Source organism: Capricornis sumatraensis, chromosome 20 (assembly GCF_032405125.1).
Source record: "Capricornis sumatraensis isolate serow.1 chromosome 20, serow.2, whole genome shotgun sequence".
Lineage (NCBI taxonomy): Eukaryota > Metazoa > Chordata > Mammalia > Artiodactyla > Bovidae > Capricornis > Capricornis sumatraensis.
The window spans coordinates 49,169,779-49,239,525 of NC_091088.1; the positions used below are offsets into that span (position 1 = coordinate 49,169,779).

Consider the following 69,747-nt stretch of genomic DNA (forward strand, 5'->3'; position numbering starts at 1 on the left):
AGTCGTGGCACACGGGCTTAGCTGCTCCTTGCCACGTGGGATTCTCCAGGCCCAGAGGCTGAGCCCATGTTCCCTGAGGGCCAGCGGGTTCTTCACCAGTAGACCACAAGGGAAGTGTTTGAAGGGACCAAACCAGAGTGCAGTTTCTGACCCACCACATTGTTCATTCTAGCATTTCCCCCTTGATTTTCTGGTAATTTCATTCCCACTCAGTGAAAAATCTATTTCTCTCATTATCTCCACATTTACTTCTTTGTTCAGTTCTACTAGACATGTGGAATGGTTTCAGAATTCCTAGCCTGTATCTGTTTGAGAGGGCCTCACAGGTGTCACAGTGTAAAGAATCCGCCTGCCCACGTAGGAGACGAGGGTTCGATCCTTGGGTCAGGAAGACCCCCTGGGGAAGGAAATGGCAACCCGCTCCCGAATTCTTGCCTGAAGAATCCCCATGGACAGAGGAGCCTGGAGGACGACATGGAGTCCCGTGGGGTCACAAAGAGTCGGACTTGACTCAGCAACTGAGCAGATACACACATATGTTTGAGAAACAAATCTTCCAACCAGAGTACAGTTTATGTACATTTCTTTTTATCTTTAGTTTTACCGTATCTCGTCAGTACACTGCCTTGGTTCTTTTCTTCCTCACCAGTTTCATTGTGGCTAAACCATCTATTTGTAAGCAGATTTATTTGTCTGCTTTTCATTTTCAAATTTCAGAGTATACATTTCACTTTGGATTCCCTTGACATTCTGGATGATTTCTAAAAAAATTTACATCATAAAATTTACTCTTTGTGGTATACAGATCTATAGATTTTTGACAAATTACACACACTTATTTTCCAGTGTTGAACCAGCCTTGCTTTCTTGGGATAAACTCCACTTAGTACCTTTTTAATATATTGCTGTATTAAATTAAAAAAAAATTTTTTTTGGCTGCATCAGGTGGCATGGTTTGATGCCAATTCCCAGGGCTTTAAAATCAGACACTATCCATTGACCACAGCTGGACACTTGTCCCAGGATGGCCTATACAGGAGAGCTCCTGGCCAGGCTCAGCTAATCAGAGACCTTCCATAGAGTTTGGAACTTGATTGGCTGGCCTGTAACATGCAGACCCCGGTGCTGTGGGTGATGGAGGCGGTGGTGAGGTGCCGTGCTTTCTGCTATGTAGTTGCAAGAAACAGAAGATGCTGGAGAAGAGAACAGATCAGGAACAGGGAGAAGGGCTAGGATGAGAGACCCAACCGACACAATCTGCCTGTTTCTACCGTTTGCATTTCTTTTCAAGGGTTAAAAAGTATTAGAGACAGAGAGGTATGTGTACTGCCTTTAGGAAAAACAGCAAATACATTTGAGCTCTTGGACATACCTTAGGTCACAGTCCCTTAGGAAGACTTGAGTTGGGTTTCTGTTACTTGCAGCCATAAGTATCACTGGTCACTTTCCCTCAATTGGCCTTCTCCTCCCCAGTCTAAGTTGGGAATCACTGTGGCTGAGCCACACCATGCTGATTCTCATTTTCATCTTTCATAAAGTGAAGGAAATCCTCTCTGACTTTCATGCAGGGATCTTGGACAGAGAGGGTATTCAAAGGACTGCCAGGACAAAGATGTTGGAAGGAGGGCCACAAAGAATTTCAACCATCTGAATTTTGGGCTAAAATAAATCCAAGAGAGTAGCCTGGTGGGCTACAGCCCTTAGGGTCACAAAGAGTCAGACACGACTGAACGACTTAGCACACACACCTATCCAATAGTGATGACGGTAATGGGGATGATGATTTGGGATTTTTGCCTCCCCAGGAGGAGAAAACAATTTTTGCCTCCCTATTGGCCTTGAAGTTGTCATAACCCTCCCGAGAGCAGATATTATTATGATTGTGGTTGTCCTTGGCATTATTGTGGCAGCTAGCCATAACTGAGCACCCTGAATTCATGTGGTTCTAGGTGTGCCCTTGGCCTCCCTTGCCACCTCCCAAATTTGACCACTCCATGGCGACCTGTGACCGAACTTTAGATCAAAACCGATTAGACTTTGTATCTGGCGAACAAGATTAAGGAAACTGAGATTATTTTCTCCTCTTTATTTATAGAAATTAAAAAAAAAGAAAAAATGAAAAGAACATTATCTCTCGGTGTTCTAGGTGGTATAGAATGTTATTTACATAAACAGTTGAATGAACTTTTGGGATGGACATTTCTGATGCTCATTCTCTAGATGAAAATGTCACTCCCTTATTTGCTGTACGACTTCCGTTGTTGATAACATGGGGAGTTGAGTGGACAAAACTCAGCCCCATGCACCCTGGTGACTTCCAGTCCCTTCAACTACCTGAGAGAGTGTAAACTTGTATTTTCAGTGCTACGTAACCTGCTCATTTTCTTTGTTATCTGAGAAGGAGCTGGAAGGAGACCTCTAAAATTCTTGGCACTGATTATTTCAACTGCTGTGAAGCTAATGATTCACATATTGAAGGAATAAAATATCCTAGAAACCTGCTAAAGGAGGAATTTCAAAGCGTGTTCATTCTGTTGACAAATGTGCCCTTCTGAGAGGCTTATGGAGGCATGATTTTATTTGCTCTTGTTCCTAAAGGTAGTGCACATACCTCTCATTCTCTCTAAATACTTTTTCCCTTGGAAAAAACAAATTGCAAAAAAGTTGCAAAAAGGAGAACTAGGCAAGGAAGAAAAGCAAATAAAAGATGGGGAAAAAAAGCATATGAAAAAATGTTCAATTGAGCAAATGCAAATTGAAGCAGTGAGGTTTTTTTTCTCTCCAGCCACACAAGAAACTATTATATAAAGGCTAATGACAATTCTGCGTTGCTGAGAAAATGAGCACTTTTTATATCCCACCTTCCAGGTGCAATCTGGCAATGTTCACCGGGGTTTACACTGCTCCCTTTGGCTCAGAAACTGTACCTCCAAGCACAGTCCTGAAGCTCTAACTGAAGCCCTTTGTGAGGATGGAAACTGAGGCCATTGACTGAAGATTGCTTAGGAGAGAGACCAGAAACAACCTCACGTCCACAGCGGGGACGGGTGAGACGCATGCTGTACAGCTCTCCACGGCTCTCCACGGAGTGTGGGGCAGGTGCTAAGAACGAGGGTGCAGACATTCATATGCAAATGTGGGGACAGGAGGTCTGTGTACTGCCAAGTGAAAAAGGCGACTAATCTGTGCTCATTGTGATTTCATTTCTGTAAAACATTTGCGTGTGTGTTTTAAAACAGTAGTCTGGGGAGTCACCAAAGAATAAATACTGTATGACTGCAATCAGACGGGGTACCTGCAACAGTCACGTTCATAGATGAGGAAGTAGAATGGGGGTTGCCAGGGCAGTGGGGATGCGAGGTTGGGGAGTTACTGTTTACTGGGTACACGGATGCAGTTTGGGAAAAAATTCTGGAGCGGGATGATGGTGATAGTTTAGTGCCACTGAATTGTACACTTAAAAACAGTCAAAATGGGGGACTTTCCTGGTGGTCTAGTGGCTAAGACTCTGTACTCCCAATGCAAGGAGCCTGGGGTTCAATCCCTGGTCAGGGAACTGGATTCCACATGTTGCAACTAAGGATCCCATGTGCCACAACCAAGACCCGCACAGTCAAATAAATCAACAAAATAAAAGTTTCTAAAAATGGTTAGAATGGCTCATTGACAAACAGTAAGGTCCTACTGTATAGCACAGAGAAGTATACTTGATATCCTATGATAAACCACAATGGAAAAGAATATTTAAAAAAGAATGCATATGTATGTGTGACTGAATCACTTTGCTGTATAGCAGTAATTAACAACATTGTAAATCAACTAAACTTCAATAAAAAAAAAACTTTAAAAAGGTTAAAACGGTAAATATCATGTTATGTATATTTTACCACAAGAAGATTTATTTTAAAAGAAACTGGAAGGATTTTTGCCAAAATAACCCTGTATGGTTGGTCTTTGTTTTCCTTATAACATGCATACATTGCTTCTCTATTTTGTGGGCAGCCAGTGAGGTAGTTCATTAACTACCTCTCCTTCCATTAAAGAATTAAAATGCTATTACGTTGACTCGAAGCCTGCACCCACGATCTCTTTGGGGGGTGTTTCTGTCAAATTTTCCCTTAGAAGCAAATGTACAATTGTTGCCTCTTTTCCCTTCCACCCCCCACCCCTGCTTACCCCTCCCACCCACAGACTTTCCAAACTTCCCCTAGCGGAGGGGGAATACTCCGGCAAGGGTCCTGCCGCACGGCCTTGTAGAATGTCAGCCTCAGGGCCTGCAGACTGCTCTTACCCACGGTGGGCACCACTGACTGTTCTAGCTGCCAGGGAAGTTTGTTGAGGAGGGAGAGGAGGACATTCAGGGATGGAGCAAGGTCATGGAACCCACAGCAGCAAAGCTAGACACCAGCTTGGCACTCACTGGCAGAGCAGTCCCAGGAACCAGCCACCAGAGGCCTCTTCCCCACTGCAATGAATCAGGGTCCTGTAGGGCCCCTCCAGGGACAGAACCCTCTGTGTCTCCTGCCTCTCATTTGTAGAAAAGCTTTAGCCTCCTAGACCCATTCTGAGTTCCAAAGAGCAAATTGAATCAGGGAAATGAAAAAAATACAGAAACAAAGGAAAACAGCAAGACAAAATAATAATAGTTTAACCAGAGAACAAAATCAAGCACCTTTAGTTCCCTCCTCAAGGGCTGTAGGTAATATCCTGAGCCATAAACTCAGCTGTTTTACAGATACTAACACCCCCTACCAGGTAGAAGTTGACTGCATGCTGACCACAAGCACGTAGACTCCAGACTGGTTGGAACCGGAAGGTTGATGAACCTGATTATCTCAGCAGCAAACAATCAGAAGAATGGCCACCAGCTGATCAGTTACCCTGCGATCCTCAACCCTAGTGTTGTCTTTGAAACCCTCCCCCGAGGGACTTTGGGGAGTTCGGGGTCTTTTGAGCATGAGCTGCCCATTCTCTTTGTTTGGCCCCATGTTGAATGCCTTGCAAAAATGCCGCACATTTCTTCACCACAGCCTGGTGTCGCTAGCTTGGCTTTACTGGGCACAGGTGAGTGGACCCAGTTTGGTTTGGTAACACCAACCCTTCTTCCCCCCGTTCCCCCCACCCTTCCTGATCTGTAACCAGGGCCTGAGAGTGTGGTGATTGGCTGATCTTGGTTGCGTGCATGTCAGTGCTTGCAAGAGTGGGACAGAGTGTCACTGATAGACCTCTGCGCTTCTAGCAATGGCCGGGGGCAGAGCATCTTCCAAAGGAGACTGTGGCTGGGACCAGGAAGGGAGAACCGTCTAACCCTGGCAGCTGCCCACTTGGCAGCAAACTTCCAGAGCTTGGAAACTCTTCACAAGCTATTCCCTCTGTCTGCCACAGTCTGTCTCCAAACCTCTGCCTCACTGCCTCCTTGCGTTCGTGTCTCAGCTTGAAGGCCGTCTTGGTGCATCCCTCTGGCAGGCCACTGAAGATTCCTCCATCCTGATCCCACATCTTAGTTTCTCTGAGGTACATATCTTCACCTGAGGGTGTTGTATTCACTCACCTGCATGTTTAGGGACCTTTCTGTTGGTCCTTGTATTTGTCACCTAGAGCTGCCGTAACAAAATACCACAGACTGGGGAAACTCAACAACAGATATTTGTTCTCAGTATTAGAGGCTGGAAGTCCAAGATCAAGGTGTCAGCAGTTCTGCTCACAGCTTCCCTCAGAGGAGGAGGGTGGGAGAGAGCAGTCCAAGATGCATGAAGGCCTTAATCTTGGAAGTGGCATCCATCGCTTTTGCTATTCATGGAAGAGAATCACTAGGTCCAGTCCACCTTCAAAGGGAGCAGGGGCGGGGACACTCAGAGGAGCATGACTGTCAGGAGTCTGGGACCGTTGGAGACCACTGTGGCCACAGATACCCTGATGCCAAGCTAAGGAGGAAACTCATTGTTCATCCCCCACCATTTAGAAACCATCACAGGTGTCAGCATTCTTGGCAATAGCAAAACACTGTTTTAACAGCCTGAATGTCCCCCGGTATGAAATGCACATGCATGCGTGCCAAGTGGCTTTAGTCATGACCAACTCTTTGTGACCCCATGGACTGTAGCCCACCAGGCTTCTCTGCCCATGGGATTCTCCAGGCAAGAATACTAGAGTGGGTTGCCATACCCTCCTCCAGGGCATCTTCCCAACCTAGGGATCAAACCTCGTCTCTTGCATTGCAGGTGGATTCTTTACCACTGAGTCACCAGGGAAGCCCATGAAATGCACACATATGTATAAACAGAATAACAATAAGTTAAAAGGAATTGTGCTTGTGTGGGTCCTTTGAGAAGCAGCCATGAAGATGATATTAGATCTGCAAGGTAATTACTGGGGGAAATGCCTGAACAATAAAAGGGGAGGGAGCTGGAGAAATGGTGGGGGCGGGGGTGGCGGGGGGCAGCCTCCGGGTCAGATGCAGACCTTACCCTGGGAAAGAGGAGTGAGTGAGTAGCTGGCAAGAGGCTCAGTCTGGCCAGGCTGGGTCATAGTTGCCCGTTAGGGGAGCCTCCATCCCACCTCATCTTGCAGCAGTGGACTGGCATTAGCACCCCAGCTACGCTCAGCCCCTGGCTGGGAGCAGCATGCAGGAAGTGTGGCATGGGACCCATGCATTTTCATGGCTCCCAGGTGAATAAACTAGGTCTGGGCATATCAGTGTGGATAGATCTTGTAGATATAACACTGGGTGAAAAGCAAGTTGTCAGAGAATAACCTCTTATGTAAAATACAAAATGAAGAGGGTGGGACAAATCGAGAGAGAAGCATCACATATATACACTGTTGTGTAAACTAGCTAGTGGGGAGTTGCTGTATAGTGTAGGGAGCTCAGCTTGGTGCTCTGTGATGACCCAGAGTGTGGGATGTGGGAGTGCGAGAGAAGCTCAGTAGGGAGGGGATATCTGCATACACGTGACCGATGCACGTTGTTGTGCAGCAGAAGCTAACACACATTGTAAAGCAATTATATTCCAATTAAAAAAAGAACTCAGAAAAAAACCCAATATGATACATTGGTCATGGGTATATACTATGTAGTGAAAGTATAAACATGAAGAGTAAATATGTATACCAGACTCAGGCTGGGTTAGTGATGGAGAATGGGATGGGGCAGGATTCTCTGGAGGTGATGGTTGATTCTAAGGGGCGCTGGGTGGACTCCTTTCCTCTGGGGTGAGGGGGGTGATTTATGGAATGAAAGATTGGAGACATGATGGAAGACAGTATTTCTGCAGGCAGCCCGAGCCAGGCTGTCACCTGCTTCAACCCAGGTCAGTCAACACCTGCTAATCACCTACTAGGTGGGTGTGGGCAGAATTGCCCTGGATGATTAGGGTATAAAAGGTAGTTAACATCTCTCGGAAGGGACAGACAGCTTAAGGACACAGACAGCCATGAAAATAAGCTTGTGAATTACAAGAGGAGGATGTGCTCAGTCCCAGAACCCTGTTTAAGATATAGAAGAAGCAGTGAGGTGGAAGGGAGTTTTATCTTCCTCTGGGAGGATGGACAGAGGATCGTTGGCCTGGGTTCTGAAAACTGAACAGAAGTTTTTCTGAAGGGAGTTGCAGCTGGATAATGACTGGTATTAATATTTACTGAGTGCTCACTCTGTGCTGGGCACTGTTGTGAGTGCTTTGCAGGTATTAATGCTCTGAGCTCTTACCATGACCTAGAAAAGTAGGTACTGTTGTGGTCATATTTACAGAGGAGGAAACCAAGATTCATAGCAGTTACACCTGCTCATGTGGGGAGTCCATGGGGAGACAGGTTGAATTCTCCGCAGGTTGACTCCAAAACTTCTGTGCTTAATCATGTCCATCTTCCTGCTTGTAGGGTGTGGGATGCCTGGGATGACTTCTAGTGTGACTGGGACGATCCTAATCAGCGCTGTTGCATCCTGCCATAAATACTGGTTGTTCAGTTGCTCAGTCGTGTCTGATGCTTTGCGACTCCAAGGACTGCAGCATGCCAGGCTTCCCTGTCCTTCACTATCTCCTAGAGCTTGCTCAAACTTAAGTCCATTGAGTCAGTGATTCCATCCAGCCATCTCATCCTCTATGACCCCCTTCTCCTCCAGCCCTCAATCTTTCCCAGCATCGGGGTCTTTTCCAACGAGTGAGCTCTTCACATCAGGTGGCCAAAGTATTGGAGCTTCAGCTTCCACATCAGCCCTTCCAAGGAATATTCGGGGTTGATTTCCTTTATGATTGACTGGTTTGATCTCCTTGCTGTCCAAAGGCCATACATACTATTGAACCACAATGCTAGGATGCTCCTCTCTTTCAGTTCTTCTCCAGTGTTTCTCATTTGATTGAAGAGAAAATCTTTGCTTTGAAGGTAGTATGTCTTTTTTTAAAGTTTTTTTTAAAATGTGGATCATTTTTAAAGTCTTTATTGAATTTGTTACAAGATAGCTTCTGTTTTATGTTTTAGCTTTTTTTTTTTTTTTTGTGCAAGGTATGTGGGATCTCAGCTCCCCGACCAGGGATCTAACTCATACCTCCTGCTCTGGAAGATGAAGTCTTTTCCGCTGGGCCACCAGGGAAGTCCTGAAGCTTCAATTCTCTAGATTACTTCCTAACTGTTCTCAGTGGTAAAAACAGGGATGTAGGCAAAAAAAAAAAAAGTGCAATGTTTTGTTTGGATCATAGATCATAGTTCCTAAGTTATGGCTAGAGATCTGGATTTATGTTCAGGGTAATGATGTAAGATTTCTTTCTGAAGCAGAAACACGTAAGTGTATTTCTTATTTTAGAATGAGCTGATTTAAATACAACTACTAAGTCCATAATAAAGGCTCACAACCCACCATGGTAGAGGAGGGGTCCTCCTAGCCTGGGTGAGTGAGCAGCACGGCAGTAGGCTCCCTATTGTCCCCCAGGAGTCCTTGGAACTCAACAGGGAAAAGTGGCCTCCCTAGGGGCCACCTGGGGCCCCTCAACAGGCTCTTTCATCTCGTCCACATGCTGGAAGGGAGCTGAGTCTCCACTCTCTTGACTTCAACCGTGAAGGAGACACTTTGGCTTGTGAGGGCTTGTCCCCATGGCTTTCCTCATCTCTCCCTCGGCCCTTGGGTTTCCCAGAGCTGTACACCTGCCTCTGGACTCAGGGTTTCAAACTGTCACCTTCATTCCTGTGGCAGCAATGAAATTAAAGAACAAACAGTACCTGTTTACTCACCTCCGGGTTCTGATGTACTTTGCTCCATTAATAATTTAGTGAGGTGGACTGAATTGGATTGATTTCCGCCCCCCCCCCCCCACAAATCAATATACAAAATGATTACTGTTTCAGGGTACTTCTGAGTGGTTCAGCAAGGCCGAGGGGGGGCTTTTTGATTGAAAATTAAAACTGCACTCCTTATTCAAAATTACTGTGGAGAGGGTTATGTAAACCAAGGGGGTGACCTGGCACTAACATTTTTATTGCAGTAAAAAGCCTTTTTTTTTTCTTGCAATGGGGCTTTTACAGCATACTATCACTGTTCCAGGCCTATACTTTGAAAATTACCGCTCAATACTGAAGGTAAAATGATTTTACTGCTGCAGGTCTATTAAAGTTGGAAGAACCAGCGGCGGCCTGGGGAGTGTCTATAGGTAAATGTACTTTGCTGCACTGAGTCCTTTGCCAATGTGCCTGCAGATGCAGCAGGCAGGGTCCCTGGGCTGCCCAGGGTGGAGCAGGGCTCTGCTCTGAGCTTTGTGAGGTTCTGGTGAGGGTAGGGATGCTGGGAAACACATTAAATCCACAGCAGCCACTTAGGCTGGCCACCTCACCCCAGAGTCCAGGTGGAAATGTTGTCACAACTCGGAATTTTGCCAGTTTTAGTACTTTTAAAAATACCTATTTATTTATCTGGGTATGCCAGTTCTTAGCTGTGGCACAAAGGATCCTCAGTCTTCATTGTGGCATGCAGGATTTTTTTTTTTTTTAAGTTGTAGCATGCAAACTCTTAGCTGTGGCATGTGAGATCTAGTTCCCTGACCAGGAATCGAACCCAGGCCCCCAGCATTGGGAGCATGGCGTCTTAGCCACTGGAACACTGGGCATGTCCCTATTTTCAGTATTTTTTATTTGTGGGCAAACGCCTATTACACAAAATTTACCGTTTTAAGCACTTTGAGGTGTACAGTTCAGTGGCATTAAGTACAGTCATGTTGCTGTGTAACCATCACCACGCTCCATCTCCAGAACTTTCATTTTCCCAAAGGGAAACTCTTTACTTGTTCATCAGTGACTCCCCGATGGTTCCTCCTCCCCCAGTCCCTAGCAACGACCTTTCTCCTTTCTGTCTCTGTGAATCTGATGGCTCTACGTTCCTCATGTAAGTGGAATCATACACTATTTGTCCTTTTGTGACTGGCTTGTTTCACTTAGCATAATGTTCTCAAGGTTCATCCATGTTGAAGCATGTATCAGAACATCCTTCCTTTTTCACTGAATAGCATTATGTCTATGCCTATAACTATATATCACACTTTACTTATCCATTCATTTATTAATGGGCACTTATGTTGTTCTGGGCTTCCCTGGTGGCTCAGATGGTAAAGAAACAGCCTGTAATGCAGGAGACCTGGGTTTGATCCCTGGGTCAGGAAGATCCCCTGGAGAAGGGAAAAGCTACCCACTCCAGTGTTCTTGCCTGGAGAATTCCATGGACAGAGGAGCCTGGTGGGCTACAGCCCATGGGGGTCTCCAAGAGTCGTGGTGGCCACCTCAGTCGTTAGACTGAGGGACTAACACTTTCACTTCCCCTATGTTGCTTCTACTTGTCGGTTATTGTGAATAATGCTTCCACGAACATGAGTGTACAAACATTTCCTGGAGTTCCTGCTTTCAATTCTTTTGGGTGCATACTCAGAAGTGGAATAGCTGGATCATATGGTAGTTCTATATTTAGCCTTTTGAGAAACTGCCAAACTGTTTCCCACAGCAGCTGTACCATTTTACGTTCCCATCAGAAATGCACAAGTGTTCTAACTTCTCCGCATTCTTGCCAACACTTGATATTTTCTTTCTTTCTTTTTTTTTTATAATAGCCATCTTAATGGATATAAAGTGGTGTCTCATTGTGGTTTTGATATTTAATACTTCTAAGGCAAATAAACCTTAACTCTCTTTCTCTGAAGCTATTCTTTCTCTTCTTGCTTCTTTCCTGTCCTTCTACCAGCTTATATTAAAGCTGTGCAACATTAGCTGCCATTCAGAAGTCCCATAGTTGCAGGTTTTCCTGTTAGTTTCTACCTAAAAGGCTGAGATTTTAAAATATCATTTGGGAAACATGGATTTTGATGTATATGAAAGCAAAATAGCAAAGAAATAGCAAAATAGAGAAAGTACTGTCTTGTGAGGCTCCTCTGCTGGGTCCCAGAGGGATCTTATAAAGCATTCAAGGGTTGCTTCTGCCCAAAGAGAGACTTAAATGCAGAGAGATCAACTCTCCCACCACTGGCTCCAGTGAGTGGCCATCCTCAGGGGCTTGGAGCGTGTCTCTCTGAGGTGGTCCTGGACATGAAGCAACAGTCACCTCCACATACTGGAGGGCTGCTCACAGGGCTAAGAACGTCTCTCCAAATGCTCTCCTCCTCTGCTTCTTGACTGCTCTTCTGGCCAAGAAGTAAACGTAGACCTTAGCTCTGGCTCAGGTGGAAACATTCTGGGGCCAGAACGAGTTGTGTGGAGACGGGGCCTTGGAGAGGGTGGTAGGCAGGGCTCGTCCCACAGGATCACAAAGCTCAGGTTAAAAACTTCAAAGTCTGCCCTGGTGCATTTTCTGTAGGAAGCCTGATTCACTTTGCATGTTAAAAATGTGAGCTGTTAACTGGGAGGCAGGGGACCATGTAGGAGGCCCAAGAGAGGGGAGATGGTGGCTGGGACCAGGGAGCTGGCTGTGGTAATGAAGAGAAGTGGGTAGATTTGATTTGAGATACTCACATTGTGGGGTTGAGCTATCAGGACTTAGTGATGGATGGCTCTGGGGGGATTGGAGTAGAAATTATTAATTCAGCAAATGATGCCACCATGAACCGAGATGGACACAATAGCAAAGCTGCAGATGGCAGATTTAGAAGTGTCTGGAAAATGGAGAGCTTGCCCCCCACCCCGGAAGGCACTTGCAGTAGACCTGGGCCAAGTGATCATAAGCCCTTGTTTCAGTTTGACTTGCCAAAGCCACATTTGGCCTTTGCTCCTCAAAACGATGCTCACTATGTGAGATTGAGAAAGACAATTACCAGCCAACTTGGCATCCTCTACATAGAGTCCAGCAACCACTGGGTAAGAGCGGGCTTGAGTTGTGCCTGCATTTTGATGAGGGGGTTGTTCCAGAAGGGGATTGTATGTGGGATGCCTCCAAGCCCCTTCCTTCTCTCTGCTTGCCCTCCTTGCCTCACTCCTGGAGCAGATTGCTGAAGGCTTCAGTGTCGCACATGCTGAAGCTTACGAGACATGTGGAAGGAACAGCAGCTTCCCTTCCTCCTCACTAGGAAGGTCAGCTTCCTGCCAGGAAGACCTTGATCCCCTGCCTGGGACCCTCCGCCCCACTGCGTCCTCATCTGCCCCAGCCAGTCTGCAGCTTCTCGGGGTTTGTTACTTGAATCACCCCTTTAGTATCCAGTACTAAATTCTCCACTAGTTGGAAGATTTGGTTGTGAGGGACACAGATGTTCTGGAGACAATGAAGCCAAGGTGAGATGTTTGTTAAAAAGTTGTGGGGGACCTGGTGACTGCAACCAGACTGTCAAGCCCTGCAGCAGAGATTAGGCTGCCAGGAACTGCACCAGAAGCGATTAGAAGAGTTACAGGAGAAGACTGGGTCAGGGCTACACCAGAGACCCCTAGGGAGGCCCTGCCTGGGGCAGCAGCCTCCAGAGGGCACTAGACCACCAGGAGACTAAACTGGAAAGAGATGTCAGATAGTCAAGGTCTCCATATAGGCAAGGTCCAGAGAAGACAATGGCACCCCACTCCAGTACTCTTGCCTGGAAAATCCCATGGAAGGAGGAGCCTGGTAGGCTGCCGTCCATAGGGTCACGAAGAGTTGGACACGACTGAGTGGCTTCCCTTTCACTTTTCACTTTCCTGCATTGGAGAAGGAAACGGCAACCCACTCCAGTGTTCTTGCCTGAAGAATCCCATGGAGAGAGGAGCCTGGTGGGCTGCCGTCTATGGGGCTGCACAGAGTCGGACACGACTGAAGCAACTTAGCAGCAGCAGCATAGGCAGGAACTAAGTTTGTGCCAGAAGACTCAGTAATCAAGATGTGTGTTTATGCGCTAAGTCGCTTCAGTCATGTCCAGCTCTTGGCAACCCCATGTATTGTAGCCCACCAGGCTCCTCTGTCCAGGGGATTCTCCAGGCAAGAATATTGGAGTGGGTTGCCATTACCTTCATATATTTCTAAATTTCATTAATTATTATTTTTTATATTTTGACTGTGCTGGGTCTCTGTTGCTGCAGGTGGATTTTCTCTAGCTGCAGTGAATGGGGGGGTACTCTCCAGTTTTTGTGCGTGGGCTTCTCACTGTGGTGTCTTCTTCCAGGTGGTTCAGTGGTAAAGAACCTGCCTGCCAATGCCGGAGACCCTGGAGACTCAGGTTTGATCCCTGAGTTGGAAAGATCCCCTGGAGAAGGAAATGACAATCCACTCCAGTATTCTTGCCTGGAGAATCCCATGGACACAGGAGCCTGGCAGGCTACAGTTTGTGGAGTGGCAAAGGGTGAGACACGACTGAGCAACTAACACATACTCTTGTTGCAGAGCATGGAGCCTAGGCGCTCAGGCTTCGGTAGTTGTGGCACATGGGCTTAGATGCTCTGTGGCATGTAGAATCTTCCCAGACCAGCGATTGAATCCGGGTCCCCTGCATTGGTAGGTAAATTCTTAACCACTGGACCAACAGGGAAGTTCCAGATAAATTATAGTTTTTAAAATGTATATAAATGCAAGAAAAATTCGTGCTGAACAAATTATCAAAACTTTACATAAAGGTAGGTGGTGGTTGTTTTCTGACCCTGCTCTACTGGGCAGTAGGAAGACTTGTTGCCAACTGACCAAAGGGTCCCAGGCTGTCTGTGCTCTGGCCTGTGGGTTTATGAGGGTTGACAGTGAGTCTGAACAGACTGGGCAAATTGGAGCTTTTTAGCTAACCATGTTTTCCCACTTGGTTAAACATATTTTGTATTTGAGAAGTGTACATAGGGGCTCATGTTTTTTCATTCCCCACAAGCTCCAGTAGGACTCCCCAGGGCCCTGGTGTCAACCCTGGATAAGCTTGTAAGACATGTAAGATATGATATGTAAGGACATAGCTTGCAAAACATACACTGAGGCAGAAAGCATCTTCAGATGGAAACAAAACTGCAGACTCTGCCTATCCCTACCTCTGCGTAAACACCCATTACAGGGTGGTCAGCAGCCTGATGAAATTTTGAAACCGAATTACTGCAGGCTAGTGCTCTTTACCATAAATGAATCATTTATCCTGTTATTTGATTCTTAAATCCTTTACTACATCTCCCAAGAAGTCCACTTTGGAAAAATCACCAGAAGAGTTAGAAAGAGAACAAGGGAAGACAGAAAACCTAAAAGTTGTTTTTTCCCCAGATTTTTAAAAATTAAAATCCAGTTGGCCTGCACTGTGAAAATGAGTTAGTTGAATTACAGCGTCTACAATGTTCTGTCTACAATGTTCACTAACATAACACCGGTTTCTCTCTACCTTCTTTGCTAAACAGGGAACATCAAGGGGAGACCAATCCTGAGCCTTAGCTTGGGGAGGCAGGCAGGGAAGGTTATACCCAGCAGCCAGGACAGGGAGGGACGCTCTGGGGACCTCCCATTTCACAAGGTTCTCAAGAAAGAAGGGTTGGCCCTTTAGGTGGTCTCCTCAAACTGTTTCCCAGGGTTTCGGCTTCTCCTGGGCCAAGTCCCTTGGTTGACAACACTCCCGGATGGAAAAGGCTGGAAAACAGGCCTTTTCTCCACTTCCCAGTGCCTGTCGGGATGACTGCGTGGGCTCTGGGGCCCGCGGGAGGGGTGGGTTTCCAGAGGCCTCTTAGAATGGTCACCTGGCCAGCAGTGTCCCCTCACAGGCCTCGCTCTGCGGGATGTGGTGGGTCTGCTTGGTCGTGGTCAATGAGGGGGACAGGTCCTCACACAGAAGACAGGCCTTAGTCCTGCGCCACTAGGCGCGGTCCTGCCCTCAGATGCCCTTAGCAGCGCCTCGTAGCCCCGTTCTCTGCCACCCCCTACCCATCACCACCCACCTCCCCTCCCATCTCAGCCGGCTCCGGGAAGGACCGATTCTTGGGCAGGGAGGAGGGCTGCTGGGAGCGCCAGGCTCGGGCCGGGAGGGCGCGCACTGGCCAGGGGCCGCCTGCGTGGAGCTGTCCAGCACCCGAGGCGGGGCGCGCGCCCCTCGCCCGCCCCAGCCGCCCGCACCCGCCCTGCCAGCGCCACTGCGGCTCGGCGGGCGTGTCACGTGGCTGGCGCGGCGCGGCCTCCGGGCTCGGGCGGGCCAGGGGCCGGGCGGCGGGACCCACAGACCCGCGGACGCTCCACCGGCGGCACCGGCCGGGCGGGCTGGGCGCAGCGAGGGGCGGCCCCGGGGGAGGCGCCAGGGCCAGGCGGGCTGCGCGCCGCGGGGCATGGGCGCGCCGGGGGCCCCCGGGCACAGGCCGGCCGCGCCGCGGGGCGCGGGGCCCGGGGCGCGGGGGCAGCGGCGGGCGGGGGTCCTCCCTGGCGGCCGCCGCTGAGCCCCCGCGGGGCCCGTGAAGCCGCGGCCGATGTGGCCCCGCGCGCGCTGCGGGCCTGCACCGCCGCCTCACAAAGACGCCGCCGGAGCCGCCGCCCGCATCCGGGCCGCAGCAGCCGCGGGAGCCCGAGCCGGAGCCGCAGGCGCGGGGCAGGAGGCGGCGCCCGCGGGCGGCCGGCCGGTCCCGGCATGGAGAAGCGGGCAGCCGCGGGGCCGGAGGGGGCGCCGGGCGCCCGGGCGCAGCTCGCTGTCGTCTGCCTGGGTGAGTGGGCCGCGCGGCCGCAGCGGGATCGGTCCCCTGCCTCGTAGTTCCGCACCGCGCCCTGGTCGGACTCGGGGCGCCCCTCTCTCCTGGTTTCGGTTGGGGCTCCCGGGCGGGCACTGCGAGAACTCCAGCCAGAGGCGGAGGAGACTGCGGCTCCCCGGCATCCCGGCCTGCTGGGGTCTTGGGCCTCTCTAGCAGGGTGCAGAATAGCGTCCGAGAGTCCGGGTGAGCGGCGCGCGGGGCGGCCCCGCTATGCGGACGCCTGGGATTGGCGGGCAGTGACTTTTGCCTGACTTCCCCGCTCTTAGCCTGGCGGCGATGGGGGATCCGGGCCTCCGGAGCTGCGGACAAAGGCGAAGCCAGCGGGGCTGGGGCCGGCGGTCGGCTGAACGGGGAACTATTTCCTGCCTGGAGTGGGTTGGGGGCGGGAGCCAGCCGGAGCCGGGATCAGGATGCGCGGCAGGAGGCAGTTGCTGGAATGACTCCTGTCTTCCCTTTGTGTCTTCCTTGACCCAGCAGGGCAGGCCTCAGCAGCCCAGGGTGGTGTGTCTGGGGAGGGCCGAGGGGACACATCCAGCCCTGCCAGAGCTTTTCTGTCCACCTTTCCAGGGCCGTGTGTGCGGGAGAGGGGAAGCAAGGGGTTAAATCCTGTAGCCGCATGGCTCCTTTATTTACCATGAGGAAGGAGGGAGGCCATTATCTAAGCCCGGGGTCATTAGGGGACACCCTATGGTGTCGTCAGTGAAGGCTCTGTAATCCCAGAAGGTTTGTTGAAGCCACTGAAATGACAAAGTGAAAAAAGAAGCCTGTTCATTTTAGGGTGCACTCTCCTCTGCCCCCAAGAATCTAGGAGCTGGAGGAAGGCCCCTGCCTTAGCTGCGTGAGCAGATCTCAGTAGGCTTCATGGCCCCCAGAGTGCCCACTCCCCAGTCTGTCTGTGTGGTCCCGTGCTCCTGAATGCCTGGCTTCCTCCGGGGTGCAAGTCAAGGCACAGACCCTATGGCCTCCCCCAAGGCCCTCCCCATCCAGCAGAGCCTGGGTGTCCTGCCAGGGGGCAGCTGGGTCTCTTCTTCACCAGACATGGGGTCACCCCTATAGAGATGTTCTCTGCTTCCCTTGGCATCGTTGATGTTGGGGAAGGGGGAACCCTGAACCTCAGGAAGTTGAGTGTGCCTACATCTTCTGCTCCCATAATTGCTGCAGGAAAGCATTCAGTGAAAGCAAAGGACAGATCCCATGGTGGGTACTTGAAGGGGTAGGCGGCAGGCAAATTCTTTGCCTCTCTTAGCAAGGTCAGCATGGCGCAGTGAGGAGGACCTTGAACCCTGGTGGCTGTGAGTGCCTGTAGAATGGGGGTGATCAGAACTGCTTCCCTCCCTCCCTGGCTGGCTGGCAAGGCCTCTCAGAGGGAGGAAGCCCTACAGTGTGGTAGGAGTCCCCTCCATAAGTAGGGCCCATGCCTGGGTTGAGCAAGGTCTTTCCCTGAAGGATGGTCAAGGCCCGTGGTTCCCAAGCCTGAGAAGGTACAAGCAAACCCCCTCCAATGTGAGTTAGAATTCCCAAGCGTGGGGAATGGCGGGAGTGGCCTGATGCAGCCAGGCTTGCACCCTGCTCTCTCCCACTATGGGTGTTTGGGTGAGTCCTGAGATCCCCTGGGGTTCTCGTTCCGCCCATCCCAGCAGGACTGTAACTGCTCTAGGCCTTACCCTTCGAGATGAAGAGAATCAGCCTGGAGTTTTGCACCCCAAGTGTTTAAGCCCCGAGAGCCACCCCCTCTTCTCCTCCCCTCCCCCATGCCACTGAATGCGCTTTGTGTCTCCCACAGTGAACATTGTTCTCACCGGGCGGTTCAGCAGCGCCGTTCCTGCCTTAGGTGAGTGACATGCTTCTCCCCTTCCTCCCCTCCTCCCTGCTCTCCTGGTTTAATGACCTCTGAGTACCAACCTTCAGGATCCTGGCTCCACTCCTGAGGTCAGCTGGCCTTTTTCCACCTCAATTCCTGGGCATCTTTGCATCACAAAGGAGTTTTTTGGCATTGGGCAAGCTTATAACCTCTCTGAGCCTCAGTTTCTTCTTCTGTAAAATGGGTGCCTTTAACCATGAAGCCTGGTTAAATGGGCCAGTGAGGCAGGGTGTTCAGCACAGCTTTTGCACATGGTAGCCTCATACCACTAGCAAACTGTCATGGCCTGCACACTTGGCAGACTGTTCTTCCTGTAGGCAGTGGGGGTCCCAGAGAACCATAGGCACCATAAGATGCCTGCCTGCTTTACAATTCCACCTGGGATTTAGTTTATGAAGGTATGACTGAGTGACAACACCGAGAGGCCAAAGCCATTGATGGAAGAATTTGTTACTTGTGTCTTGTGAGGAGGGGACATGCCATGCCGCTTAGGGTCACTTGGGCAACATCAGGTCTAGTCAAGGCAGACAGAAGTTAGGGGAAGGCTTTGGCCAGAGCCTTGATCGAAGTTTCGGGGAGAAGGGTAAGACAGGGCAGAGTAAACATCTTAGGGCTGGCTAGTTTGGCTAATCCCCAAGAGCTCTGGGCTGGGGGGTGGTCTCTCCATGCCTGGTACCTGACCCTGGGATGAAATATTGGCTTGGGGTGTGAATTAGGTAAGAAGTCTGTAGGGGTTCCGTCTCACATCAGCCTGTCTGCCAGGGAAAGACCAGTTTCAGCGACACCAGTTTGCAGGAGAGACGTAAACACTTTGGCTGATAGTTTGGCCCTGTGATAAGCAGGTGCCAAATAGACACACGGGATCTAAGAAAACGTAGTTGAACTCCGTGGCTGCCTCCTGCCTATTAGAGGGGGTTTGTCCATCCACTGGCTGTCTTCATGCTTGGGCCTAGTGCCGAGTACAGCAAAGGCTGCCAGGAGCGGGAGACTTCAGGGCTGAGGCCATCAGGGGCATTTGCCCTTTGCTGAGGGGGCTGCCAGGGGTTGGCGAATGCATAGGCCCAGGCCCTGGGTCCCTTGGTGCCAGGGGAGACATCTGAGAAGGGCCTTGGGAGCTGGAGTCTCGGGGCTGCGGGCTTGTTTGCTGTGTCCTGAGCAGCGTCGTGGGGCAAGAGGTACCTGGGATTTTTATTAATAGTTCTGCTCAGGGTCTGGCTGGCAGCAGAGGCCCACTGAGGCAGCTCAGGGAGGTGGAGGGGTGGGGTGGGGTGGGCTATCTCCTGGTCGCTGTCCCTGTGATGGGGAGGCTCAGGATTCACAGAAGCTGCTCTCCCAGGCTTGTCTCTTAGATGCAGACTCTCAGCCTCCTTTCCCATTCTCCCTTCAAGCAGCTCCTTCCTGCTCCTGCAGCCTGGCCTCCACTGCTGACCATGCTGGCTCAGGGCCCGGCTTTGCTCAGCACTGAGCCAGCCTCAGTCCTGCCTGACGTCACGGCCCCCACAGCTAACCACCCAGTCTCCCCACCCCAATTTCCAGGACCAGACAGACTGGTCTCACCTGAGTCAGGTGCCCGTGACCATGGTAGAGAGTGGGCGCAGGGGGAAGGGGACAAGGGGGTGGCAGGTCTTACACACGTGAGTCCCAGGCCAGTCCTCCTGCTGGTGTGTGGGTGGGCATGTGGCTCCAAACATGTCTGTCCCGGCTTCGAAAAGAGATGCTCAGGGGACAAAGTCCATCTGTAGAGCCAGGAGAGAAATCGATCCAGGTTCAGCCTCCTGTTTGACTGCCAGCGGGGTTCAAGCTGTCTGTGCCTGCCTTCCCCACCTCGCCCCCGGTGTCCTGAAGCTGCACACAGAGCCTGTGTGGCCGCAGGGGCTGGGCTGAGCTAAGGCTGTCCTAGAGCCTGTCTCTCACCCTCTAGCATTGCTGAGAGAAGTGGAGACCAGCTTCTGGCTGCCAGTGTCTCCTCCCACCTGAAGCTCCGTGCCTCTGCACTTCCAGGTTTTCCGTGCGATTCCTGCTGTGAGGAGCCCGGGTCATCACTGTCTCGCCTGCCGCTTCCCCACCCTCACTGGGCTCAGTCCCTCCGCAGGGCCCAGCTGGGCCACCCGGGGACCTCACAGGCTTTTGCCTCTCAGCCCCCATCCTGCCCCAGCTTGTCAGGCACTAACTGGGTTGGATAACTCACCCTATGCAGCCCAGACTTTGGCCACTGTGACCCAGGGGCTGAGCCTGAGCAGGGTCTTCAGCGTGTTCTCCGTTCATCTGGCAGCTCCACTCAGGTGCTCTGCTGGGGCTCCTGGCTCCTAGCCATCAAGCACACTGGCAGGTTGTCCAGAGTGCCGGCAGCCCCTGGAAACCAGATTTGTAAGCTGTGTGTCTTCAGGCTTGCTCATGCCCTCTCGGGAGTATTTGACATTTCTTTGGACCAAGAAAGAAGGACGCTGGTCTGAAAGCACTCAGTCACCCCTTGCTCCCTTGAGCAGGCAACATTGACTTGAGCAAAACTGTCCAAGTGAACACAGGTCACTTTCAGTTAAGCTCAGACAGACTTCTCTGACGGCCCCTAAAGACCCCCAAGAGCCTCCATCCTGCATCAGTATCTCCCAGCTCCCTTCACTGCCCACCCCTCATCACACATGTCATCTCTGCCCTCACTTCCCCCTACTCACCCCACACGCACGTCTGCCTCCTGACTGCTGCACCCCCACATCTTCCAGCGACCCTGAGACGAGCAGCAGCCTCTGACCCCATTTCACTGATGGGCAAGCTGGGGCCTAGGGTGCGACCAGCAGTGTGGACTCCAGGACTGGACTGGACTCACGAAGCTCTTTCTCCTGCCTGCGCCTGGGTGCAGGGGTGGGGGGGGGGGGCGGTGGGATGGGAGTGAGATTGCTGTCACAGAGAAGCCTGGGGCTGGTCGTCTGAGCTGGTGATGCCCTCCAGGCCCATGGCCAGGCAGTGTTCAGTTTGGGGTCCTCTAGGGACCCCGGCATCCCTCCCCCTCCACAGTCACTCTGCCTGCGCCAGGCCGATGGCTGCAGTAACCATGGTCTCTCTGCCCACCCCCCTTGCAGAAGAATTAACAGTGACTCAGGGACATTGCTGCCCCCAATGGGGAAATGTCTGGGGCATCTGAGGGGCACTTGGGGTGAGGCATGTCTGGGGGAACATGTTGCCAGGGGATTGTTGAAGCAGTGTCTGGATTTCTGCTCCTGACTAGGCTGGTGGTCTGGAGAGACAGGCTTACCCATGTCATGAAAGAGGGCCAGACATGGGTCCTTGCAGGCCTGGCTTTCTTTGGACAGTATGGGGGAGAAACCCGGCCTCCACGAGGGCTCCATCCTGTGGAGAAAGCCTCTAGGCCACAGTGGGTACTGCTTTGCCTCAGGCCTGTCCTGGGGGCTGAGGGGACGGGGGTGACTCCCACACTGGCTGATGGAGCATCTGACTCCGGGTGTAATGTTTGCTTTAGAGACTCAATGTTGGGGGAGGATGTGCTCCCAACCCTGCCTAGGGACCACCCTCCAACCCAGCATCCTGGAGGTGGAGGCGCCCTGACCTCACACCTGCCAGGGTGTTCCCAGGTCAGTGTCTCTGGGAAGCCCACAAAGCCTCACCCATCCAAGGAAACAGTTGCTCAGGCCCCTGATCACCACTCCGGTTGTTTAGTCCTTACCCTCCTGGGTTGTGAGAATGCTGAGGCTCAGGGAGGATGACCTCCCAGGCCCTGGTGAGTGCCAAGTGGGGATCCCTGGCTGGTACCTCACCAACCTGGGGCTGTCAAGGCTCTGACGGCGACCTGATGTGGTCAGCCCTGCTTTAGGGTCGGTGTGGGTGTTTCTCTTCCAGCCCTTGATGTTCCTGTGAGTCACTGCTGGGGGTTAACCCCCTGTGGGTCACAGCCTTGGATCACCCAGACCTCCACGGGTGGAGCATGGGAGGCTGCTGGAAGGCTTTCACTCTTCTTTCTGCAGCTGAGTCTTTTGGGGTTCCAAAGAGTCTTGTTGAGAGCCAGCAGAGAGACCCTGCTTGCAGGGCAACAGTCAGGGGTCAGGGAGAGTGAAGAGGTAGGTAGTGTCACTGGGCTCAGGAAAAGCACTATGATTTGTTTCCCTGAGGCCTCAGTTTTTCCCTCTGTAAATTGGGCCTGCCTGTGCCACAGGCTGTTGTGAAGATCAGATGAAGAAGTATGGTAAGGGGCTATGAGGGGCAGGGGCAACCAAGTGCAGGACCTTGCTTGGTCCTGCAAAGGCCAGGGCACACCAGGGCAGGGTTTGCCACCTTTCAGCTAGGTGAGCTTGGCTGGGTGCAGAGGGCATGTGTAACTAATGAAGTGGGTACAATGAGGCCTGCGGGGCTGGGCATAGAGGCTCATCACCCGTGCTGGCCAGAGTGATCCCTTGTGCTCACTGACACAGTGGACGGTTGACACTTTATCAATGAGTTGACACTTTATCAATGAGAGGCCCAGCCCACTAGAGGACCAGGGTGGGTTCTGACTCTGCCACTTACCCTCTGTGGCCATGGGCAACTCACTGACCCTCTCTGAACCTTGGTTTCCTCATCTGGTTTTGAGATCCCCTCCTGGTGGCCTCCCACTCACACTCAGGATAAAATCTAAATGCCACACAAGATGCCATCAGACCCAGCCTGTGTTTCCAGCCACCTCAGGATGTCAGCCCCTCCCTTCAGGCCTGTTTTATAAACTTCACTTTGCCCAGGGAATCTGCATTGTCTGTCTGCTCCTCCCCTAGTCTGTGAGCCCCACAGAGCCAGACTTTTACCTGTCTTATGGGCATGCCTGGTACTGTGCGTGCCACATAGTAGGTCCTCAAAAAGCATGTGTTGTGTGAGGCCTGTATTAGGCCCTGGGGTGGTGGGGTGGCAGGCAGGGAACCATAGTGGGTCTGCTTATGCTGGGCCACCAGGCCTAGGGCCGCAGGATTCTCCACTGAGCTGAGACCTGAGGCCGAGAGGCCTTACCTCTGAGGTGCCAAGGCGAGTTGGTAGGCTGGCTCCCAGCCCTGAGAAGAGCTGGGCTCTGGGGCACAGGGTGGACTGTCCTGAGTCCATGGGGTTCCTCCTCTCCCCACTCCATACATACCACTTCCCTAAAGTCTCACGGCACGCCCATGCCCTTGGCCATGACCACCTTAGCTGGCCTTGAGCCTACCTGGGGAAGGCCTGTGCTCAGGTCACGGGGTGAGGGGCTCAGGGTCACCCTCCCTCACTGCCCCCTCCCACCCAAAGGTGAAGCCAGCGCCTCTCAGCCTCCTCTCCTGACAGCCGCCTGCAGCGGGCAGCTGGAGCGGCACACTGCACGCCGAGGCGTCATCTACAGCCCAGCCTGGCCCCTCAACTACCCGCCGGGCACCAACTGCAGCTGGTACATACAGGGTGACCGCGGGGACATGATCACCATCAGGTACGTGCGTGCGGGGGTGTCAGAGCGGCTCAATGTGGGCCTGCATGTGCTGCATGTGTGATGGTGTGCATGTGAGTGCCTGTGACAAGCACAGTGACCAGAGGTGTGTGAACACACATGTGCTTGTGTATGTGTGTGAGCCCAACCTGAGCAGGTATGGACACGCGTCTGTGCGTTTGTGAGCACATGTGTGCGTAGGCATGGAGGGCATGTGTGTGAGATGTGTAGGTGTGCAAATACATGTGTGAGTCTATGTGTGCACAGGTATGAATCGAATGCATGTGAACATGTGGGTGTGGGTCTCTGGGCCTCTCCCATGGGCTTGTGAGGCTGTCTGTCTCCTCAGGCCTGCCAGGGAGGGGAGCCCTGGGACTGGAGGGCATGGCCCAGTTGTCTGTGAGGTGGCAGAAGTGTCCTGTCTGCCCTGCAGGGGTGGCTTGAGGCCAGGCTGGCACTAAGCCCAGAGCGGGTTTTCCCCCCGGGCCCTTGGGGCCATCTCAGCAGGAGACGGAAGCAGGGAGGAGCCAGGTGCTCAAGCTGCGGGGATATAAGCTGCGGGAATGTGCAGAGGGAAGCCGGGTGAGGCGATCAGATGGTAGAACCGAGGCTGGAGTTTGGCTGGGGTGTCACTCCCATAAATGCAAAGCCTGGAAGACCCAGTCACTCCAAGTCTCCAAGGCCAGGGGTCTGATGGGAACACATCAGGGTCTGTGCCTGTTTTCCTGTGGCCACTGGGAATCTCTTCAAAGATGCCAGCCTTCTTGGCCACTTCTGGAGTACTCCTTGGCCCTGCTCATCCACAGCCTGGGCCAGTGCTTCTCCCCAGGGGATGAGCTGTCCCCCAGCCCAGGCCTGCCCTGTGCGCACAGGCCCCCTCAGTGCCCTGGCCTGGGATTCGTGCCGGGTCTGTTGAAGCAAAGCCAGCGGAGGGGGATCTGGACCCTTGGACCTTGTCCTTCAGGGGAGAGTGTATTGCCTCCACCTGCATGTGGCCTTGGGTTGGGGCACCATGTGTGTTCTGGTGGAGGGTGGAGAGGCACAGAGGAGGCCTTCACAGAGCTGCATGGGAGCTGACATGTTCCTAGTTGTCCACATTGTCCTGATGCTTCACGGAGCCAGTCTTGGACCCCTGGGGGCCTGCTGAGTGGCTGGGAGTGGAGGAGAGAAGGGATGCTGGGGCTGGCCGTCCTTGTGAGCTTAAGCATGACCTGCTGCTCTCCGGCCACCCACTCACGTCTGCGGTCCTCCCTACCCCCTGCAGCTTCCGCAACTTTGACGTGGAGGAGTCCCACCAGTGCTCCCTGGACTGGCTCATGCTGGGCCCCGCGGCCCCGCCCCGCCAGGAGGCCTTCCGGCTCTGTGGCTCTGCCATCCCGCCTGCCTTCATCTCTGCCCGGGACCATGTCTGGATCTTCTTCCACTCCGACACCTCCAGCTCTGGCCAGGCCCAGGGCTTCCGTCTCTCCTACATCCGAGGTAACACCAATGGCAGGGTGCACCGATGGGCTCCCCGGGGGTGGGGGTGGCGCCCTCCATCTGCCCCCTACCCTCAGGGTCTCCCCCAGTAGCCCAAAAGTTGGAGCCCAGTGTTGGGACGGGAACTGGTCGTCTTGCTGCCTCGGGGTGCCTTGGAACCCCTCGAGATCACTGACCCCACTTTATAGACCCCGGCTCAAGTCAGGACCTGAGACTCCCTGGCATTGGAGGTGTCTCTACCCCTCAGGTGGCCAGGGAGAGAGGGAATCCGGGGCCCTTCTCCTTGGGTCCTGCCCCTCCCTGGACCCGCAGAGGCCTTGCTGGGATGGGGGGGGGGGACCTCCCGCGGGCTGCTGGCCCCAGGCCCCACGAGGAGGGTGGTTCTGCGCACCCCTGACCGTCTCCACCATACACCTCACCCTGCAGGGAAGCTGGGCCAGGCGTCCTGCCAGGCTGACGAGTTCCGCTGTGACAACGGCAAGTGCCTGCCGGGCCCTTGGCAGTGCAACACCGTGGACGAGTGTGGCGACGGCTCGGATGAGGGCAACTGCTCGGCGCCCGCCTCGGAGCCGCCAGGCAGCCTGTGCCCCGGGGGCACCTTCCCCTGCAGCGGGGCGCGCTCCACGCGCTGCCTGCCCGCGGAGCGGCGCTGCGACGGCACTCAGGACTGCGGCGACGGCTCCGATGAGGCTGGCTGCCCCGACCTGGCCTGCGGCCGGCGGCTGGGCAGCTTCTACGGCTCCTTCGCTTCCCCAGACCTGTTCGGCGCGGCCCGCGGGCCCTCGGACCTTCACTGCACGTGGCTGGTGGACACGCAGGACCCGCGGCGCGTGCTGCTGCAGCTGGAGCTGCGGCTGGGCTACGACGACTACGTGCAGGTGTACGAGGGCCTGGGCGAGCGCGGGGACCGCCTGCTGCAGACGCTCTCCTACCGCAGCAACCACCGGCCGGTGAGCCTGGAGGCCGCCCAGGGCCGCCTCACTGTGGCCTACCACGCCCGCGCCCGCAGCGCCGGCCACGGCTTCAATGCCACCTACCAAGTGAAGGGCTACTGCCTCCCGTGGGAGCAGCCGTGCGGGAGCAGCCGCGAGGGCGACGCGGAGGACCCAGGCGAGCAAGGCTGCTTCTCGGAGCCACAGCGCTGCGACGGCTGGTGGCACTGCGCCAGCGGCCGGGACGAGCAGGGCTGCCCCGCCTGCCCCCCGGACCAGTACCCCTGCGAGGGGGGCAGCGGCCTGTGCTACACGCCCGCCGACCGCTGCAACAACCAGAAGAGCTGCCCCGACGGTGCGGACGAGAAGAACTGCTTCTCCTGCCAGCCAGGTACCTTCCACTGCGGCACCAACCTGTGCATCTTCGAGACGTGGCGCTGTGACGGCCAGGAGGACTGCCAGGATGGCAGCGACGAGCACGGCTGCCTGGCGGCCGTGCCCCGCAAGGTCATCACCGCCGCGCTCATCGGCAGCCTGGTCTGCGGGCTGCTGCTCGTCATCGCCCTGGGCTGTGCCTTCAAGCTCTACTCCCTGCGCACGCAGGAGTACAGGTGGGCGCTGGGGCCGGAGCCTCGCTTCCTCCCTGTTCCTGGAGAGAGGGCCTGGGCTCTCGCTTCCTGCAGCTCTGGGCCACCCACCCGGGGCTTCTCCTGTCTGGGCCCCTCGGGAGGCCCGGATGGAGGGAGGCGGGCCCACATCCTGCCGCGGGCGGGCAGCGTGGGAAGCGGGAAGTGCGACCCCCACTCCCGCCTGGCCGGCCTGCCATGCTGCCCTTCTGCCGTTGCCCTCAGGGCCTTTGAGACCCAGATGACACGCCTGGAGGCTGAGTTTGTGCGGCGGGAGGCACCCCCTTCCTACGGGCAGCTCATCGCACAGGGCCTCATTCCACCCGTCGAGGACTTTCCCGTCTACAGTGCATCCCAGGTGAGCCGGAGAGCTTGAGACCGGCCCCCCGCCCCGCCCCCGCGCCCCGCCCAGCCAGACCTCAGAGAACGCGGGGTGCAGGGAGGCCCAGGGGCCGGGTGCGACAGCGTGCAGCCGGGCTGGTCCTGGGGTTGAGGGAGGTGGGAGGTGAGGCCTCGGCAGGGTGACGGGCCAGGGGAGGGGACAAGGGGTCCCCTCGGCGGTGGGTGGGGTCGTGCTGACTTCTGCCCCCTCAGCCGCCGCCCCACCCTCCAGGCCTCGGTGCTACAGAACCTGCGCACGGCCATGCGGCGACAGATGCGCAGACACGCCTCCCGCCGCGGGCCCTCCCGCCGCCGCCTCGGCCGCCTCTGGAACCGGCTGTTTCACCGGCCACGGGCGCCGCGCGGGCAGATCCCGCTGCTGACGGCCGCGCGCACCTCCCAGACGGTGCTGGGTGATGGGCTCCTCCAGCCGGCACCGGGGGCTGCCCGGGACCCCCCGGCACCCCTCACGGACACAAGCAGCCCGGGGGCAGCAGGGGAGGGGCCCCCTGGCGCCCCCAGCCACGCCTCGGAGGTGGGACCTTCCGTGCCACCCCCCTCCGGCCTGCGGGACCCCTTGGAGTCCAGGCCCGCTGACAAGGACAGAAAGGCTGGCAGGGACCCTCTGGTGGCCAGCCCAGCCCCTATGGACGTGCCTCAGGAGTCCTGCTCCGGCCAGGACCCTCACCCCCTGGCCCTCACTGCCGGTAGCACCCTTGGACCCCATCCATCAGAGCCACTGGGTGTCTGCAGGAGCCCCCCGCCTCCCTGCTCCCCAACGTTGGAGGCCAGTGACGATGAGGCCCTGCTGGTCTGCTGACCCGCCGGACACACTGATGACCGCCACAGCCCCGCTTTGTAACCAGGGAATACACAGTCATTTCTGCCCTGCCTCCGTGTCCTTCTTTGTTATGGAGAGGCCCACCCGGGATCCCTGCCAGCTTCCTGTGTCAGCACCCTGGCCCCCCTGGTGGGCATGGTGGGCAGATGGACTTGCTGGGGGTTGAACGCGGGAAGAGGGTGGAGTGGTGAGCCCCTCTCCAGGGCTCCAGTGTACACAGTACACCTGGGGGGTCCCCATCTGCCTACCCCGACTCCATTCTGGGAATCCTTTTCCAGAGAAGGAGGGCCAGGGCTTCCCAGAATGTTTCCTGTGGCTTCTCCCTCCATTCGTCCTGTGGGGTGCCAGAGCTGTCCCTGGACTGGACGTGGCCATGGGTACATCAGACCTAGTCCACGGTGAGTGCTCTGGTGGCACAGGCCCCAGAGAAGCTGGGCCAGGAGGCTTCTGCCCCCAACCTCATGCCTGTGGGGTCAGTGTGGGCCCGGTCAACTTGATGCCAGGCTGAGAAATTAGGTACGGGGTAGAGAAAGCTCATGGGATCTCTTACAGGCCCCGAGGTCCCAAGAAGATGGTGCCCGATGCTTTCTCAGAGGGCAGAGGCTGAGGCACCAACTGACAGCAGCCAAACCCATGCCATCCCGTCTCAAAGCCCCAGTTTCCCCACCTGTAAACCAAGCCAGGCCACTGAGTCCTGACACTCACTCCGTGGGGATTTAGGGGAAGAAAGGCAGTTTTGGCGGGAACCCCAGGCTTTCCTGGGTGGCTGAGCCTCCAGCAGGGTCTGGGGTAGAGGGGCACACCCAGCCAATTCTCAGTCTGTAGGGCAGGGTTGGCCCTGGACCCCAAGGTGCCAACCCCAAAGAAGGAGTGTCTGGCTCAAGCATCAGAACACCCCAAAAGTCAAGAGCCTCCTCCCAAGCCAACCAGGCCACCTGCTCCAGCCAGCTCCACACATGCCCCCCAGCCCAGGGGGGCCCAACACGTTCCTGAGACAGGTGCACCACCAGCCCTGTTTTATGCACAGATCTTTCCAGGAAAAGCTAGCGGGGCAGTGCTGACAGGGGACCCAGTCCACATCTTCAGGGCTTCCTTACCAAGCCCTTGTAAGAGTCAGAGCTCTTTTTATTTTTCCCCAGGAAAAAAAATTTTTTTTTTTGTTTTGCAAAAACACCTCCTCAATAAACAACATGTAAACAGAAACAGCTGCTTCAGGCTCCACAAATGTTTCATTGTGTCTTCAAGGGCTTGTCCGTGGCAGGCAGTGGGGAGGGCTGGCAGGGGCCGTTTTCCTCCTCCTCTGGGGAGCTCTGGGGGTAGACCACGAAACACAGCTCCTGGCCCCAGCGTGTCACTGACTCTGAGGACAGACAGACAGACCAACACATGGATGCTGGGGTCTGACCCTGTGGGACAGGGGTCCTCAGGGGGCTGCTCTCTGCACGTGGGACCCAGACACGTGAGCCACGCCATGGGCAGACGTCTGGTGGTGCCTGGGCCCTGTGTGGCCACCTCGGCTGCCAGGAGATCCCTGCTTTAGGGCAAACCCCAAAGAGGATCCTATCTCCAGGCCCCGCCCCTTCGGGGAGCTGCTCAGCTCACCTGTGAGTCTGTGCACACACTTTGGTTTGCTTCTCCAGAATGCTCCCAGGAAGAAGACGGGCACCCCCGTGAGGATGATGATAACGCCTACCCCACACACCATGGGCTCCGAGATGAAGCTGAAGACTAGCAGGAATGCCCAGAAGACCAAGTACGCCACGGGGATGAGGAGGTTCACCTGGGGGACAGCAAGCGGCAGTGCAGGACACCCCCCCCCCCCAGCTCTCCTGCCCACCCCCCAACCCTGGGGGTCTCGGGCCATTTCCTGGGAGCTGAGACCTGAGGAGCCCAGTTGGCCCAACTGTTGAGGGTTTGTCAACTTCAGTGCCTCTGAGCTCCCCACAGTGACTGTACGTGGACTGGCCGCTCGCACTTGGCTGGAGGTGAATGATTTTCAGTGTTCCACATTTCAGGCACTGAGCACTTACTTCTCCAGCTCAAGGATTGATATGCAAATGGGAGGACTTCTCTTTTAGCTCGCTTTCGGGGCTTCTGTTTTGTGTGGGCTCGTGGAATCCTCTGTGACCGTGCCTTAGCCTTATTTTCCTGTCCATGAAGTGGGAGTATTCACAGCACCCACCTCACAGAGCTGCTTAAGGACTGAATACGCCACTGCACACAGGGCCCCAGGCAGAGCTGGGCACATGGCAAAGGCTGGCCTCCCCATTGCTGCCATCGCTGCCCCTGGTGCCCAAATGGGTAAAGGGGTGGTCCTGACTGCTTCCGGCACGTGAGCCAGCCAGTCCTTCCCCGGCCTCACCTTGATGGGCCTGTGGAGCGCCGGCCGCCTCCAGCGCAGCACGAGCAGGCCCAGGATGGTGACACCATAGCAGAGGTAGTTGATGAAGGACACGTAGTTGATGAGCGTGTACGTGTCTCCCACGAGCATGATGACTGCCGTGGCCCCGCACTGGGAGAGGACCGGGATGAGGGCTGGCTCCCACCTGCCTCCCGTCAGCCCAGGAGGGGCCCTGGGCTGGCCAGCTCGGCCCAGGACGTCGGTGAGCCCGGCCCTCCCCTCCCACAGGGCCAGGCCTCACCCCCCTGCCACCACCCAGGCTGCTGCGTGGCCCTGGCTTCCCTCCCTGCCAGTCTGGTCCCCCAACTTACACAGACGAGGAGGGCGGGAATAGGGGTGCAGCGTCTGACGTGGATCATGGCTAGCAGGCTGGGCAGGTGCCCCTCTCGGGCTCCAGAGAAGCACAGTCTGGGGGATGGGGACAGATGGGTGGGGGCCATGAGCCTGGCCCAGGGCCTCCCTGCTGGCCAGAGCCCGACCTCAGCTCTGGACCTGATGGCCCTCTTGAGCTGTCACCTCTGACCGCCTGCTCCAGCAGCCCCACGGGGCAGTCTTTCCCCTCATCCAGCCTGCCTCCCTTCTGCTTCCTGTTCCTCAGAAGTGGGATCAGGTCTCTGCCCCCCGGGAGTCCCTCGTCCCACTTTCAGGCGGGCTCCACCAGGCGGGATTTCCCTTCCGCCAGCACTGCTCCCGTGCACAAGGGCGGTGGCCTGGCCTCACCCTGACCACCCTCCCTCCAGCTTGGTCACCTGGAGGAGGTGAACAGGTAGCCATTGATCCCTCCAAAAGTGGAAAGTGCCACGGAGACGGGCATGACCCAAGAAAAGTAGCCCAGCAGCTTCTCCCCGAAGGTCTGGGTGGACACAGAAGAGAAGTGGAGCGTGAGGTGGGGTGGGGGCCGGGCAGGAGCCAGGGACCAGGTGGGGGCCCCCACTCACCACGGCCACGGCATTGGAGGCCAGCAGCTCCTGGGGGGACATGGCAGTGAAATAGGCGACATTGGTGAAGGTGTACACGAAGGTCACCAGGGGGATGGAGATGAAGATGGCACGAGGTAGGTTCCTGGGGACAGTGGTGGAGTGTGTCAGCATTGGTTCTTGCGGGGCTGGGGTGGGGCCTCAGGGTGGTACGGGGCTTTGACCCCATCTCCTGGGGGGCCCTGGGGCAGGGGAGAGGACAGCCCTGCAATCTGTCTGTCTCCCTACCACTCAGCAGCCCAGCCTTGGCACAGCCTGGTAGGAGGAGGAGCCACTAATATCCTGGGGGAGGGGGCGGATCTAACGTCTGCACATGAAAAGAACGTTGCATACAGCCAAAATCAGCTTTGAAGATCCTCAGAGTGTCCTCAGAGCTCAGTCCACAGGCCAGGGTCCCTGGGGACTCCCATCAGCATCCCCCACCCCCAGCCCCAGCTGTAACTGTTCACCGTCAAGGTCCCAGCCGAGCATCAGACAGAGCCATTGGCTTCTTTTCTAGGGACCATGTTGTGTGCACATGTGTAATTTTTTGGCCAAGCACATAGCTGGATCCATTTACAGGGAGACAATGAGACTCAGTGTTTCCAAGACCCAGCGAGGGGCCGTGAGTCATCCACAACCATACAGAGCAGGGTCAGGCTGGAACACAGGCCTCCAGGCTGCCTTTCCAGAGCCTCTTGTGGGGATCAGCAGCGCAGCCAGGCTGATGACCAGCCCTGCCGGCCATAGCTGACCACAGGCCTGTGTGGGGCGGTCACCTCTCCCACCCCTTCCCAGGGCTAGATTGATGCCTCACTCACTTTCGAGGGTCCACCAGCTCCTCTGTGACGTAGTTGAGGAAGTTCCAGCCGCTGAAGGCGAAGGAGCCCTGGAGGAAGGCCAAGGCCAGGTGGCCCACGGATGGCGTCATCCAGAAGTCAAAGGCGTTGCTGGGCCTCAGCTCCTCAAAGTGTCCTGGGGGGTCCGGAGGCCAAGGGTCAGCATCATCTCCCTGGCCCTGCGCCCAGCCCCACGCCCGGCCCTACCTTGGAAGATCTGGACAAAGCCCACGCCAATGATGAGTGAGAGGGCCAGCAGCTTCCCGCCGGTGAACACGTCCTGGATGCGCGTGGCCCAGCGCACACTCGAGCTGTTCACCCACGTCAGGAGCACTGCAGAAGAAGGACAGGAGGGTGGGTGGGTGAGCAGGCACCGGAGGCCGAGCCCCTCATGGTGGGCCACGGCCAAGTCCAGCCCCGGCTGCAGGACGGGGTGTCTCATGCAGCAGCCGGAGTGCCAGAAGCCCCCCCCAGGCCAGCTTCACGGGGGGCTGGCAGCTGGAGGGATGCCCCCTCCCAAAGTCCTCCTGCAGGGGACTTCCCCGGTGGTCCAGTGGTTAAGGCTCGGCTTTCCAATGCAGGGGTGTGGGTTCGATCCCTGAGTGGGGAGCTAGGATCCCACAAGCCTCCAGGCCCAAAAGCCAAAGCATAAAACAGAAACAATCTTGCAACAAATTCAATAAAAACTTTAAAAATGGTCCACATTGGGGAAAAAAAAAAAAGGCAAACCCCCAAGTCCTCCCCTGCAGGGCGGGTCCTGGGGAGAGAGGCCCTGCCCACCCCCACGACTGGGCACTCACTCAGGCAAGCCATGGAGAGTGCGCGGGAGGCGGCGGCCGGCGGGATGCAGTTGGGGAACACCGGCTGCAGCACGTAGTTGGAGAAAGTCATGGAGATGACAGCCAGGCTCGTGGGGTACATGATGAGCACGGCGCTCCAGAGCAGCAGGAAGCTGGAATGAGCCAGGGCCCGAGTGGGGCGGGCCTCCCGGGACCCTCAGGGCCAAGTGGGCCCAGGTATGGGGAGCGGGGCTGCACCCTGAGTCCTGGTACCCAGGGCTGCTGTGGGCGCCCAGAGGCCGGCTTCGGTCTAGGGAGGCAGGGCCCACCTTGTCGAGGTCTCTGCTCTATTGATGAACTGTTTCAACAGAGATGATTGTACAGCGCACACGGCTATGGGCTGTCTTTGGGCAGGTGTGGAGAGAGACTAGGGAACCCACCCCTTTTCTAAGGATACCTTAGAAAAGGTCCTCAGCCCCAGGCTGTTCCTGAGCTGGGCTGGGCTCTCCTGGAACCTCCAGTCCTGGCTCTAGAAGTAGTCCCCAGCAGAGCCCTGTGGCTACAGACGGCTGACTCTGAGCTGTGAGCCCCAAGGGACCAGACCTTGCAAAGCACCCTGGTAGGGTGGGAAGGATTCAGGTCCCTTCTGCCAGAAACTCCCCCTCTGCAGGGTGTCCATGTGGAAGTGAGACCTGACCTGGGGGCTCTGGCTGCACCCAGGGCAGCATCTGTCCTTGGGGATGGTGCTGGATGCCTGTCCACCCCACCTTGAAGGCGGGCACTGCCTTATCCAAGGATACCAGTGGCCTCTGGGGCACCAAGCTCAGTGGCTTCCTCTTGGTCCTGGCCTTTGCTCTGTAGCCCTGCTTCCTTACTCCTTGCTGTACACATTCCCCCCACACCCCACTCCTTTCACTTCTGGGACATCCTAGCACCCTGGCCCCCCTCTCATACTGGGTGCTCCCCTCTGCCCACCCGCCCACCCACTCAGTGTTAGGTGTCCCTGGGGTGGGGGTTGGGCCCTCCTCTCCCATCTTCTCAAGTATTCCAGCCACACAGCATGATTCTTCTGCTTTCGTGGGTCCCAGGCCCCTTTGAGGACCTCCTCCCCAGAGAAGAACACTCCCAGATACACCCAGAGAAGTGTGCACGCCTTGCCACACTCCATTCTCTTAAAGGCCCCTGACCACATCGCTCAGAACCACCCTTTAAATTCTTCAGCCTAGACTTCTCTGTGCTCCAGACACCCCACCCAAGGCCTGACTGAGCATCTCCCAGGTGTGCCGAAGACCCCACCCAAGTGACAAACCCCAGCCTGAAATCTCCCCCTCCTGATCAGGAACCCCCATCAGTGGAATCTCGCTAAACCCCTCCCTCATGCCACACCGGCCACCACGTCCCTGCGATTTGGACACCTAAATGGTTCTGGAATCTTCCTGGACCTTTGTTCAGGCCCTCAGCATGGCTCAGCTAGATGGAGCTTGGGTTCCCCTCCACCCACAGGCTGCCCAGTCCCCGCCAAGCCCTGGTGTCTGCCGTGGATGTGACCTCGCTTCTGGCTGCGGAAGACAGCTTAAGCGCCCAGGCCACCACCCTCTGTACGTGCACCCCATCCTTCCTCACTGGTTGGCCAAAAAAATCCCCACCTCCCCCTTCAAGCCTCAGCACAAACGTGTTTTCTCCAGCAGCCTCCTCTGGGTGGTGGGCAGCTATTTTCTTGGCTACTGGGCCGCTACCTCTTACACTTTCAGAGCAAGGCTCCTCCTGGTCCTGATCACATTGGAGGGGTTTCCCTTTTGGACTGTAAGCAACTTGACGACTGGGCCGGACTCTTTTATCACTGCGTCCCAGCCCTCAGCAAGCAGCAGGTGCTTAGCTAACGTTCATGGTGACTAAAGGAAAACTAGAAGTTATTTAAAGAAAAGTTTTTGCAGAGCGTTAATAGGAATATCATGCCTCTCACTGCCTGCCTGCTGGCAGCATCTAGAGGTTTCCATAGTAAGGACTTTCTCACCTGTAAACACCTGGGAGGGAGGTGAGGCTTATTTAAAAGGTAGCACAGAGAGGTCAGGGGCCAGCTAGTGTCTGGCTGGAGTGGCATGGGCGTTGGTTCCACACACTCTGGCCTTAGAAGGCCATCCAACACTCCCTCCTTCCCTCCACCCACTCCCATGACCTCCCCAGGATGTGAGAAGCAGAAGAGGATACTGGGGTCCAGCGCCCAGCAGGCCATCGGTTCTGGAGAGGCTGTCCCCACCCCCAGCTGCTGGAGCCCCACACTTACCCAGCCAGGCCCCCAAAGATCTCAGTGACATAGGCGTAGTCCCCGCCAGACTTGGGGATGGCCACTCCCAGCTCTGCATAGCAGAGTGAGCCCAGGGCAGTGATGCCTCCACCCAGGACCCAGACGAAGAGGGCCAGACCCACAGAGCCAGAGTGCTCTAGGACCCCTTTGGGGGAGATGAAGATGCCCGAGCCAATGATGTTTCCTGTAGTGGGGAAAGGTAGGGAGGGGTCAGGTCTGGGGTGCCCCCAGCAGGCCAGCCTCTCTGTGCAGCTCTAGATGCTGCAGTGAGGAGGGGAGCTTGGGCTGCTCCCTGGAGGGGGGCCTGGAGGCATGTGGATGCCACGGGCCCCTCAGACCCTGTAAGCCCCACTCTGGCCACCTCATTTCCCCTCTCCAGCCCCTGACATGGGCAGTGACACCTTTGTCTGTCCAGACAGGCTCCAACTTCCTCTGCCTCTCACTCTCACGAGGTGGGCCAAGCCCAAGCAGTGGCAGCCACTCCAGTGCCTCCCCAAAGAGCCCAAGCACAGCCCCTCAATGCTGGCCAAGGCCTCCAGGCTTGTCAGCCTCCAGCCACCTCCTTCCTCCCGGTCTGCTGGCAGAGCCGGTTACTTAAAGCAAGACCTTGACCATGATACTGTTGCCACTTTATTATTGGCCGAAACCCAAACTCACAGTGTCTTGGGGACTGGCACCTCCTCCAGCCCTCCTTGACCAGCTGGTAAGGTTCCCCCTCCCTCTTCACAGCTCCAGACCCTGCTCCATACTCTATCTTCCATCTCCTGTTTCCCTGTCAGAGAGCCCTTTGCCTGCTGGGCTCCTCTTTGACCTAGAACCCAGACTGCGGACACAGACTCAGAAGAGATCTGGTTTCCTGGTGTTCTTAAAATGGTTCAGCTTCTGGGCAAAGGGCAGTGGGGTGAGCGGGAGGACCTGGTGCATTTTCAGGGATGGGGTGGACGGTGGCAGGCTGGCAGGACTCGGTTGGCTCAGCCTGGGGTCTGGGCACAGATGCCTCTCCCTTGGGAGCAGCCACTGGCTGCAAACAGGAGTTACTACTCAAATCCCAGGACCACAGTGGGAAGTCCCGGTTGGGGGCTCAGAAAGCCGGGACTCTCTCCTAGCTCAGGTCGCCTCCAGAGTCCTGCCTGCACGACAGGGCTGTAGTGAGGATTCCGTGAAGTACTGTACGGGAAGCCTCAGCTCATTCACAGCTGCATCCAGATGGTCTTTGCATCTTCGGGTGATTCTGTGTGTACTGTCTGAAACCTCACCTAGGGCCTCCAGCACATAGTAGGTGGTCAATACACATCTGTTGCGCAAACTACGGGATGAGTGAATGGCCTGAGGTCCAAAATGGCACCCGTGCCCCGATGTGAGTGACCAGTGTTCTCATCTGTGAAGTGGATGCAGCTGTCCCCACTCGGCCCTCCCAGGAGGGGACTCTGGGCAGGAGCAGAGGGGGTGGCTGGCTTTCTAGGTTTGGGTGCCAGTGGAATCTGGCAGGTCATGGGTCACAAAAAGCCTGGCCTGCCCCTGGACTGACTCTTGAGTCTTGGAAGGATGGGTGCTGGTCAGGGTGGGGCTCTCTGTTGACTCGTGGGGTCTGGGAGCAGAACAGGGGGAGACCCTCAGAGAGCCAGGCCGCAGGTTGCAGAGCAGGCTCCCAGAATGAGCAAAATGCCGAGCGCCCACTTAACCCTGAGCTCCCTGGCAGTTAGGGCAAAGAGGACAATGTACTGGGTGACCTGGGCCTCATCATCTGTGCTAATGAATCCAGTCGTATCACTGGTGATGTACACTAGGGCCTGTCCAAGAGGAGATAATCCCAGAACCCACAGCGCATGGGCTTCCCTGGTGGCTCAGCTGCTAAAGAACCCGCCCACCAATGCAGGAGACACAGGTTCGATCCCTGGGTCAGGAAAATCCCCTGGAGATGGAAATGGCAACCCATTCCAGTATTCTTGCCTGGGAAATCCCATGGACAGAGGAGCCTGGCAGGCTACAGCCCAAGGGGTTACAAAGAGTCGAATACGACTGAGCACGCAAGCACATACACACCCACAGGCCACATGAATAAAAAGTCACACTGCTGGGACCTGGGCCTCAGCCCCTCCACAAATGGCCCCATCTGCTGGGGCCCAGGTGGGGAGCGCCCGACCATGAGGGCAGAGTCTGCCGGCTCCACCTGCAGGGCCCACAGGGGGGTCTGGATGAGGACACAGCTGGGGCCGCCCATCTGCATGGACTCCCTGTTCACAGTCCTACCCCACCCCCACCCGGCCGACACAGATTTCCAGTCTGGATGGCCACGATGCCCCACTTGGCTTTCCAGTCACATCCCAGGAGCCCCAAACACATCCAGATAAGGAGGAAAGAATTCCTGTCTCCCAGCCTCCCCCCAGGTAGGCTGTGCCCTCAGCTTGCCTCCAGGGGAGAAGGGCCACCTCCTTCATTCACCATGGGGCCCGGGGCCTCCGTGGGCTCTCGGGTTTCTAAAGGGTCTTTGAGTTCACTCTGTCCAGTAGTACAGCCTCTGTTCTCAGGACCTGGTGGAGCAGGATTTGCCAAAAGCCAAGGAGGTTGGAAGCCAGCGGGGGTTGGGTGGCCTTGGAAGGAGCTGGGTGCATCCAGGGCCCTGAGCCACGTGGCGCCCCCACCCCACCGTGGGGGCCCCTACCACCCTGTACAATTCAGCCTAACAGGGCCTCACCAGGGTAGCCCTTGGGAAAGCCACACCTGGCACCTCGTCTCCCAAAGCTGGGATCTGAAAGGGACATATCACTAGTCATTGCCCACTGGTTGGAGACTTGGATGCTGGGAACTGGGGGATGGGCCGGGGGTGGAGATTGCTATTGTTTTAGACACATGGCCTCAGGCTACAGTGCAGGACTTCTCCCCCCATGGCTCAAAGGGACACGTGTGCCAGCAGGTGTCTGAGGTCTTTGGGGGCCTCTTCCTCCAGGCCTGGACATCCTCCAGCCTCTGCCCCGGGTCTGCACTGGAAGGTGGCAGAAAACCCCATCGAGGTCCACTGGCTGCTCTTGGTACCATGTGGGTGGGATGGGGCTATGCAAGGAGCAAAAAGGCTAGGTGAAGGGCAGAGAGCAAGAAGGAGGGATGTTGCTGAGGTGTGCGCCTCCAGCAGCGGATGTTTAGGGGTGTGGAGAAGGGACCACAGAGCCATAAGGGATGCCTGTCTATTGTTCCTGGTGGTGGAGGGTTCAGGCCTCCCTTCTCAGCCCCATGTTCAGGCCCGGCAGAATCAGCTCTGCAAGATTTGGTGAGCAGCAGGGGACAAGTCTGGGCTTCCCTGGTGGCTCAGCTGGTCAAGAATCTTCCTGCAGTGCAGGAGACCCTGGTTCAATTCCTGGGTCGGGGAGAGACCCTGGAGAAGGGATAGGCTACCCATCCCAGTATTCATGGGCTTCCCTGGTGGCTCAGCTGGTCAAGAATCTGCCTGCAATGCTGAAGACCTGGGTTCAATCCCTGGTTTGGGAAGAACCCCTGGAGGAGGGCATGGCAACCACTCCAGTATTCTTGCCTGGAGAATCCCCACGGACAGAGGAGCCTGGCAGGGTACGGTCCATGGGGTTGCAAAGAGTTGGACATGACTGAGTGACTAAGCACAGTGGACAAGTCCAACCTTTGGGGGATCCTGCTCTGGAGGAAGCGGAGGAAGGGTGGGGACCATGGAAGGTGGGATGGGCTGGGGGATACTGCTGAGTACCTGGTCAGCTGTCTCAATGGGCTGGAGGAATGTGTGTTCCGAGGCCTCCATATTCCCATCCACCCAATGGGACGGCTGCTCTGCGGTCCCCACGGGTCCTCGGCAGGGCCAGAGCTCCCAGGAGGGTGGTGAGGATGAGTCCCCCCGACCAGGGGCCCCCCCTCCAGTATCCTCCCGGCCCTCTTCCCTCAGCCCAAGCTGGGTGGTTTTTATCACATTAAGATGTTTGGCCTGATGGGGCTTACCCGGCTCCGTGGAGGAATGAAGAAAGGGCCATTGTTCCCCCGGCTGCTGCAGTGCGTGCTGACCTATTTCTGGGAGGCAGTGGCCGACTATGGAGGTCGCCGGGGTAGACCACGAAGGTCGTGCCGGTGGAAGGGGCTGGCTGCCCTGGGTGTGTGTGGGGGGAGTGTGCAGAGTCTGATTTAGGGAGGGGTCGGGGTGGTCCTGTCACCACCACCCCATCCCTGAACAGGAGTCAGCTGTGTGACCTCAGGCCTGTGCTGCCCCCTTTAAGCCTCAGGTTCCACTTCTGCCAGGAAGGGCCATGGGGCTCGGGGGGCAGCAGAGGGCTGGGGCAACCCTGACTTTGGCAGAGGTACTGCTGGGCAGGATGGATGTGTCCTGCACAGCTGCCAGAGGAAATACAGCCTGCTCAGGGCCCTCTGTCCTCCCCTGTGGCAGGTCTCTTCCCAGCTCACTGGCCTCCGAGAAGCAATGCCACCTCCAGGAAGCCCTCCCTGATCTCCCACCATGATCTCTATAATATGGCCCCTCCTCCTCTCCCATGGTGCCTGGAGGATGACCAGGAAGTGATTACTTTATTTTCCATCCTGGGTGGACCCTGCATTCCCAGAGGGCAGGGACTATGCCGTGACCTGCTGAGATGAGGAGTTTGAGCCCCCTAAAAGGCCTAGGGCCTAGGTCCTCTTACATATGCCTGTCTTTTCAGTGAGCATGGCTATGACGGGGCCTCCTTCTGCCACACTGGCCTGCTGGCCTGACAGAGAACAGCTCCGGGGCTCCTGGGCCCTGTCAGGGACTGGCGATGGGCCAGGCCTCCTTCCCTTGCGCTGGGCAATGAGTCCCAGCACCTCCCCATTAGGATGTGACCTGTGAGATTTCCAGGGAAGAACTCAAAATTCCTGCTGGTAAGTCCCAAATGTCCTGGGACCATGGGCAGGGCCAACGACTAGTTGAGAACCCCTAAATCTGAATTCAAACCCTAGGTCCCTCGTGGTGGGGGGCTGTGGACAACTGCTCCACTCTCTGAACCTTCTCATCTGTAAGATGGGGAGATGGGGGAGTGATGTGGGTCCGTACTCATCCCGTCTGCTACCTCAGAGGTCCTGGGAAGTGTTTATGGATAGTCCTTATTGCTGTCTACTTTGGAGACACCCAGCCACCCAAGCTGGCCTATGGAGACCTGAGCCCCTGGGGACCTCAACACCCTGGGGTCAGCAGCCAGAGCCCCGCTTTGGGGGCCTTGCTATTGCTCTGGGTGAAGCCTCTGCCTCCCAGTGTCCTGGTGGTGAGCACGTGTCAGGGACCCCTCTGGGGGACACAGGTGCCCGCTGAAGTCGTGGCAAAACTCCAGGGAGGTGAACAGGGACATTTCCAAGACATGCCTGAAATTGCCAATCAGCCAGTGTGTACCACCAGACTGACCCACTTTCCTTTTGAGAGAGTGATGAGCAGAAGGACATAACTCTCTTCCCTGGACCTACTCATCTCACAGTCTTCCCAGATCAATGAATGGCAAACCAGGCCCCCAGCTGCTCAGGCTCCAATCCGCTATCACCTAGACTCTACTCGGTCATATCCTTCATCCAATTCATCATAAGTCCTTTGGCTCAATCTTCCAGACATGCCCAGGACTGAACCTCCTCTCAGCACCTCCATTAGCATCACCCTGCTGTCTGCCACTATTATCTCTTACCCCGGTGACTCCTGACTGGGCTTCTGGCTTCAGCCCCTGTTGCCCGCAGCCTCTCCCCCAGAGTAAGCCCCAGGCCATGTCATGCCATGCCATCCTGTTTTATTCCGTCCTACTCCACCCCACGCCATCCCTCTTCTGCTCAAAGCCCTCCTCGGGCTCCCATCTGACAAAGAAAAAGAGGCAAGGTCCTTACTGTGGCTGCAAGACCCACACAGACTGGACCCCATCCCATGCCTGACTCATCTCCTATCTATAAACCTCTCTCTATCATCTTCTCACCTTAGCACGTAATCATGACCCCGTCAGCTAAACACTCAGCTGGCTTATCTTGTTTGCTCTTCGACTTCTCACACTGGAACGTCAGCTCCAGGAGGACAGGGATTTGTCTGTCCTGTTCCCTGTTGTGCCTCCAGCATCTAGAACAGGGCCCTGCACTGTTTGGTACCTAACTGTTGAATAGATGCATGAACGTGACCAGTGCTGGCCAGCCCCACCCTTGTGGCTGGAGCTGCCTCAGCCCCCAAGGGTGTTCCAGAGCACACCAAAAGCATCTGACCCTGGGCTGGTGGCAGCCTCAGGTCCCTATTTCCCTCATCTGCAAATTGGGGCTATGGTGAAGCAAAGACAGGCTGGTGGGTGAGGGTTCTGAAGAGGGCTATCCTGAGCAGCCCAGGATCTCCAGCCCCGGAGACAATGGAGGGACCTGGCTATAGCTGGATGCATAGGTACTGGCTCCTAAGGAGATGGGGTTCAGAAAGGAGACCCCAGAGCCCCAGAACACACTTGAGCCTGATCCACAAACATAGGCTGGATATTTGGGTCAAAGAGAGACAGTGGAGGCCAGGACAGCCTGGTCAGCAGACCCAGGTGGTTCTCACTCTGCTGAACCTGGGCACAGTCCCTCCTTGGGCATGAATTGGGGAGGTAGCTGTTTGCGGTCCCTGAGTCAGGACAAGGGATCCTGTACATACAGCCTTGGGTGGGGGTGAGGAGTCACAGGAGATTTCTCTGTCCACCTGTTTGTCTATTTATAGTAGAGTGAGGAGTTCAGTAAATCTTGGTTGGATGAGCTCCCAGCTTAATCCTCAACCTTCCCCTATCATGGGCTCTGAATCTGGCTCTAATTTTGCCCTGCACCAGAGCAGTGTGAAGAAGCGTGCTGGACTGGGAGAGGAGTCCAATTCTGGTTCCAAATAGCAAGTCCACCCCTTGCAGCAGTATCATTTAACTTTCAACAGCAGTTTCCATATCTACAAAGTGGTATGAAAACTCCCATCTTGCAAGGTGGGCAATCACGTGAGATAAAGGGAGACTGTGTTTTCATAATGTAGCCAGGCGTGGTTTTCTGAATAGATGGATGTAGTGATGTCTTGCACAGCTCCGGCCCCAGAGGACTCTTTTTCCTCCAGGCTGGCTCCCTATTCCCCTCCAGCTGTGCTTGCTTCAGTGGTCCTAAGCACGTTTTAGGTGGAGTCTTTTTCCAGCCCAAAGCCCTACTCAGCCTGAGGTAGGGGCTGCAAGGGGAGAGAATTACAGGTTCTTCTGAGAGAGTATTTGGAAGTTTTGGAGATAAGAAGAGCAGCTGCTAACAAACAAGAAAGATTATGAAGAAGGCTATAAAGTTCTCAAGACTTTTTAGGCTCAAATAGGACTCTTTGAAGATATTTTTTACTCTGACCAGGCTCCCCAGAGCAGGAACGTGGGATAAGACGTGGGAGATGTGGCCCCTGGATCAGTGAAGAGGGGGACCTTCAGGGTGTCAGGTGGGAGATGGTGGTGCAGTGGTTCAGCCCACACCTGCCTCATCTGTCACCTTCTGAAACAGGTCCATTCTCCCCTTGTCTGTTTTCTGCCCAGGCTAGCCTCCCACCTGCTGAAACCCTTCAAAACTCCCCAAGTAGGGTTATAGGACCACCCCTGAGTGTCCTGGGCTGCGGTCAGATCATCTGGGCTCTGTTTTTGAGTCTGCCACCCTTGGCTAAGTCACTCCTAAAGCCCAGCTCAGTCTTCAAGGTCTGAGGCCAAGGGAACAGTGGTCCTGAACAGCAAAAATGGCATGAGAGGTGGGGAAGCTGGGAGGGTAGACCCGTGCTGCACAGAAAAACTCCTGCTGAGTTAGCCTCATCTGCTCCCACCATCACCACCAGGGCCCTCTCAGGAGGCAAGATGAGCCAGCAGCCTCTGCCTGACTTAGGGGAGTGGGGATGGGATACGGGGAGAAGGCAGAGTAGGTCTATGCTCGAGGATGCTGGGTTTAGCTGAGGCAGCCCAGGAAGAATCATGTCTCTCCCTGCCCCTTCTGGGCACTGTAGCTGGTCAGCCTCTGGACTCCCTGGTCCACCCACGATGTGTTGGCTTCCTCTTGCTGGGGGCACAGCTCCTGGAGAGGGTGTGGGTCAGGGCAAAGCTCTAGCCAGTACTCTGACTGAATCCCTGGAAGGAGCCTGTCCTCTCAGCAGACGGACAGGGGCACTCGAGGACAAGAAGGGCTCCAGACCAGATCAGGAGCAGCCCCTAGAAGATACCTTTCCAGGTGCAAGGGGGTGAGACAGAGGGGTACCTGCACAGGGGCTGTGTCCTGGGGCAACTCTCAGTGTGAGTGTGGGGGTTGACCAAGAGCTAGACCCCAGACTTGGCCCAGGAGCTCCAGTGAGGGGGCGGGGGCAGGCAGCGGAGGAGGAAGTGAAGACCCCAGACTGTCCTCCTGAGCCCCTAGCTTTTTCCATCTCCAGGGATCTGAGGATGAACAAGCAGCTCCCACTGACTGGGGATGGGAAGCACGAGCAGGTGATAAAGAGAAAGCAGTCAAAAGTCCACTCCGTTCATCCTTCCAGCCCATGTCTCCTGGGACACTGGAAGTGGAACAGACTCCTCCCACAAGGGTTTCTGGGGCACCCCGTGTGAACACAGGTCTGGGTTAGCCAGTTCCTGAGGTGTCCGTGTTCATGACTTGGGACAGCAGGAAGAAAATCCCACCACTGTTTTTCACTGGGCCCTGAGCCCTCTGCCTACCCAGAAGTCCCCATATGTGGGCAGGGTGTGTGCACTCATTCTCAGGTGGGGAAGCTGGGCCAGAGAGGATGCGAGTGGGGTCTCAGCCCAGGAAGCCTCTCTGCAGGCGGGGTCTGCCCACCCCAACTCAGCCACCCCATCACTGCTGATCCGCCCCCCTGCGCCAGGGTCCAGCTGCAAATCTTGGCACTAATTACATTCTCTGAGCCCATTTCCACTCTGGGCTGTTCCTATCTGTCCAGGCTACCCACAGTCCCTCCTACTTTGGAAGAATAAATCATTCACACGCTATGGCACCTGGACCCTGCACACCGTAGGAACTCTGCTGGAGCGACAAGACCCAGAACTTGGGGGGCCTTAGCAGGAGGCCAGCTTACAGTGTCCGCTCGTTTGGCAAGGTTCCTGCACTCAAGGCAGGACCACATGTTAGAGATGATAAGACTGAGGGAAACTGCCCTGCAGAAGTTTAAAGAAATAAGGGTGGCAGGAGGATTCCAGCGGTGGATGGGACCTGCACCTCGTTAGAGCGTTGAAGTTCGGGCCACTTGGGAACTCTGCGGCTGGTGTGTGAAGGGAGACGCCGCATGTGCCGCGGGCGTGCATCCTTCATCCATGGTCCACCGTCGCGGACCGCTAGGCGCACCCGGAGAGGGGTGCTCCTTGTCCCAAGCCGCTGTCCGCCTCAGGCCTCACCGCCCCAGGCACCCGCCCGCCCCGGTCCCACTCACCGATGATGATGGTACAGGCGCTCACCAGCCCGATCTCCTTCTTGAGCGCCACCCGCTCCGAGGCGCCCGGGCCGGGACCCCGGCCCGGGGAGGGCGAGGGCGAAGGGCCCGGGTTCCCGCGCCCGCTCGGCTGCTGCGTGTGGCCGGCCATGTCGCTGTCCCGCCGCGTCCCCGCTCCCCGCGCTGCCCCGTCGGTCCGACCGGCCGCCTGTCCGTCCGGCTGTCGGTGCGCGCCGCCCTCGCAGCCGGGACAGCGCCCACAGGCGGGCGCATGCGCGGGCGCGGGGCCCGGGCCCTGAGCCCCGGCGGCGGGGGCCAGGGAGGGGCGGAAGGAAGACCGGCCGGCAGCCCCCTCCCCCACCTTCCTTAAAGGGAACTCTCCCCCCCTCCCCGTGGCTCTCCCCGTCCCATCCCGGGCCTGGAAAGAAGGAGAGGACTTGGGGCAGACTTAGGAAGAACTTCCCAGACCCAAGAAGGCTTAAGAAGTGGGTCTTCCCGCTGCCTGAGTTACAGCCATTCCTGGGGTGGGGGTAGGGGAGCAGGGCTCAAAGGCAGGACTGTCCCTGCCCTCAAGGAGACTGAAGGAAGCTGGCCACCATCCTAGCCGTCTGTGTGCTGAGATCCCCTGTGCGCCAGCGCTGCCGGACCCCTTACATCCTGGCACGGGTTCCTAGAGCGCGAGTGCCAGGAGAGGGATGGAGGTTGGGCCCATTCTCCGGGTGGACGCTGAGCTCCCGGGATAGAGAAGGGAGCTGACCGAGTGGCTTGCGCCGAGGGGCCCTTTCCCATGCCGCCTTGGCCTCCTGACAGACGCTGGGTGGAGGGTGTAGGAGCTACAGCTCTCCGAGGGGTATAGGTTGTGTCCGGGATCCCCTCGAAGGGGTCAGGAGACCCTAAGCCCACGCCATCAAAAGTCTGGGGAGACGGGGTCGGGGTGAAGACTTTGGAGCCCTCAACGGCCATCCAGAGGGGACCCAGTGCCTCGTGCGGGGCCTGGAAGGGCTTGGGCTCAAAACCCCACCTTCCCTCGCTCTCCGCCCAGCCCGGCTCTGGGCTGAGCCTGCAGGTTCTATCCTCAGACGCCTGGCCACAGGTGAGAATTCGGGCTCGGTGCACCAGAACTCGGGTCTCTGGCGAAGGCCCCGCGCAGTCCAGCCAGCACCAGGAGACGAGGCCAGCTCAACTGCCCCGGAGACGCGGAGAAGGGGGCCCTGGCCTCTGGGGTCACAGGCGGGGGTCGGGTGTGCAGAGTCCAAGGGAGGTTGCCGCTGCCTCCTCCTCCCGGAAGCCGTCAGGACTGCGTAGCCCGGCCCGGCGGAGCAGACACGAGGGGGGCCGCGTCGGGAGCCACCAGGGCGGCGGGAGGGGAGAGTCTGGCACGGTGCGGCCGGCGGCGGAACAGCCTTTGTCCCTTCCTGGCGGCCGCCGCGACGCGCTGTCCCCTGAATGTGGATGAGCCGCGCCGGGCGACCTGTGTTCCCCCCGCCCGCGGCCTCCGACGGGCGGACGGGGGTGGGGCGGGGTCTGGCCCCGTGCTGGGCTGCGCGCGGAGCGTCGGGCTGCCAGCGTGGCGGTGCAGCGGGGTTGCAGGCGAGGGGGACCTTCGAAGCTGGGGGTGGGGACCTGGGAGTAGGCGTGGGACGACCCTGGCGGGACGCGGAGGGGGAGGCCGCCCGGCGGGGCTTCAGCCCTCGCGCTCCCGTCGGAGTCCCGCATTCTTGGCGCCCTCAGCCTCCCGCCCCAGAGACGCGTTCAGCGCGGACTCTCTTAAAGGAGCCTCGCGCGGGCGGTGGGGTGAGGGCAAGCGGCGCGAGCTCTGGGACTTTTTAATTGTCGCGGGTGATGGGGGCTGGGGTCTGACCTGTTCGACTCTCCGCACCCAGCTGCCCTTGCAACGATAAAGTCTGTTGGGAGAGGGTCCCTCCAGGGTTGGCATGAGCCTCACGGGCCAGGGGCCTGTGGTTTTCCAAGGTGAGCCTCTCATGGTCCTTGAAATGTGGAGTCGGTGTTTCAGGAGGTGGAGGGGGGTTGACCCTAGGCACTGCGCAGAATGGAATTTGCATTTTGTTTTCCAGGGCCACAGTTCAGGAGGTCATTTTAGTGGAATACACCAGAACTTGCAAACCCTGATGGGAAAAAAAGTTGGCAAGATTGGTTTACCATCCAAATGACAAGAGGTATATAAGGCCCCACATTAACAGGAGGAAAAAATAAAATCATAGGATGTTCGCAAAAGATTCAGAAAACAGTCTTCCACGATTTAAACAAACCAAAAAAACTGTTAGCAAATTAGAAATAGTAAGGAGATTTCTCAATTTGATAAAGGTATCTTACCAAACCCTCAAACCCTCCAAGATACAGAAAACAACAAACAAAAACCATTCAGTAACTTCGTGATCAACAGCAAAATGATTGCTTTCCCGCTGAGACTGGAGATGAGAAGGAATGTTAGTTAGCACTCTTTTCTATACAGTAGTGGGAGGGTGGTCCTCCCAGTGCAATAAGGCAAGAAAAAGAAGTGATAAGACACAACCTTTTAATGACTAAAATCTGAAATACTGACAACACCTAATGCTGTCGAGGATGTATAGCTACAGTAACTCTTACTGGTTGCTTGGTGGGGATGCAAAATGGTACAGCCACTTTGGAAGATAGTTTGGCAGTTTTTTTAAAAACTAACATACTCTTATCATACAACTCAGCAATCATGCTCCTTGGTATTTACCCAAAGGAGTTGAAAACTCACGTCCACACAAAAATCTTCAGATGGATGTTTATAGCAGCTTTATTCAGAATTGTCAAAACTTGGAAGTAATCTAGATGTCCTTCAGTAGGTGAATGGTACATCTGCAGTTTAGAATGCTAGAATAATATGTGCTGTGCTTAGTCACTCAGTCGTGTCTGACTCTTTGCAACCCCATGGACTGTAGCCCACCAGGCTCCTATGTCAATAGGATTCTCCAGGCAAGAATACTGGAGTGGGTTTCCATGCCCTTCTCCAAGGAATCTTCCCAACCCAGGGATCAAACCCAAATCTCCTGTACGGTAGGTAGATTCTTTACTGTCTGAACCACCAGGGAATCCCTTAAGAGAATAATACTTAGCACTAAAAAGAAATGCACTATCAGCCATGAAGAAACATGGAGAAAACTTCAATGCATGTTATTAAGTGAAAGAAGCCAACCTGAAGAGAATAAAAAAGGTATGAAGATAGGAAAGGAAAACATACAACTGTCATTTATATGTAACACTGTTGGATAGAAAATCCAAAAACATTTATATTATACAAAACATTTATGTTTATAACTCAAGGTTAATCAGGTAATTTAGCAAAGTGGCTGATTTTAAAACATAGATGAAGAAGAACAAAGCTGGAGGACTTACACTGCAGTTAGGAAGACAGGTGCAAGGATAAACAAATCAACTAGGGGCAGAATAGAAAATGAGAAACAGACTCATTCATTTTTGGACTCCTGTTTTGTTACCACAAAGTTGACATCACACAGCAGGGGAGAGAAGTGGGACAGACTTTTCATAAAATGGTGCTGAATCAATGAAGTGTCTATATTGGGAAACAAACAAAAAAACCCCGTCATCTCTGCCTGACACTATACCCTAAAACCAAGTCCATGGATGTGCACATGAAAGCTGAATGAACTCGTGAAAGGTAAAGCAACCAGGCTGCTAAAAGAAGACTTAGAGGAAAGAATAGATTCATTGCCTTACCCAGGACACAAAAAGCAAGGTCAGTAAACGAGTGATATATTTGACTCCTTAAAAAATAAAAACTTCTGTTAATCAAAAGTCATGACTAAGAGAGGGAAAAGTAAGCCACCTTTGAGAGAAGTTATTTCAGTACATATATCTGATTAGGGACTTGTATCTTAAAAAACCTACAGATTAGTAGGAAAAAGACTTCTTATGTAGGTGCTTCACAAGGGAGGATGTCCAAATAGCTGGTAAACTCTTGAACAGGTGTTCAGTCTCATTAGTCATGAGGGAAATGCAAATTAAAACCAGAATGAGCTACCACTGCACGTCCATCACAGTGCTTAAAAGTAAACACCACTGTCGCCAAGGATGTGGAGGGAGTGTGCCTTGGTTCACCAGCTTGGAAGCCTTTTTGGCAGTATTTCTAAACTGCTATGGGCTTCCCCGGTGGCTCAGCTGGTAAAGAATCTGCCTGCCAATGCAGGAGACGCAAGAGACGCAGGTTTGTTCCATCCCTGGATTGGGAAGATCCCCTGGAGAAGGAAATGGTAATCCACTCTAGTGTTCTTGCTTGGAAAGTTCCATGGACAGAGGAGTCTGGTGGGTTGCAATCCCTGGGGTCACAAAATGTCAGGCATGACTGACTGCCCATGCACACAGGCACTAAATCCCTATGGCCCAGCATCTCCATTCTATATCAGACACCTGCCAGCTTCCACCTCAGGTCCTCCAGCCTCACCTTGCTGTGAAGCCCTTGGCTACTTTCTTTTCCTTTTCAAGTACAACCTACGGACACCTCCCATCACCGTTACCCCCACCCAGGTCTTCTCTGCTATCCCTTGAGGTCTGAGACCATGAGGGTTGAAACCGATACCCACACATTTGTAACCCAAAATGCAGAGGAATTAACATACTTGGGCCTAACTTTTGATGATGGCAGGTGGTAACCAGTGGACACATTCTCCGCCATTCCTCATCCTGGATGGGCTGTCACGAGTCCCGTTCATTATAAAGCCTCTTGCAAGAGGGTCCCACCGGCCCAGCAATCAGATGCTTTTGGCAGGCTGTAGCCAGTTCAGAAACTCACCCTCATATTGGCTCTCTTGCCTTCCCTGCCTCACTTCCCTTCCCCTCAGTCTTTTTCTTTTTTTTTTTTTAAACTGTTTATTTGGCTGTGTCTTAGTTGCAGCATGCAGGATTTTCCTTGCATCATGTGGGATCTTTCATTGCAGTGCGTGGATTTTGTAGTTGCAGAGGGCAGGCTTAGTTGCTGCGCGGCATCTGGGATCTTAGTTCCCCAACCAGGGATCAAACCCACATCCCCTGCACTGCAAGGTGGGTTCTTAACCACTGGACCAGCTCGGAAGTCCCTCGTTTTTAAGTCTTTATTGAATTTGTTACAGTATTACTTCTGTTTTATGTTTTTGCTGAGAGGCATGTGCTATCTTACAAGTCACACCCCCTGCATTGCAAGGCGGATTCTTAAGCACTGGCCCACCAGGGGAGTCTCTACCCTCACTCTTGATTCCCTGTGATTTCACACTCTGGTTAAGAAATACCACCTAAGCTGTGACCTCAGGCTGTTTCTGGAGAGCCCAGGCAAAGATACACTCCCGGCTACCTTTCAGAAACAGAGCTACAACTGCACTGCCAGATGTTTATAACATTGTTATTATTTTTAAAAGAACTAGCTGTTTTATTGTTTATTTTTTGGCCATGCTGTGGGGTGTGCAGGATCTTCTCTGATCAGGGATAGAACCTGCGCCCCTGCAGTAGAATTGGAGTCTTAACCACTGGACTGCCAGGAAAGTCCCTATAACGCTATTCATAGCAGCCCTCTTCGCAGTAGCCCCAAACAGGAAACCATTAGTAGTAGCATGGATAAATATGTCAGAGTACATTCAAATCCTGGAGTCCTGCCTGTACTGCAAAGGAAATGAACAAATTACTACCATGCCCCAACCTGGATAGACCTTATAGACATAATATTGAACAAAATAAGCTGAATGTGATATAACATTCTCGGCTAAACTAATGTATGATGCTATAAGTTAAGACAGAGGTGTCTTGGAGGTGGTGACTGGTGAGGGGCAAGGGAGGGAATCTGGGGTGTTGTTGGTGTTCTGTTTCTTGATCTGGGTGTATGAATATGTTCAGTTTGTGAAAATTCATCAAGCAAAACACTTAGGATGTGTGCAATATTTCATACGTAGGTTGTGCTCACTTCAATAAGAATAGGACATTAAGCATGTCCTTTGCAGCGTCCCTGGATGGGACAGGATCTGAGCTGGGGTGTCCTTGGGCCAGTTCTTTTTCCACCAGCTCCTCAAGGGTGTTGAACCTGCTCGGTACCTCCCTACCTGTTCTGGCCTTAACCCCCTTTCTCCTGCTACTTACATTCCAGCCTGGGTGGCTGCTCAGGCAGACCGTTTTTTCTTGGTTTCTGCCATCCTGATCCCAAACCACTCCCTAAGTCTCCAGCATCTCCTTGTGGGTGGTTCTAGGTGGCCATTCTGTTTCTGTCTCATGGGGCTGTCTCTGCCTCTCCATGCTTTCTGTCTCCAGTCTCCGCACGCCCCTGGACAGCCACTGCCCATGTCTAGCCCTAACACTGGTTGGACCCGGGCAGGAGTCCAAACAAAGGCTCCACATACGCATGCCTAAATATTTAGTTTAAATCCCAGCTCCTAAGGTCACTATGGAATAGACAATGAAGAAAGCACAGTTAGAGGAAAACCAGGACACTGTCCTTGGTGACCTGAGGCCACCAACTTTAAGTGAAAGCATTGTCTCTTCTAGTTTCCCAGGGCAGGGGTTATGACTGCCCCCATGCACATGTACACACACACACATTTACCACTCCTTAGCCCAGCATCTTCTGGCCTTGGGAGGGGGGCCCTTGTATTACTCTTGCCCCTCTCTCGCAGTTCACCTTTGTTCAGCTAGTTACCAAACTTTAAAATATTCTGTGAGACTGAAATTAAAAACAACATCTTTGTATTCTGGGCTGGTGACATTCTGGCTCTCTCTGGTGTGAGGGTCCATGGCAGGGACCCCTGTGCCCAAAGCTGAGGGCTCAGCCTGCACATTCGGTGCTTCTAGAATGATCACATGAAGGGTGTGTCAGGACACCAAGCCCTCGCCCACTCTGCGGTCCCTATCTCGGTCTCCACTCCCGGAGCTCTGACTTCTCCATCCTCCACACCAGCCTCGCCCGTACTCTCCACCACCCACTCTTTCCTCCAGGCTGACGGCCGCTTCTTCGTCACCCCACGATTTCTCCAAAATGCAAATCAAATCTCTTTCCCCCATCCCAAAGTCTCCCTGCTCAGTTTCAGCAGGGAGGCCATTTATTTTTTTATTAAAAAAATTTTTTTTAAAGAACAGGTTTCTTTTTCTTTTTTTAAAAAAATATGTATTTATGTGTTTTTGTCTTCACTGGGTCTCCATTGCTGTGCTTTCTCTAGTTGCAGCAAGCAGGAGCTGCTCTCCAGCTGCGACGCACAGTCTTCTCCTTGCAGTGGCTTCTCTCGATGAGGAGCACGGGCTCTAGGCAAGCAGGCTTCGGCAGCTGCAGCAGGCGGGCCCAGTAGTTGTGGCACACAGGGTTTGTTGCTCCAAGGCATGTGGGATCTTCCTGGACCTGGGATCGAACCCATTCTCCTGCCCCTGGCAGGCGGATTCTTAACCACTGGACCACCGGGGAAATCCAGGGAGGCCATTTGACTAACAGTCCAAACTGGGACCGTTTGAAAATGCAAGGGGGTGCTATTAGTAATTAAAGCAGGATGAGAGGGCGTTAACTGAGCAATCTGGGATGTGCGGTCACCTTCCTTAGAGCCGCTGTGCCAGGCTCTGCATGCTTAGATGTCGGTCCCCATCTTGCCTTGCCCATGCCATCTGCTTGGCCCGCTCCCCCTCACACACACCTTCCTGCTTCTGTGTTGCTCGTGAGGCAGCCTGCTCCCCACCTTCTCCAGGAAGACCTCCTGGTCCCCAGACGGGACCACGTGCCTCTTCTGTGCCCACTGTGCCCCTCTCCTTACTGCTCCCCTCCCTGCTGGACCAGATGCTCCTCATAGGCAATCGCGCCCTTTTCCCAGCACACAGTAGGTCCTCAGTGTGGGTTCCCAAGCATCTGACTGGGAACTCAGAGATGCAGCTTCCAGCCCCAGTCCTGCTCCTGACTTCTAAGCCAGATGAGTCACTGACCATCTGTGCAGGGGAGGGCGTGGGAACGGGTCATGATCCCTCAGTGCCACAGCCATTCTGGGGGGCAGCTTGCCCAGCGCCTGGGGTTCCTGGGCCCACTGGTTGGAAGAGGGAAAAAGAGGGGTAGGGTGACCTGCTGGGGAGTCTGGGACTCTCACGTCGTCCTGTGTTACCCATGGTCTCCCCTGAGACCCCCACAGGCACAGCCCTGTGTAGCCCCCTGTTGGAGGTGGTGAGGGCTGTGAGTAACAGGGATCAGTAGAGAACATGAGAAGTTGTGGCTTGGGCCTCTGCTCTGGAATTTGACTCTGCTCTCCCTCCTGGTTGTCCCAGTCCCAAATCTTGCCAGGTGAGCTTCCTGGACCAGGACACCTTCGCCCTGGCCTTCTCTCAAGGACACCTGCCATCCCAAAAGACACCACCAGAGGGCAGCCTCCTGACCTTGGGGTGGACCCTGTAGCCTGCCTCCCTCTCATACATCAAGGAAATCATGCCCCGGCGAATCCTGTCCTAAGGGGTTGGGACGGGGTGGCCAGGCTTCTTGGGAAAGGACCTAGCCTCTCTTGGAGTCAGCTGGGAGCCAGGGAAGTCCTTCCCAAGGGCTGTGCCTGCTTCCCTCTTCTGCTGCCTGTCCTGGCCCTAGACATGGAGGGGAGGCCCCAGGGGCTGTGGGTGCTGGCCTGGGTCAGGAAACTCATAGTGAAACCAGAGAGATCTCGTAGTGAAATTCATTCCGCGCAGCACACCTGCCTCGGGGCAGGGCTGGGGAAGGACGGGAGGCGATAGAGCCTCTGCAGTGGTGGTGGTGTGGGGAGGGCCCAGGGCCTTATCTGATGGGCCCTGGCCTTTCTCACAGCAGAGTGGAGCTGCCCTGACAGGCCGACCACAGCCTGGTGGGCAGGGGCTCTGTGGGCCCCGTGGGCCCAGCTTCCCCACCTGCCCAAAACGCAGGGAGGCAGTGAGGCTGAGAAAGGTGCGGGCGGAGGAGTGGGCGCTGCAGGAGGGGAGCGGGCACCATGGGCCTGGGCGCTTAGGCGGGTCCCTCAGAGACCTGGTGCCTTAAAACACAGAGATAGGTCAAAACCAGTTACTACTAAATATTGGGGCAATCTAGGCATGTACTTGTAGCAAACTAACGCTTTTAACGTGGAAACAAGAGTTTGGCATCACCAGATACTTCTGAATTTGAGACTCACCAGCCCCTGGGACACTGCAGGATTTTATTATTTAATGGGCAGGGACTGTCCTCAGTCTTGCAGGCAGCTTAGGGGCCATGGTGGAATGTCACTGGGGGACCTCACAGAAAGTCTAAACATGGGACCCTGGACAGGACAGCTCTCTGGGTGCCCCCAACCTGGATCCCCCTCCTAAGGGGCCCTCCTTGTGCGGGAGGGTAGGGGTCTGTATCCCCTGGGTGGTGAGGGGTGATTCACTCTGGAAACGCAGGTCCATCTGCTTTTCCAGGGCCCTGTGCAGATGGGCCTGCTGGACCCTGGGTGCCCACAGAGAAGAGTCTGGAGAGCAGCTGTCTCAGTGTCAGAGGGATCTCCCCACCCCTGGCCCCTGGGTCACCCTCCTGGGACCACCTCTTTGGGCACAAAGCACCATCCACTCTGGGTGGGCTGGACTGAGATCTGCATTAGGGGAGGGCCTGAATCTGACCCCGCCCAGTCTGTTTCTGACATGAGTCACCAGTGGGGCTGGGGCCTCGGGCCCACTCAGCACCATCCCAGGGGACCTCAGGACCAGCATCTCTTTCCCAAGAGGAGGATGCCACGTTCCCTCAGGCCCACCTCACAGGAAGGAAGATGTGTGAAGTGAGGATTCCCAGGGCCTCAGCCGACTCCAGGCTGCCCATAGGGTCCAGGTCAGCCTGGCTAAGGGTGAGTCGTGCCGAGGTGGGAGGGGGCCAGGCACAAGATAGGTTCAGGGCGTTGTCTGGTGGTGGGGAGATGGGAATGGGCCTGGTGCTGTGTTGTCTCCCCATTTTTAAGGTGGAAAAGCTGTGGCATGGAGTGGAAATAGTCACGTAGCTGATAAGTGGGAAGCTGGGATAGTCAGATGTGGAAACTACGACCCCTGGGAGGCATGGGCCTCCTGGTCCTGAGCTGCTCCCTGGGGTCCGTCCTGGCATTCAGCCCAGCCTGTTGATTCATTGGCCTTTCTATAAAGAATGTTATCATGTCTTCTTGCCACCCCGGAGTAAAATTCATAGGTAGTGTAACCTACAGTCAAATTTAATAAAAATGAACATAATGCCCGAACTTTAAAACTAGAGAGAAATAAAGGGGATGTAAATTGTAACTTCACAATGTGTGTCTGATTTGAAAAATGCTTGCGTATGCCCTACAGAGCACTCAGTTACCGGTTGTGTAGAATCGTGGAGGCTGCGGCAGCTGTAGACCAGACTGAGCTCGGAGCATCCTTCCAGGCTCAGATGGCTGCAGGAGCCACAGCTTAGGGATGGCAAATTTCCAAAATGACAAACAACTCTGCTTTTTATATTTTATATATTTTAAATTTTTTGTTGGAGTATAGTTGGTTTACAATGTTGTGTTAGTTTGAGGTGTGCAGCAAAGCAAATCAGCCACACACACATATATATCCACTCTTGTTTAGATTCCTTCCCCCTCTATACAGAACGGGCTTCCCTGGTGGCTCAGACGGTAAAGCGTCTGTCTGCAGTGCAGGAGACCCGGGTTCGATCCCTGGTTTGGGAAGATCCCCTGGAGAAAGAAATGGCAGCCCACTCCAGTATTCTTGCCTGGAAAATCCCATGGATGGCGGAGCCCGGCAGGCTACTGTCCATGGGGTCGCAAAGAGTCGGACACGACTGAGCGACTTCACTTTCACTTTCTATATAAAACACCGAGTAGAGTTCCCTGTGCTACACAGCAGCTCCCAATCAGTTTTATTTAAAACTTTTTAAGGTTTATTTTCCAATTTTTGGCCATATCCTGTGGCATGTAGGATCTTAGTTCCCTGACCAGGGATCAAGTCTGTGCCCTCTGCATTGGAAGTCAGAGTCTTAACCACTGGACTACCAGAACAAACAACTCTTGATAAACATCCAAATGAAGCAAGGACGCGTTTTCCCAGGATTGTCACGCTTGTTGCATCCTAGGAAATTCTGTATTTGGAAACCGTGTAAAACGAAAGCAGTTTCCAGACTTCTCATCGTTACCGAGAGAGTCTTCACCTTCGCCAGGAACTCCTCAGCCTTGGTGCTACTGCTGTGCTATGGTGCATTGTGGGATGTTAGCAGCGTCCCTGGCCTCCATCCACTAGAGGTCAGGAGCACTCCCACCCCAGGTGATGAGCAGAAGTGGGACCAGACATTGCCAGAGGTTCCCTGAGGGGCAGAACCACCCCCACCAGAGTGTCCCGTGTGATATTCAGACGCTGTGTGGGCACAGGACGACTTGCCGCTGGGCAGGATGGCCCCCACACCCAGCCCCCAGCCCCACCCCCGCTCCTCGACAATGCCCGTAGCACTGTCACTGCATGACACCCAGTGTTTCCCTCCATTTCTCAGACACCCCCTGGGAGAAGCACAAGAACTACCAGGGCTCTCACCCAGCTGGCTCTCTGATCTGGAAGGGCAGCCAGGCCCCTTCCAAACAGAAGCCCCTTCCACTTTCCCACAAACACTGTAAGACCTATGTCCGGACTTCTCCCTCGGGCCCAGTCACCACTGCCTCCCTGGCCCCTGCAGGGACAGCTGACCCATCCCACCCATGGCCCTCAGGGTCCTTGTTGCTCCAGCCTCGCCCACCTGCCCCTCCCATGTCTCCCTCCCAGCAGCTCGGGGTCTCATCCTTCTCGGGGCCCTTTCCTCTGCATTAGCCTGGAATTCTATCCGCACCTCTGGTCTGGAGGAGCTTTCTCAGCCTAGGGGTCTTCTCCAGGGAGCCCTCCACCAGAGCCTCTCCCCAGCATCACCTGGGCCAGTATTTGCTTCCACATGTCCCAGCCCCCAGGGCCAGCATTGTCAGAGTATGACTCCCAAGGAGGTGATGTGGCTGAGACCGCAACTCAGTTCAGGCTTCGTTTCATCTGCTGAGGCCTCTAGTGCCCCCCACCCCCCGCCAGAGACTGGAGGAGATGCCTGTTGAGGGGCAGCTCTGGGAGGGCAGTGGGCTACAGCCTGTGGGGTAGGGGAAGGACTTGGAGTCTCCCTGCCCAGAGCTTCTGCCCCTTCTCTCACAGGACCCTGGAATCTCTCCATCCACAGGTGTGTCTACTGGGGAAGGTCTACGCCGGTCCAAAGTGGGGCTAGGGCTGAGGACGAGCACTGGGGAGGCAGAGGGAAGCGGCCCGCCTCCAGTTCAGTTCCTGGCGTCTACCACTTGAGGAACCAGAACTTCCAGCACTTAAGGTGTCCCTGGGTCATGGGGCACGTCCTGGGGTGGCCTTCACCTCACTCCTCAACTCCCTGCAAGCCTGCTTGTCCCTGAGCAAGGTTCACGCCTTGCAAGTGGGCCAGGGCTGTGGACAGGGCAGAGAAGGGCTGTGGGCACCCCTGCCTGGCCACCTCTCAGCCCTTGGCAGAGACTGCATCCCATCCCGGGGGTGCTCTGGCTTCTGGGACACTCCTCTGTGTGGTGCAGATGGTGGGGGCTCAGGGAGGGTGCGCTTGTGGATGAAGCCATCTCCAAGCTGGCTGAGCTGGGTGCACAGCGCTGAGGGATACCAGATCCTGGGAGGATATGGGAGGTGCAAGTGTTACTGGCTCAGTCGTGCCTGACTCTCTGCGACCCTATGGACTGTGGTCCACCAGGCTCCTCTGTCCATGGAATTCTCCAGGCCAGAATACCGGAGTGGGTAGCCATTCCCTTCTCCAGGGGATCTTCCTGACTCAGGGAACACACCCAGATCTCCGGTGTTGCAGGCTGATTCTTTGCCGTCTGGGCCATCAAGGAAGCCCGAAAGGAGGTGAAGGCCCTGATGATCCAGGCTGGGAAGGGAGGCGCCAGCAACTCCTGTCTCGATCAGCTCCCACTGGGCCTCATGCTCCCAGCTGGAGGAAAAATGGGGAAAGTGACCTTTGCCCTCCTTTCCTGGTGGCTATTGCAGGAGAGGGCCTGCAGTATACCTGAAATGGATCCCTCCAGTCCCCGGAGTCTGAGGTTCCGGGGCCCAGTCAGGCCCCGCCCTGTACCACTGGCCTTGCGTGCCCCATGCCTGTTGGTAGGGCTCAGACACCCCGCCCCCCAGGCCTTTCGCCCAGTTCCTCAGGCTCCTCTCAGTGACGCAGGCAGCCTGGCCCCGGCTCAGCTGAGGTTGTTCTTGGCCAGTGTGGACGTACCCACTCCGGGGCCTGGCCTGGCTCCCAGGCCCCTTCCCCTGCCCCGTGTCCTTAAGGGTCACCACCCTCATTCATGCAGGCCTTGCTCATGGGCTGGTTCTTCCTGGGCTTCTGGTCAGGATGGTGACCTCCTGGGTTCCTGCTGCTTCTCGACCTTGGTCTGGGGTTTGTTTTTATCAGGGGGAGGGGGTGGGCAGGGAGCCCAGCGTGCCACTGCAGCCTCCCCCTTGAGGCCTCCCTCCCCAGGAGCGACTAGCTGGTCATGGTGCATCTGGGTGGGGGGTGGGGAGGCTGGAGGGTAGGCGCTCGCCCTGGTGAAGACCCTTTGCCTACAGGGCCCAGGGAAACCCTATGGGCCCCAGGTGGCTCTGCGACTGCGTGTGGGTGGGAAGAGCCTTGAGAGAGGGTATGACAGTGAGCGTGTGGGTGTGGGCCCAGAGACAGGGATCGTGAGAACGTGAGTGGGTGAGACCGAGGGCTGGGGGGCCCTTACTCCCTGGGACCTCCCCCAAGAGAGAGTTCAGGGAATGGGGGAGACAGTGCATCAGGAATGCTGGCCGCTAGGTGTCACCAGGAGCCCATGGGACGGAAGAAGTCCCCTTATCCGCCCCCCTAGGCTTGCCCCCTTTCCTTGATCAAGGGGTGCTTTCCAGTCTGTCAAGACATCTGAGCACCCACTAGCTGTGTTTAGCCCATGGGGGTGACATCGCCTTGTCCAAAAGGAGACATTCTCCCTGGAATTCAGCCCATCCCCACCTCCTGCCCAGGCTGAGGACAGAGTTAGTGAGTGGTGGGGCAGCACTAACTCCTGGCCACCTGGCCCCTCCCTGGCCTAGATGCCTTGCTGCGGGGGAGGGAGCCTCTTCCTGCTGACACTTCCAGGTGAGCACTTTGCCAGCAGGCAGGCCTACCTGCCAGGTGAAAGAGGAGGGTAGAGTCCTACTTGCACCTGCCCGCCCCGTCCAGCTCAGCAGTTAGATTCCCACAGCCCTACTCTGCTGCCCGTGGGCCTAGTTCCCAGCCCCTAGACATGCACTCACTTGTGCACTGCTCAGCAAGAGTGAGCGGGACCCACTGTGTGCCCGGCGCTGGGGATTCAGCCATAGATGACGACTGGACTCTACCCTACGGAGCCTGCAGGCTGCAGAATGCTCAAGTCAGCAGTAAATGAGCCAGAGAATTCGTGGTGGGGACCGTGTCACAGGGGAAGTCATTCATGGAGGAACTGGGAGGGTCATGGGCAAGGAGGGTCCAGGGAGGGCTTCTGTGAACAGGTAATGAAGAGGGCCAGTTGTGTGAACACTACAGGGAAGAGCATTCAGGGTACCTGGAACAGTATGTGCAAAGGTCCTGAGGCAGGAACAAGCTGAACCTGTTACTAGTGAAACACCTAGGCCTGTGTGGATGGGTGAAGCGATAAAGGGTGAAGGGTGGGAGAAAACAGACTGCACAGGGCCTCAGGCTACGTTGCCTTCTTCCCCCCAAGGACATGCAATATGGAGAGGCCCTTGGGGGACAGGCAGTGGAGCCTTCATGCTGGGATGTGGCTGAAGGGCTTGTTCTATCTGGGGCTGGTAATGGCTGGTGAGGAGTGGAGGCCACAGCGTGTGGCGGATCCAATAAGACCCAATCCTCATATCTTTGTAGGCTGAGAAGCAGTTAAAACCCTCGAGGGCCTTTCCCCGCTGGTTGAGGGCTCCCCAGGGCAGGACAGGGCTGGTCTGTCTCCAGGCTCCTGGATAGTGTCTTCTTGGCTGGGAGCAAAGTCAGAGGGAGTGGGGCAGAGGGAAGGGCAAGAAAGCAGTCTCTCCACTGCTGAACGAATGAAGGAATGAACAGGGATGAGTGGGTCCAGGCTGTCCCCCACCCATCCCAACCTGGTTTGGCCATGGCAGGACCAACCCTGGGCCTTAGCGCCCATCCCCCTGGAACAAAGCCAGAGACCTGAGAAAGCTGTGTCTGCCCCAGTTGTCCCCAGACCTTGTCGTGCTCTGATTGGTCTATTGTGGCCACACCCCCTAGGAAATTACAGGGAAGTGGCCCCCATGGGGAGCTTCTGGGGCCAGTCTAAGCTAGAAGTGGTGGGCCAGGCTGGGGCCAGGGTGGCTAGCCGCCACCTACCGCACCTCTGGCCCTGCTTTACCTCCCTGTGAACCATGTTTTATATCTAGCAAATCACATTTTATGGCTTCAGGCAAACACAGCAAGGTGTGGAATGCAGGCGACGTGGTGTGCCCCATGTGTTACGTGCAGGAGCTGGGGACGTGCGGGAGGATGCCAGAAGCCATGTGGCAGCGGGAGACCTGCAGGAACTGCTCTGCCCCTCTGGAGTGGTGGGGGGAGCCGGGGGGCTGTTGGGTGGAGATGCCCTGTTATCAGGGTCTCCCCATGTCAGGGCCAGAGTGATGAGGCAGCCCATCTCCTGGAGCCCCTCACATACATACCCTTTTGTTGGAGGGCATGAACTCGGCCCTTGCCAAAGAGTTGGGCCCCAGGGGACCCGCAAAGCTGCCCAGCTCTGAAGTGAACTCCCCTCTCTTTATTGCTTCTTCTGCTTTCCAAGTGGTATTTAAGTCAGAACCCAACCTAAAGTGGCATTGTACACCTGGCAGAAGATGATGGGGTTAAAGCACAATGAATTGTTCTAAATGCAGATCTGACTGAGACACACTCATAAATAGACTCCCAGAACTGAAAGGTCAAAATCAGCCTGGAGATTTTAAGTATTTTGGGAGAAATAGCTTCAAAAGCTCAATACTTAAAAGCAATGCTCTTTTGAGAAGGAAGGTGAGAAGCTGAGAGCGCTGACTTTTGGGAGCCCCTGGAGAGACCTGAGGGACCCCAGGCTTCCTTAGAGCACAGTTTGAAAACCACGTGTGTCAACCCACAGCTCCTTTCAGAGAGCAATCTGTTGCAGCGAAGGGGGCCCTTTGCCTGACCATGGCTTGCAGAGTGAGTCTGCAATACCTGATGTTCCCAGCAGGGGCCACTGCTAGGGGGCCCCATTTGCATCAAGGAGTTCCAGACCCCAGGGGGCCACGTGTCTCATCCCATCTCAGTGCCAGTGACCTCGAACCTAGGTATGCTCTGAGTCAGGGGCCACCACATGCCTTCCCAGTGGACAGAGCTGCCCTCTGGCCATGCTGCCAGCTTGGCCAGGGCTGATCAGAAGCCCTCAGCTCTGGGCCAGCTGCCAGGGCCAGGGCCACAGGGACTCGTAAGGGTTTCTGGCTAAGCCCCGATCAAGCCATTCCAAGGGACAGCTGGAGTGTCTCTCCAGGCAGTGCCTGGAAGGGGGCCAGCCCAGCCTCGGGCCTGGGCCAAGCACATGTGAGTACATGCACACACACACACACACACACTGCACCCACGTGCACATGATCACACAGTTCACACATGCACACAACCGCATGTTCACACACATGCTCCGTGCACATACACACACACAGGAAAAACACGTGCACACATAGCAACAAGCACATGGACATACACACGTGCAGGTACACACGATCACACACAGGCACGCACACTCCCCTCCTCTCTCTCCCCAGGCACCCTCAAGGATAGATGCAGAGACTCCTTTGGGGGGATGTCCTGGTGGTCCAGTGGTTAAGACTCCGTGCTCCCACTACAGGGGGCATGGATTTGATTCCTGGTTGGGGAACTAAGATCCCACATGCCACATGGTGCGGCCAAAGTAAACAAATAGCTAAGTAAGTAAGTAAATAAATAAAATCCCCTCCATACAAAGATATGTACACATTCATATAATCCAAAAGAAAAGGAAACACCTTTGGGTCCAGTCTGTTTGGGGTGAGTTCATTTGAGTGAGATGCCCCTTTACCCTCTCGGTCATGGGGGATCCCTCTTTCTGGGCCAAGGCTGGGTGGATGGGTGTATGCGAGATGAGTAAGGGGCAGTCAGAGTGTCTGGCCACCTCCAGGTGGGCTCTGGGCACAAGTTGGGGATGGGAGTGGGGAGGATTCACTACATCTTTCTGGGGTGGGAGGGAGCTGGAATGATGCCTGCATCCGCTAGAAGCTGACCTCTGGGGTGAGCAGGTAAGACTGGGGGAAGCCTTTGCGGGTCACTGCAGCTGTGCACGCTCCCCCAGGAAGCCAGCCCGGCCCTCGGCCTGCTGTTGTCTTGAAGATGATGTCGGGTTTTTTGACTCCTCAGTTCCCAGCTCCCCCGGGGCCTGTCGTCTCATACCTGTGAGAGCTCTGGGTGCTGGAGCACATAGCCGCCAGGTCCCTGCTGTCCCCTTGGTGACAGGCCCAGGCATGCTGGACCATCAGCTCAGCATGATAACCGAAATCCCTTGTGATTTGACTGGTCCCCTGCCTGTCGAGGGACTTGGTGCCATGAGAGGAGCTGTGTAGCCCCCTGCCCCCCCTCCCCAGGAGCCTGTTCTGGGGTGGGCTCTGCTGCATCCAGCTTGCTGACCACCAGCCCATGCCCACAGCTCTTGGCAGGGGACAGAGTTCTATCACCTCCCCCACCGGATCAATACCTCCAAGGCTGTTGTCAGCAAATCTTTGACCTCCGACCCAGCGATGCACTGTGACCCCTGAACCTCTCAGCCTTTCCACCAATCCTTGCCCTGGTCTCTGGGGTGGATGAGGGGGTGACCCCTGGCTCCAACCCTGGCTGTGACGGGCGGGAGTGGGAGGCCCTCGGTCTCCACGGCCCAGCCTCTTCCCTTCACTCCACACTCAGGGCTGTGGTCAGTGGCGGGCCCAGGGCAGGCGGGTGGCCGGCTCTGGGAGGGGGCCCTGCTGGGCAGGGGAAGACGGCTGGGCCCTGGAGCAATAGGCAAGCAGCCAAGGGCTGTGGATGAAGGAGTCAGAGGCTCCTTTCTGGGGCCCAGAGGCCTTGGAGGTCCAGCCATCAGAGAAGGGATTCTGGGCTTCCTGTCTCCTATCTGAGGCCTCTAAGGCGTCTCCCTACCCTGCCCCCTGCAAACTGGCGTGCACCAGGTGGGGGACCTGAGAATCAAGACCCCCACCCTTTAACCCTCTGGCGCTCAGCGTGGTCCTGGCTGAGAAGGGGCCTGGAACAGGAAGGGCAGCTATGGATTGCTTGTAGCCTACGTTGGCCCCATAGCTGGGGCACCTGCCCATAAACCTCTAGGGGATGGAGGGACCCTGGCTTCCCCATCCAGCATTTTCCTTCCCTGCAGCCATCCCCCTGACTATCTGTGTCCCAGATCTGTGTCTCAGCCCTGAGCTAAGAATGAGGTAGAGGCTGAGCAGAGGCCCCTCCCAAGCTACCTGGGCCCAGTCCCCTTTGACTCAACTGGGAGTGACACTGCCCTGGTCACCCTGTCCCCCTCACCCAGCCTGTACCAGCCTGGGTGGGTATTTAGCCCATTGTCCCATTGAAATCCCCTCATGGACTCTGAGACCCCTATCCCCTGGGGAGTCCTGGCAGACACTGCTGTCCCCAGACTCTGCCCCCAGAGGGTCTGGCCAGGACAACAGAACGTGCCAGTCACTCACCATGTGACTCTTACCTGGTTGCCTTTCTTGGCGCCTGGAGTATCGCCACACTGGCTCCTGCTTCTAAAAGGGGACCCACCTCCAACATGGGTGCTCTGAGGGCTGTGGAGCCCAGCGGCCCTCTGTCCTGGGTCCATCTGGGTTTGCAGTAGTGGGAGGGGTTAAGGATGGCCCAGGAACTCCAGCAATGAGACTCCCCCCAGAGGGGAGGAAGAACAGAAGCGGCGTGTGAGGAGGAAAGATATGCGGGAGAGGAGCGGAGGAGGCTGAGCAGGGGCCACCCTCTCAGCTGGGAGATGCAGCTGAGGAGCGTGTGGAGTTGGGGAGTCAAAGAAGCAGGGAGAAGGAACGCCTGGAAGTGGGCTCAAGTGGGCCTGACTCCAGGTTGCCTCCCTGGGGCACTGTCGGGTGCCAGGAGGGATGGGCCAGGTTTGGGATGGAAGACTGGTTGTGCTGGCCCAGGCTGGTAGCTGCGTGGGCAGTAAGCCCTGAGGTTGGTGGGTGGGGTGGGGACAGGGGATCCTGGAGGCCCACTACCCGCACTTGCATTGGCTATGACTGGGGCCACCGTTTGGCCCCCAGTTCCTTCTCCGCTTGGGACCCGGACCCGTCAGGTGGGAACAGCCTGCCCCCACCCAGCCAAAGGGTCCTGGACCGGAGGAAAGAGTGAGGACAGGAGCAGTGGTGTCACGCGTGCCATGTGACCCCTCTGTGCACGCCTTTCCCTGAGCTCAAGCTGCTGGTCACCCCACCTGGGTGCTGCGGCTGAGCGTCAGAGGGAAAAGCAGCTCGCACAGAGCCCGCAGGGGACGGAGCTGGACTCGGACCCCAGGCAGGGAGTCCAGGCCACGGGGCGGGGGATCCTGCTGTGCAAGCCACCGCTCTCTGGCTGGCACATGGGCCATGCGGGCCTGGGCAGAGAGGGGAAATGAGCCCTGGGAGCCCTGGGTCCCCGGGCCCCCGGGGCTTTGGGCAGCATCTGGAGGGAAGGGACAGGTGGGTGCCGAGAGCACCAGCACTCTGAGGCACCCTCCCTGCGCCGCACCCCGTGAAGTAACCGCACAGGGACCGGGCCCTTCTTCTGCTCCCGGGGCTCCTGGGCTCCCGTGGAGTCAGACTCTGCACCAGACACCGCATCACCCCCAGCGCCAGTCAGGCCCTCAGACACGGGCACACTCCACACAGACACACACACCACACACAGACCCACACACCACACACAGACCCACACACCACACACAGACCGACACCACACCCAGACCCACACCACACACAGACATACACCACTCACAGACCCACACCACACCCAGACACACACCACACCCAGACACACACCACACACAGACCCACACCACACACAGACCCACACCACACACAGACACACACCACACACAGACACACACCACACACAGACATACACCACTCACAGACCCACACCACACCCAGACACACACCACACACAGACACACACACTACACACAGAAACACACCACACACAGACCCACACCACACACAGACACACACCACACACAGACCCACACCACACACAGACACACACCACACGCAGACACACACACCACACACAGAAACACACCACACACAGACCCACACCACACACAGACCCACACCACACTCAGACACACACACCACACACAGAAACACACCACACACAGACCACACACCACACCCAGACACACACCACACACAGACACACCACACACAGACCCACACCACACACAGACCCACACCACACACAGACCATCACACCATACACAGACCAGCACGCCGCAGACCCCCACACCACACACAGACACACACACCACACACAAACCCACACCACACACAGACACACACCACACACAGACCATCACACCGCAGACCCCCACACCACACACAGACCCACACCACACACAGACCCCCACACCACACACAGAAACACACCACACACAGACACACCACACACAGATGCACACACCACACACAGACCCACACACCAGACACAGACCCCCACACCACACACAGACCATCACACCACACACAGACCCACACCACACACAGACCACAAACCACACACAGACACACACCACACACAGACACACATTCCATATATAGACACACATACCACACACAGATCCCCACACCACACACAGACACACATATCATACACAGATCCCACACCACAAACACACCACACAGAGACACACACCATACACACAGACCACCCCACATCACCCACAGACACACACATCACACTCAGACACATACATCACACTCAGACACACACAACACACTCAGACACACACATCACACTCAGACACACACATCACACACAAACCCTCACACCACACACAGACCCCACACTACACATGGACCCCACACCACAAACATACCACACAGAGACACACACCATACACACAGACCACCCCACATTACCCACAGACACACACATCACACTCAGACACACATATCACACACAGACCCTCATAACGTACACAGACCCCACACTACACAGGGACCCCATACCACAAACATACCACACAAGGAGACATACCATACACACAGGCCTCCCTCATCACACACAGACACACACATCACACACAGACTCCCACACCACACACAGATACACATACCTTGCTGCTGCTAAGTCACTTCAGTCGTGTCCAACTGTGTGTGACCCCACAGATGGCAGCCCACCAGGCTCTGCCATCCCTGGGATTCTCCAGGCAAGAACACTGGAGTGGGTTGCCATTTCCTTCTCCAATGCATGAAAGTGAAAAGTGAAAGTGAAGTCACTCAGTAAGTGTCTGACTCTTCACGACCCCATGGACTACAGCCCACCAGGCTCCTCCATTCATGGGGTTTTCCAGGCAAGAGTACTGGAGTGGGTTGCCATTGCCTTCTCCGACACATACCATACATAGACACAAAAACTACACGCACAGACCCTCATATCACACATTCCACATCACACACAGACACAGACCATATAGACCTCGATACCACGCACTAACACAGCTACCACACAATGCCCATATCACACATTGCACACTGATACAGATCACAGACACATGCACCGTACACAGACCCACACGCCACACACCGACACACGGGCTACATCGATATGGCCCACGGACACCACACACTACTCAGCGACACAGCCCACAGACACACACTGACCGGGCTTTGACCCTACGCTCGACTGCTACACGTCCTGCTCCTCCAGGCACCCCGACTCACAGAGTCAGCCATGTCAGCCGGCAGGAGCCCTGGGGCCACACAGCCCTTCCCCCAGCCCAGAGGCGCCCTGGCCTCCGCTTGGCAGAAGCCAGAGCTCAGGAGAGGGCAGGGTGTCCTCGGCTGGGTGCCTGAGGGGAGGAATTCAGAGGGGCCATCCTGCAGGGCGGGCGCCTGTGGGTGGGGGGAGTTGTGCCTCCAGGGCTGGGTGGCTGGCCGCTGAGGCCTGAGGCTGAGGGGTGTCCCTCCTCCTCTCCCACACCTCCTGCACTCTCAGGGCAGGGTCTGCCCCCTCCTCGGGACTGCTTCTGCCACCCCAGGGTGTACGTGGGCACAAAAGAGGCCCTGGTCTCTGACTCCACCCAGCCCCCTTCACGGTCGACTCAAGGCCAGCTGGGCCCCCACCCTGCTGCCCTCCTGGCTTGGAACTCCGCAGGAGCTCAAAAGGAGGGGTCCCTGTGTCTTGTGCCCTGGACGAGTGGCGTGACTGCTGGTGTCACTCTTGGCCTGGGCCAAGACCCCCCACCCGCTCCAGGGCCTGGGAACTTTCCCAGACCCGAAGCCAGGCCAGTCTTGGTCCCCGAGCCTGAGCTGGTCAGAGCAGAGGTCCCATCGTGAAGAGCAGGGCCTCTGACACCTCTGACCCACTGAGTCTGCCTGACATTCCAGCGGTGGAGCCTGATTTTCTGCTGGAAAGTGCCCAAGGCTCTCCTGGGCCATTTGTGGATGATTGGAGGGGGTGGGGCGGTGAAGGCCAGTGGGGCCCTGGTGGTGAGGCTCCCAGGAGGAGTAAGTTTTTCCCTAGTCCTGTGGGGCTCTTTCCAGAGGTCAGTTGTGGTGGGCAGTGGGATCCTAAACCGTCCAGGCTGCCACCCCTTCCTGGGCTGGGGCCCAGAAAGGCAGTGACAGGATAGCAAAAGGTGCAGCCAGGGCTGAGTCCTGGCTCATACAGTGGTTCTTCGGGCACAGAGGGCCAGTCGCTGAGCCCGAGGGTGATCACTGTCTGCTCCAGTCAGTGCCCACTAGCTTTCACTGCCAGCAGCCTCCTGCTAAGTAGAGGGTCTGGGGGAGAAGGCAGCCCTGGGAGCGCTGAGGGTGAGGGGCTCCTCTCAGGAAGCCCCCCGACTGGGTCTGATTGGACCCCAGCCCTCATACGGGTCTACAGCAGGCCACTGTTGCCCAGCGCCAGGCTCTGGCTCTTGTGGAGGACGGCAGTTCGGCCCGCTCTGGCAGGAGGCATGTTCATAGGATAGGATGAAAATAGGAAGTGGTCTCCAGTGCCAGGCGGGTGCCCGCCTGCCATTCTTCCTGGATGTGGGGGCGGCTGCTCCCGGGAAGGAACGGCCTTAGTCAGCCACCCAGTCAGCTGCTGGGAACCCTGTGCCCAGCCTCTGGGAAATGCTGCCGGCCATTCAGCTGGACTCCCCTGAGGCTCAAAGGCCCACTCTGCCAGGGCACCCATTAGGAACATAACCATGTTGAAGTCTCTTATTCCAGTTCATCTTCCCAGCATCCCTGCTGGGCAGACTCATGCTTCAGATGAGGAAGCCAAGGCCTAGACACGTGTTCAGGGTCCCACAGCTGACTACCGGCAGTGCCAGGATGTGACCTTGGGAGGGTTAAGGTCCAGGGCTCCATCGCGGGGTCCAGCCTCCAAGGCCAGGGCCAGGGAGCAGCTGGGAGGGTGAGGCCGAGTGAGCCCTGCTGTGTAGGGAGTCATCAGGGTGGCCTGAGGCTTGGAGTCCAGGGCTGGCATTGTCCACCTCTGGTGCCCTCTGGGTGTTAAGGTCACTCCTGCTCAGCATCTGTTGAGATCCTGCTGTGTGCTCTGTGATGCACCAGGAACTCAGTGGTGAGCAATGTGTGTTCAACCCTGCCTTTGGAGAGCTGACATTCTGTGAAGAGGCAATGATCAACCAGGAAACAAATAAGAAAATGATGTAATTTCAGCTTTTGATAAAGGCCATGAAGGACACCCATCAGAGTGATGAGGGTGATGAGAGTGGCCGTGGGGTTTTAGCTGAGGGGGTCAGAGGTGATCTCCTCCCTGGGAGGAGACACTTGAGCTGACACTTATATGACAAAAAGGAGCCAACAAAATGACTAAGAGGGAAGGGTGTACTAGGCAGAGGAACAGGGAGTGCAAAGGCCCTGTGGCAGGAACAGGTTGGAAGTCTTTAGAGGACAGTTCCAGGTTAACTGTCCAGTTAACAGTTCCAGTGGTGCCAAGATGTAGGCCACCACCCCACCACCCAATACAGATGACCTGACCACCCAATGCAGATGGGCGTGGGCATCTGTTCTAAGCCCTGTGCCGCCGGTCACGGGAGCTGTGCCGGCTTCACAGTGGATGAATTCCTGCCTCTGAGGATTCCTACATGGAGTACTAGAAATTTTCTGCCATAACTTCCCAGAGGACAGGCCAGGGATGACAGGAAGGGATGAGAGCATGACTCCGCTATAATAGATGGTTTTATCCATTTCCCTCTGTGCTTCAGGCTGACTTACAGGACCCCTTGACCCCTTGAGTCACAGGTGCTGAGATGGGAGCTTCTCAGAGTGGTCCTGGGGGTAGTTGTAGGCATTCGAGTCCTCTAGCTCTATTGAAGCCTTGCTCTGTCTAAGGGTAGCTGTGGTGTGGCTGAGCCTGTGTACAGCTTCTGATGAGTGAGCAGGGCACACTTTCTGGCCACTCACCAGGGAAAGGGAATCATGGAAGACTTGCGTGCAAAGCACAGGTGAGTCTATACTGATCCTGGGGTGGGTGTTTCATAGGGAAAGAACACAGAAGTCCAGATAAAAATCATCTAAGATAGGGCTTCCCTGATGGCTCAGTGGTAAAGAATCAGCCTGCAAGGGTAGCAGACATATGTTCTATGTCTAGAAAGATCCAGGAAGATCCCACATGCCTTAGAGCAACTAAGCCTGTGCGCCACAACTACTGAGCCTGTGCTTTAGAGCCCAGGAACCGCAACTACTGGAGCCTGTGTGCCCTGGAGCCCATGTTTCACAACAAGAGAAGCCACCGCAATGAGAAGCCCGTGTACCAAAACTAGAGTGTAGTCCCCGCTCCCTGCAACTAGAGAAAAGCCCATGCAGCATCAAAGACTCAGCACAGCCATCAGTTCAGCTCAGTTCAGTCGCTCAGTCATGTCCAGCTCTTTGTGACCCCATGAACTGCAGCACGCCAGGCTTCCCTGTCCATCACCAACTCCCGGAGCTTACTCAAACTCACGTCCATCGAGTCGGTGATGTCGTCCAACCATCTCATCCTCTGTCATCCCCTTCTCCTTCTACCTTCAGACCCAGCATCAGGGTCTTTTCCAATGAGTCAGTTCTTCGCATCTGGTGGTCAAAGTATTGGAGTTTCAGCTTCAGCATCTGTCCTTCCAGTGAATATTCAGGGCTGATTTCCTTTAGGATGGACTGGTTGGATCTCCTTGCAGTTTAAAAAAAAATAT

General features: G+C 55.9%; 2 protein-coding genes across 3 annotated transcripts; one reads left to right on the top strand and one right to left on the bottom strand.

Moving 5' to 3' along the window:
* Positions 1–15,986: 15,986 nt before the first annotated feature.
* On the top strand, positions 15,987–27,664 carry LRP3 (LDL receptor related protein 3). Of its 2 annotated transcripts, none has more exons than XM_068992296.1 (7): positions 15,987–16,059; positions 17,888–17,935; positions 23,219–23,393; positions 24,655–24,869; positions 25,296–26,412; positions 26,653–26,785; positions 27,041–27,664. In XM_068992296.1, exons 1-7 carry the CDS (start codon positions 15,987–15,989, stop codon positions 27,626–27,628), a joined length of 2,349 nt encoding a protein of 782 aa, XP_068848397.1. In that variant the 3' UTR covers positions 27,629–27,664. The 2 variants fall into 2 exon arrangements, with proteins under 2 accessions (XP_068848397.1, XP_068848398.1); XM_068992297.1 differs by having other exon boundaries at positions 23,255–23,393.
* A 1,214-nt stretch (positions 27,665–28,878) lies between these two features.
* Positions 28,879–44,480, bottom strand: SLC7A10 (solute carrier family 7 member 10). The gene is made up of 11 exons (XM_068992608.1): positions 44,321–44,480; positions 34,909–35,113; positions 32,646–32,797; positions 32,053–32,178; positions 31,828–31,981; positions 30,989–31,112; positions 30,800–30,903; positions 30,362–30,458; positions 30,012–30,161; positions 29,252–29,429; positions 28,879–29,009 (listed from the first exon to the last, which is right to left on the bottom strand). The coding sequence occupies exons 1-11, from the start codon at positions 44,469–44,471 to the stop codon at positions 28,879–28,881; spliced, it is 1,572 nt and encodes a 523-aa protein (XP_068848709.1). The 5' UTR covers positions 44,472–44,480.
* Between the last annotated feature and the right edge of the window lie 25,267 nt (positions 44,481–69,747).

Excerpts from the sequence above, each read along its gene's own strand:
- SLC7A10 (XM_068992608.1), bottom strand. The coding sequence starts at position 44,471 with ATGGCCGGCCACACGCAGCAGCCGAGCGGGCGCGGGAACCCGGGCCCT. Across the intron at positions 32,798-34,908 it reads ATCTTTGGGGGCCTGGCTGG|CTTCCTGCTGCTCTGGAGCG; the intron begins GTAAGTGTGGGG and ends GGCTCATTCCAG. Across the intron at positions 31,113-31,827 it reads GAGCTGGTGGACCCTCGAAA|GAACCTACCTCGTGCCATCT; the intron begins GTGAGTGAGGCA and ends CACTGTCCCCAG.
- LRP3 (XM_068992296.1), top strand. The coding sequence starts at position 15,987 with ATGGAGAAGCGGGCAGCCGCGGGGCCGGAGGGGGCGCCGGGCGCCCGG. Across the intron at positions 16,060-17,887 it reads GCTCGCTGTCGTCTGCCTGG|TGAACATTGTTCTCACCGGG; the intron begins GTGAGTGGGCCG and ends TGTCTCCCACAG. Across the intron at positions 23,394-24,654 it reads GGGGACATGATCACCATCAG|CTTCCGCAACTTTGACGTGG; the intron begins GTACGTGCGTGC and ends TACCCCCTGCAG.